Source organism: Peromyscus leucopus, chromosome 8b (assembly GCF_004664715.2).
Source record: "Peromyscus leucopus breed LL Stock chromosome 8b, UCI_PerLeu_2.1, whole genome shotgun sequence".
Taxonomy (NCBI): Eukaryota; Metazoa; Chordata; class Mammalia; order Rodentia; family Cricetidae; genus Peromyscus; species Peromyscus leucopus.
This window is the reverse complement of record NC_051086.1, coordinates 98,131,126-98,201,250: the sequence shown is the minus strand read 5'-3', so window position 1 is coordinate 98,201,250 and position 70,125 is coordinate 98,131,126. Positions and strand designations below refer to the sequence as shown.

General features: G+C 50.0%; 3 protein-coding genes across 4 annotated transcripts; 1 reads left to right on the top strand and 2 right to left on the bottom strand.

The window, feature by feature from the left end:
- Positions 1-16,189: 16,189 nt before the first annotated feature.
- On the bottom strand, positions 16,190-22,099 carry Rsad1 (radical S-adenosyl methionine domain containing 1). The gene is made up of 9 exons (XM_028868970.2): positions 21,844-22,099; positions 21,334-21,467; positions 21,030-21,234; positions 18,774-19,139; positions 18,529-18,592; positions 17,980-18,127; positions 17,712-17,766; positions 16,938-17,041; positions 16,190-16,731 (listed from the first exon to the last, which is right to left on the bottom strand). The coding sequence occupies exons 1-9, from the start codon at positions 21,976-21,978 to the stop codon at positions 16,614-16,616; spliced, it is 1,329 nt and encodes a 442-aa protein (XP_028724803.1). The 5' UTR covers positions 21,979-22,099; the 3' UTR covers positions 16,190-16,613.
- A 4,385-nt stretch (positions 22,100-26,484) lies between these two features.
- On the bottom strand, positions 26,485-69,768 carry Acsf2 (acyl-CoA synthetase family member 2). Of its 2 annotated transcripts, XR_005090289.1 has the most exons (17): positions 69,564-69,768; positions 41,842-42,037; positions 41,359-41,487; positions 41,068-41,121; positions 40,537-40,655; positions 40,245-40,410; positions 39,602-39,697; positions 39,309-39,466; positions 38,976-39,067; positions 38,394-38,470; positions 32,197-32,304; positions 30,926-31,077; positions 29,264-29,405; positions 28,676-28,786; positions 28,430-28,498; positions 28,049-28,149; positions 26,485-27,700 (listed from the first exon to the last, which is right to left on the bottom strand). XR_005090289.1 is itself a non-coding variant. In XM_028868971.2 (16 exons), the coding sequence occupies exons 1-16, from the start codon at positions 69,689-69,691 to the stop codon at positions 28,099-28,101; spliced, it is 1,848 nt and encodes a 615-aa protein (XP_028724804.1). In that variant the 5' UTR covers positions 69,692-69,768; the 3' UTR covers positions 26,485-28,098. The 2 variants fall into 2 exon arrangements, 1 of the variants encoding a protein (XP_028724804.1); XM_028868971.2 differs by having other exon boundaries at positions 26,485-28,149.
- On the top strand, positions 32,321-38,198 carry Chad (chondroadherin). The gene is made up of 4 exons (XM_028868972.2): positions 32,321-35,169; positions 36,892-37,055; positions 37,300-37,445; positions 37,676-38,198. Exons 1-3 carry the CDS (start codon positions 34,399-34,401, stop codon positions 37,439-37,441), a joined length of 1,077 nt encoding a protein of 358 aa, XP_028724805.1. The 5' UTR covers positions 32,321-34,398; the 3' UTR covers positions 37,442-37,445; positions 37,676-38,198.
- Positions 69,769-70,125: the final 357 nt, after the last annotated feature.

Here is a 70,125-nt window from a genome sequence, read left to right as displayed (position 1 = left end):
CACAGCAGCATCATTTAGCGGGTGAGGCTCCTTCAGCCTCCGCCCAGGTGCCAACCCTGAGCAAATTCTTCCAGCCCAGGGAGGGGGAGCTGGTGACTGGGCTGTCAGATGATGTCAAGGCTTACTTCATGTCCCTATGTATTTCTACCCAGCCAAGTGCAAAGTATTTTGTCAGCTGCTCTTTCCAAAGGCTAAACAGCTCCCTGGATAGGGATCCACCCAACAGCATCCTTAGTTGCCCGGGACAGTCACTTCCCAAAGCCTGAGCCGGGGTAGCCTGACCTCAAGCCTGTCACGGATGGCTTGCCCTCCGGCTCCCCACTTCTGTCTCTGCAGATGCTCACCCCACTCCCCGATTATCCTCCTGCCTCCCTCCATATGGCCACCCACACACAGAGCTCACTCGCTCTCCACAGCTGGTCTCACATCTGGTTGCCACCCTCGTTAAAGTTGACATCAGGCCACTGCCTCCTTACTAGACCCTTGCTTAGTGGGAACCTTACGGTATTCTCAGCCCTGAAAACAGCAGGACACCGTTTCCAGAGTGGACTTACTCGGCCTCGGAGATGACACACTGATCACTACTCTCAGGCTCAAACTCCTTTCTTACCTTTTCTTTTTATTTATTTGTTTATCTCTCATCTATCTCTCTATCTCTCTCTCTATCTATCTATCTATCATCTATCTATCTATCTATCTATCTATCTATCTATCTATCTATCATCTATCTATTTAATTCCTTTAGACAAGATCTTGCTATGTGGCTCAGGCTGACTCTTGCCTTGTAGTCCAGGCTGGCCTCCAACCACAGGTGACTCTGGCTTAGCCTCCTCAGGACTGGGATTACAGATGAGTGCCACCATGCCATGATGCTTCTTCCATTCCTGAGCGGGAAAGACCTAACAATCAGTCCTTTTGTGGGGGCCACCTAGAGTGAGGGTGAGGCTCATGGACCCCCTGGTCAAGGCCTGTGCTTGTATCTCACTTCTGCCCCCGTCTGAACTCATCTTTAGAGCTGGAGACATTGTCTGCCACAAAATCGCTCTCACCGCCTCTCCCACCCCACAAATCAATTCTGATTCCTTGTCACATGCCTTCCCACAGGCCCCATCTCCTTCCACTGAGGCAAATGCACCAGGGAACAGGGCCCTGCTCAGATCCAATGTAACCCAGTTCCCGGAACAGGGAAGGCACACAAAGACCATCATCGTGGTGGGTAGGGTGGGGGAGAGGTGCTCAGAGAGGCATCAGGAGGTTCCGTGGCAGCTTCCCCCAGCATCTGTGGGGCCGGGAGAGCTCTCCTCCCATGCAGTAGTAGCACCCAAGGCAAAACCATAAACCACACTGGAGTGATTATGAGAGATTCTCACTAAGGCTTTTCTAAGAAGAAGCGTGCTCCAGGCAAACAGGGTTCCAGCCTCAGCTGCTGTGGAGGACACGCCTCAGATGGACGGACACCCAGTTCTGGGGCTCTGGGCCAAGGGTATCCACACACACACACACACACACACACACACACACACACACACACACAAATCCAAAAACAACAGCTTTTCTGCCCACATCTCACCCTCCTGGTTTCAGGCCTGCCTGCTGAGGACACATCTAGGCCGTGGGAACAGGAACAGGCTCACTTTGGGGAGCTTTATCCTGAAGGTTGTCAGGTACCTGAGGAAACACCCCGATGCACCAAGGGCACATTGTTCTGGAAGCAAATGGCTGGGAACTGTGGGTGGAGGAACTGAATCAAAACTTCTGAAATCCTCATAGGATATCACATAGTGATCTATAGGATATCACATGGTGATAGAGTGCTTGCCCGGGTGAGACTTGGTTGGTGGAGTTCTTGCTTGGCATGCATGAAGTCTTGGCTTCCATTCTTGACGCTGCACAAAGTTGCTGTACCTGTGGCCCTAACATGGTCATTCTCAACCACACGGTGCAAGCGCGCCATGGCTGAGGGTCTGAGTCCCTTCCCTGGACTCCATGTGGTGGAAGGAAATCCCTGACCACTGCAGACTGCCCTCAGCGATCCTGGTGTGTGTGCGCTTACACACACCACAACTACATGAAATTTATAAAGTGTATTATCTTTTAGAAACAAAATATTAGCCAGGCATGGTGCCATATACCTTTAACCCCAGTACTTGGGGGTGGGGTGGAGGCAGGAGAATTTCTGTGAGTTCCAGGCCCGCCTGACATACATACACACTGAGACCCTGCTTCAAAATAAATGAGTAAATATTTAAGGAGACAAAACAATAAGAGCTCCGAACCTGGGTCTCTTTGTAGCTGTGTGGCCGGGCCCAGGGCCTCCCCTGTGTACTGCTCCCTCTTTTACAGTGTAAGCTCAGTACTTACCTCATTGATTTCCCAGGATCAATTCAAGGAGGGAAAAAAAGTGTCATATGGAAGGCTTCTAAACCCTGCACAGATGAAAAGGATTATAGTTAAGGCCCAGAACACTCAACTCCACTAGAATTTCTCTTTTAAGCAGCTTGTGGACTTCCCAGAGATGTGCCTATCTTAATTGCAGAAAGCTGTGAAATGCGTTCCCTTATAAGGCAAAAGGGACTTGTGGGCTGTGATTAAGGCTCTGAAGCTTATCCCAGATTATCCACTGACCCTTTTCATCACAAACTCATTAAGGAGGGAGAGAGAAGAGCCAGGGTCAGAGGGCATGGTGCTGTTGGCCAATGCCAGCACACCTTGTAGCCCGGGGCCAGGAGAAGCCACAGACTGAAGTTCAGATAGGCCAGAACAGATTCTTCCTAGAGCTCCCTTGGAGAAACACAGCTCTGCTGATGACTTGAGTTAGCCACTCCAGACCTTGGACCTCGGGTTGTTAGATAAGGCATTGTGAGGTCTTAAGCCACAGCTTGTGGGCATTTGTGGTGGCAGCAGCAAGAACCTACCGTAAGAAGCCAGGCAAGGTGCTGTGGGCCTGTAATCTGAGCACTTGGGTGGAGGTGGCAGGAGATCAGGATTTCAAAGTCATTCTCAACTATAATAACCAGTGAGAGGCAGACTTGGACCACATGAGCCCTTGTCTCAAAATAAATAAGATAAAAACAATCTTAGGCCTGGAGAGATGGCTCAGCAGTTAAGAGCACTTTTACTGCTGTTGCAGAGGAGTTGGTTCCCAGCATCCACATGGCGGCTCACAACAGCCTGCAACTTCACTCCTGGGGCCTCTGATTCCCAACTCTGGCCTCCACCGGCTCCTGCACATACATAGTACATCGTGCAGACCCAAACATATACACAAAAATAAAAAATAAATATTTAAAAAATAACATCATTAAGAAATAATCATCGCAGGCCTAGAGAGATGTCTCAGCAGTTAAGAGCACTGGCTGCTCTTCCAGAGGACCCAAGCAAGGTTCAATTCCCAGCACCCATATGGTAGCTCACAACCATCTTTAACTCCAGTTCCAGGGGAACTGGCACCCTCTTTTGGCCTCCAAGTACACTAGGCACACATGGCACATAGATATACATGCAGGCAAAGCACTCATACACATAAAACATATAAATAAAAAAATTAAAAATAATAAAATAATCTCTAAAGGCCACACCCTGTTACGATGATGTTTCTTTATCCCTCTCTGGAGCAGCCCATGAATCTAGAGGAATTTACACCGCATGACTAACATTTCCCAGGGCTTACTATGAACTCAGCATCCTTATAAGTCCTTTATGTGTACCATAGAGTGTGATCCTAATTAGTCTTAACATTAAAAACCCAGAGTCAGATATCGAGAGTGAAAGCTGAAAGATCAGAGAAGCAGAGCAGCAGTCGCTTCTTACCTCTTCGAAATCTCAGGCTGAATGGGCATCCGGGTCTCTACAAATCCTCAAATCGAATGGGCATGAGATCCTGTCTCTACCCACCTTATAGTCCTGTCTCTACCTCCCTAGTGCTGGGATTAAAGGGTCAGCCTCTCATGTGCTGGGGTCAAAAGTGTGAGCCACCACCACCCAGCTCTGTTTCTCTTTTAGACTGGTTCTATCTCCTCCTACCTGTGTTGGCTTCCTATCTTTTTATTTATTTTTATTTTTAATTATGTGTTAGGGAGGTGGTTATGTGCATGTGAGTGCAGATGCCTGTGGAAGCCAGCAGAGGGCGTCAGATTCCCCTGGAGGCAGTTGTGAGTCACCAGATGTGGGTGCTGGGAATGGAACTCAGGCCCTCTGGAAGAGCAGAATGTGCTCTTAACATAGGAACCATCTCTCCAGCTCCTACTGTTCATTATTATTAATCTGAAGGAGGCTGGAAGGGGGATTTCCATGGCAACTTCCTTAATGACCAAAAGCTGAGACCCCGCCTACCTTTGAGCCCTTATTAGTGCCCACAGCTCAGGGTTCTGGCCTCTCCCTGGGGTCTTAACTACAAGAAAGCTCAGCAAAGTACTCAGGCCTGTGTGAGTTGGTCAGGTTCCAGGACTGTTGCCAGTCTTCCTTGTCAGACTTTCTTTGAGGACTGCCAGCCCCCAAATAATGACACAGAGACTTATTATTAATTATGAAAGCTTGGCTTTAGCTTAGGCTTGTTCCTAGCTAGCTTTTATAACTTAAATTAAGCAGTTTCTATTAATATATATCCTGCCTCATGGCTCTTTACCTCTTCTCCATTCTTTTTTTTCTTTTTTTTTCTTTTTTTTTTTTTTTTTTTTGGTTTTTTGAGACAGGGTTTCTCTGGGTAGCTTTGCACCTTTCCTGGAACTCGCTTTGTAGACCAGGCTGGCCTCGAACTCAGAGATCTGCCTGCCTCTGCCTCCCAAGTGCTGGGATTAAAGGCGTGCGCCGCTGCTGCCGCCACCACCACCACCACCACCACCACCTGGCTCGTCTCCATTCTTTGCCTCTCCTGGGACTCACTTGGTAGTCCAGGCTGGCCTCGAACTCACAGAGATCCGCCTGGCTCTGCCTCCCAAGTGCTGGGATTAAAGGCGTGCGCCTCGTCTCCATTCTTTATGTCTGACTTGCTCCAAGTCTCCCTGGTGAAATCCGCCCCAAACCAGATTCTAACCTGGAGTCACGCCTAACCTCTCCTGCCTAGCTGTTGACCATTCAGATCTTTATTAAACCAATCAGAATAAAACAGCGACACATTTTCATACAGTATGACCAAATATCCCCAAACAGAAGCCAGGCCCAGGCTGCGTTAGAATAACCTCAAGTCTCTAGAAAGGAACCAGAAGAGACAAAGTCCAGAGATTCAGGTAAAGCAAAGGCATGTCCTGAAGCACCTCAGGTATCAGGCGGGGTGGTCCCTGCCTGGATTGATCTGTCACTGGAGCAATGGGGCCATTCCTGTCAGACCTGTTGGGGGACAGGAAGAGCACTCATGTGAGGAGTCACACAGGCAGGTGCCCTATGCCTGGAGGCTGCCAGTCATATACCCTCTCAACGCCCCAAGAGACAAGTTCTCCACTGAGCCAGGAAGAAAAATTTTCCAGGAGCCCTGGGTCCCTGGTGACAAGGAACTGACAGATCTGTGTGTTGTCAGACGCCAGGAATTCCAGCTGTAGATCTGCATTCCCTAAGGCCGGCATGCTTGAGTACAGTGAGCAAGTTATTAACATGTTGACCCCAAATCTACTTGACGTCTTGGCTGTTTTCATGTAAAGGCCTTTGACAAAAAGCAGGCGCAAGGAGATCACTGTGACCTTCCTTCCTTCTTTTCTTTTTTCTTTCTCTTTTTTATTTATTTATTTATTTTTTTTAATTTTTCAAGACAGGGTTTCTTTGTGTGGTTTTGGTGCCTGTCCTGGATCTCGCTCTGTAGACCAGGCTGGCTTTGAACTCACAGAGATCCGCCTGCCTCTGCCTCCCAAGTACTGGGATTAAAGGCGTGCAAACTCCCTTGCTCTTAAAAGTAGCAAGTGAGGGATTAGAGGAGACAGCCCAGTGGCAGAGCGTTTGTCCAGCATGCATGAGGCCTGAGCATGCATCCTCAACACTAGGAGGAAAAGAGAAAACAGTAGATGAAACTCCTGTGTGAGCCAGGCACAGAGACATACATCTGTAAGCCCAGCACTCTAGAGACTGAGACAGGAGGATTGATCATTCAAGGCTACATATCGAGACCTTGTCTCTAAAGGATAATCATATTTGAAAAATGTTCCCTCTGTCCCAAAATGGGAGTGTGAGGCCCAAGGAAATCTGTACAAACCTCCCCCAACTCACACTTACCTTCCTAGTTACTTCCCATCCAGTTCACTCTTCCCACCCATGGCCCCTTAGCCTTATCACATTTTCCTAATTTACTACCTTTGTCCAACCAATTCTGTGTCTTTGGGCCTTCAGGTTCTTATGCATTCTCCTGTGCCACATTAAGCTGGTATCACTTTGTATGCCTTCTCCTATTATTCTGCCTTATGTCAGCTGAATTCTCAGACCCGGCTCACAGACCTCAGGACAGTCCCCCCTACAGCTGGAAATGTTGATGAAAACAGACAATGATGCCCTCCACACGTGAGCCAAGCCCATTTACACAAGGAACAGCTCTAGGCTCTTTCCACCCACCCATCCATCACTGGTACCCTTGCAACAGCTTTGTAGGAAGGCCCTGTTCCTGCTTTCATCAGGGAGCACACCCAGACTCAAAGGATGAGTGACTTGGCTAAAAGAAGCCAGCTGCTAAGTAACTGGCCTCTCCCCCAGGAGTGTGGCTGTGGCAGTCCCCAGGATTGCCAAGAAGGCAGTGATCAGGGCTGCTTCTCAGGCTGTACTCCAAGTAGGGGCTCTGACAAAGAGGAAGAGGCAGGGCTAGCAGCTCCTGGAGCCCAGCAGACACGGCTGCTGGCTGCTCTCACTCACTGACTACTCCTAGCCTGGGCAGGAAGCCATTGAAGATCTTGGCTTCTGGTGACTCTAAAGCAGGTCTGAGCAGGGGCTTGTAGTACGGCAGGCACAGAACAACACTGACTATGTTCCCAGGTTTGGAAATCTGGATTCTTGGGATCTGACAGAGCAGGCAGGAAAATGCATCTTATGGAGCCCCTGATGCATAGATAAATTGGAGGACCTGGGGCTGGTCCAATGCCTTCACTAGCCAGGAAATCCAGAACTCAGAGTGAAGAGTCTCTCCTAGTCACGTAGGTGGGAAACGACAGAAGGGAATTCAGACCCAGTTGAACCCATCCATCAACAGTAGCCTTTCCTGGGAAGAGACAGCCAACTTAAACACTGCCATACCTCTGGAGTTAGAATGGACATATGAGCCTGAGCCTGGCAGAAAAAGTCACAAGGCAACAACAGATGGACTCAACTATATAAATATAGTTGAAATTTCTAGAAGACTCACTTCCAAAAGAGTAAGAATTTATGAGGGATAAAAAGAGTAGCATTGAGACAAGCAAGACTATAAATTCCAGCTCTTGGGAGGCAGAGGCGGGAAGATCTTGAGTTTAATGTCAGCCTAAGCAACACACTGAGGCTCTGTCTCCAAACAAACAAACAAACAAAATAAAACAATATTGGAAGCAGTATTTGCAGTAGTAAGGCAGAGTTAATATATTTGTAATTATCTATCTGCCTGCCATTGTCTACCTAGCTAGACCTTCCATCCAGCCTCATCAAGAAAGCATTCATTGCTTAGGGCTGAGGATGGAGTCCAACTGATGGTGTGCTTGCCATCATACACAAACAAGCCTTGATATACGCCATCAAACATATTCAAAGCATTGGGGTTCAGATGATCTTAGGTACCACATCAAGGGGGCATGGTGCCCACACCTAGAATCCCAGCACTGGGGAGGTGGAGACAGAAGAATTAGAAATCCAAGACCATCCTCAGCTACAGCTGGATGCCACACTGGGTTACACGAGACCCCACCTCAAAACCAACCAACCAACCCACCCCCAAACCAAACACTCCAATCCCAGTAGCAGCCACAAAAGCTCAGTTCTTCCGCTGTTCTTTGCCTTTCTTTCACTTCCGGAAACACGGCCACTCGTGTGGCTGCCTCTGAGGTGTCACTGAAGTGTCCAAAGAAAGAAGGATGTGCAAGCCGTCAGCACCAGAGGAAAGTCAAGAAACACAAGCAGTGTTCTTCTGCCTGAACAGAACCAAAACATCTGGGAGGATGGCACAGAGACCCTAGCAGGCAACATAGGGCAGACTATGGACGCCCTCTCACCCCCACCTCCCCACAACCTTTGTCAAGATGCAGCCAGGCCAGGACTGCCACCATACTCTCCATGATGCAGCCTACAGGATTAAGGACAACAAGAAAGAGGACTTGGTGTTCACCTTTTGGGCCCCTGAGAATGTACCCCTTAAGACCATCAAGGCAGCTCCAAGGATGCTCCAAGGAGAACCTGGGGGAGTCCGGAGAGTTGGCACAGCAGGTAAGAGCAGGCACAGCTCTTGCAGAGGACCCAGGTCAGGTTCCCAGCACTCACATCAGGTGGCTCACAACTGCCTCTAACTCCGGGTCCAGGGCATCGGAAGCCTCTGTCCTCCAGGGGCATCTGCTCATGTGCACATACTCACACACAGACACACAGGTACAATTAAAAATAAAAAGCTGGAGAGATGGTTCAGGGGTTAGGAGCACAGACTGCTCTTCCAGAGGACTGGGGGTTCCATTCCCAGCACCCACATGGAAGCTCACAGCTGTCTGTAACTCTCATTCCAGGAGATCTGGCACCTTCACACCAATGCACATAAAATAAAGTTAAATAAATTATTTAAAAAAGAAAATAAAATAAATATGAAGAAGAATGAAAAGGAAGAGGAGGAGAAGGAGGCAGAGGCGGCGGTGGCGGCGGCGGCGGCAGCCAGCAGCAACACAAAGAGCTCAAACATGAATCATAAGTGAACTGCATCCAGCCCCTGCCTAGAGCATGTGGTAGCCCCAGACCAGCCCCACCGGGGTGGAGGGGCAATCCCTTGATCCCAGTTGCCACACACTTCTTCCCACCCCCTCTATGGCTTCCTCCCTCCCTTCTAAATGGCTTTTGTCTTCTTGGTTTGGAGCCAACCATGTCTCCCTCCAGGTGCCCAGCTGGGGACGGCTGGATTTTCTGAGGGTACCCCACTCCCCACCCTCGGTCCTTCCTGTCCTCTGCTGTCATCTTCTAACCTCAATCCTGACTTTGCACTTGTCTGTTCAGTTCTGTGTGTGAGTGGACGCCGTGGACTGGACACCACCCCTCCCTGGTCCTCCTCTTCCTGGCGCTCAGAGGCAGGACCAGTAAGGAATCGCCACTTTAAAAAAAATTTTTCTTTTTAAGGGCACAATAAAAAAGCTAATTAAAAACAAACAAAAATGTTCTTAAAATATGTTCTTGTACTACTCTGTATAAGCATCTGTTTTGGAGATTCAAAGAACCTGGCTTGAGCAGCGCTCTCCACCCCTCCTTGGCCATGTGACCTTGGGCAATTTCTTTGAGTCTGTGACTTTGTGATAGGGGCAGAGTCTCTCACTGGATCTTGTTGGGCCTCAACAAACTAAACTCAGGTAAAGTCCTTGGCACAGTGTCTGGTTTACAGCAGTTCTCCCACGGCATCACTGCAGCACCCGGGTGCAGCTGCTGAAAGAATCAATTAGAAAAACCCAGGACATGTTGAGTTGAAAAAAAAAAAAAAAAAGGAAAGAAAAACACTAGTCTGCAAAACTGGCATAGGAATATGATCTCTTTTGTGAAAAAAATTATTTTTATCTCTCCATCTACATATATATCTATGCATCACGAGCTGTCTGGAACGACCGTCATCCGAATGTTGTAGAAATTTCTGTAGTATAATTTTTTGCTTTTCTTTTATGTGGTTGAAAAAGAGATGTGTATTTTTTTCTTAGTAGAATTTTTTTTTTTAAAGGGAAACCCTTCAGAAAACAATATAGTCATTCATGCCAAGGACCATCAAAGCACTTATACTCTTTAGCCCTGCTATCTCCTTCTGGGGCACTGACCGGAGGAAATAATCCAAATGAAGGAAGCAATGATACCCATAAAAATATGCTGCAGCATTATTCATCCCAGGAAAACTGAGTAACCATGTAAGTGACTTACATTAGGGTAATGATTATTAAATGATTCACTCACTGGAACACCATTCAGCAGTTAAGGGAGAGAAAAGAAGACAACCATGGTGCACAGTGCAGAACTGCTTGTGAAAAATGAGAAGCTAAAGGGTCACAATACAAAATGAGACCCATGCCTGGATACTCAGCAAAACTATGGCTTGCCCTGGACAAGCACAGGAAGGAAACAAGGGCAAATAAGAACAGTTGGAGCGTTACCAGGGTTTTGATTTTCATTTACAGTTCTGCTTAGTGTTTCTATTGTACTGCCTGTCTATAATAGTTTAAAAGTTGGCTTTAAAGTTCCTCTCGGGGGAAAAAGAGACAGGAGAACTGGAGATCTGCGAGTCTTCCACTGGGTTCTAGGTAACTAACTATGCATGAACTAGGTATTAGAAGAGGTACAGTGTAAACTCTGGTTAGAGAAATCAGAGAGCTCACTGTTTTAGTTTGGAGCTTGGGCCCCATATAGCCCATGCTGTCCCAATGCTATGGAGCTGAAGCTGACCTTGAACTCCTGAGGTTCTTGTCTTCATTTCCTGGGGGCAAGGACTGCGAGTGTTGGACATCTGCCAGGTGTATTCAGTGCACCAGTTGGCAAGCCTCTAAGACCCAAGCCACATCCCCGTCATATCCACAGAACCGTAACAGTGGGAAATCTTCATCCTCTCGGAGCTGGCTAAGGAACTCAAGGTTGCTGCCTGCCAGGCAAGCACTCAACCACTGAGCCACACGACCACACCCAGCCTAGTAACGGTTAATCTTTGAATGCTGGGACCACAGACTGCATCTGACAGTTTAGTCTCCATTATGCTGTCCTAACTACCTGAAAATATACTAGCTACACAGCAAATGCTAATTTCTCTTTCTGCTCATCTCCCATGCCTGGCTGCTCCTCTGCCCACCACTGGCTCCACTCTGAGACCACTGCCATATGACAGTCTCTCTGTTGGAATAGTGCAGGTCCCTGCCCCAGAGGGACACACAGACAGTGGTCCACCCGTTACTTCTTACAACTGGGGCTGAGCACATCTCTTGCCCCTTCTCAGGATGCTGGGCTCCCCTATACTCTAGGGAGTAGGAGCAAACAGAAGTAGCAAACACCGGGCAGCTACACAACTCAGTCACCTCACTCCATGGCTTTCTTTGCTGACTCAAGCAAAGGAGATTATTCTTCTATCCCAGGAAAAGGATGGGGCCACAGAGTAGGGCCAGGGTAAAATGGATCACCATCACCGTAGCTGCTCAAAGAGTGTATCTGTGGGTTCATGATTTGCAGATTCGAGAAATTCCCAATGGGGAGTTTTGGTTTTTTTTTTGGGGGGGGGGGACTGATTCTGTACTGAACATCGACATCTTCTCTTCCTTGTCATTTCTGCCCTACACAATGCAGTCTACTATTTATATTATTTATTTTCAGTTAAAAATTATCTTTGAAAAAAAAAGTTTACGAGTGTTTGCTTGCTTGTATGTGCACCACATGCATGCCCGGTGCCTGCAGAGGCCAGAAGAGGGCGCCAGATCCCCCTGGAACTTGGTGAGTAAGTCATGACGTACGTGCTGGGAACTGAACCCAAGTCCTCTGCAAAAGCACCAACTGCTCTTAACAGATTAGCTACCACCCCAGCAATGCCGCCCCCCACAACATTTTTAAAAATTATGTTTATTTATTTAGGGTGTCTGGGCACACCATGGCACTCTTGTGGAGGTTAGAGGACAATTTACAGGAGGCAGCTCTTTCCTACCATGTAGGTCCTGGGGACCAAAACTAGGGTTGTGAGGTTTGATGACAAGTGCCTTTAGCCACTGAGCCATCTCGACAGCCCTGTTTACATAGGTTTATACTGCATTAGGTATTACATGGAACCTAGAAATGATGTCAGTGTAGGAGAAGAGCCAGGCATGGTGGGACATGCCCGTAAATCCTAGCATTTGGGAGGTGGTGGCGGCAGATCAGCAGTTAATGGTTACTTTCAGCTACACAGAGCTCAAGGTCAGGTTACATGAGACCCTGTCTAAAAATACAACAGTTCTGAGAAGACAACAGCCGAAGTCCCCAAAGGGAAGATTATCCGTTCCATGGACAAGCCATGGGGGCTCCACTCCCACTCTGCCGTATGGGGACATAACCATCCCCTTGTCCCCTCCTCAGGATGGAAGGGAGCAGAAGACAGTCTTCAGGGCTTTCCCCACCGGGCCTGTGTCTGGAGCCTTGAGGACGGATTCAACAGCTAGATTCCTGGGCCCCCCCTCCAGGAGGTTCTGATTCATCTGGAAAGGGTGGGACGAGGCTGAGTCACGGGAGGTGATTGGGGCCACCCTGATCTGGCCCTGGCTCCCATCCAGCCTCTACACAGGCTCCCTGAGGTGCCTCAGCAGGGAGGACCCAGCCATCTCAGGTGGCACAAGCCCTGGCAGTTAGGAGAAACCCGAGCGGCCCAGTTTATCTGATGGAACACCTCCTCCAGCGTTATGCTAGCTTCTTGAATATCAAGATCAGGGGAAGGCTGGGGCAGGGACCCATGAGCAGCGCAGGCGACCCAGCAGCTGCTCTGAGCCTAGACTGTCCAGAGCTCTAGGGGTACAAGAATTGGTAAGAGAAACAAAACTTCCTTCCTTCCTTCCTCTTGGACCCTCAAAAGCAAACGCCCTTACGCTCCCCTAGCTGTCTGTAACACCTTCACCAACAACCCAGGCTCTATCTCTCTGAACATCTGTCAACATGGCATCAAGCTCCCTAAGAGCACGGGCAGGTCTTATTCCTCTGTTCATGCCCAGTACAGTGCCTGGCACACCACTGGTGCTAGATGAATAGTTCATGAATAAAGGAGAGGGAGTAACAGCTACCACAGGGTCAAAGAAGGACTGGCATTCACACCCACCAGCACATGGGAAATACACGTGCTCACCCCTGGGAGGTAGGGGGAGCACCATCCTTCATCATCCGCCAGAGGCTGAGCCCCGCATGCTTCCACCTGCAGGGTTTCTAAATCACTTCTGACACCCTGGTACCCTTTGCCATGATAAGGAATCAGTTACAGAACCTTAGGCTGAGGACGTAGCTCAGTGATGGAGGACTGCTTAACATCAGGAGAGCCTGAGTTCCAGCCCCAACATAGTGAAACAAACCATACACACACACACACACACACACACACACACCACCACCACCACCACCACCACCACAGCATTCAGCCAAACAAAGCACACACACACACCACATTATACAGCCAAACAAACCACACACACACACACACACACACACACCACAGTATACAGCCAAACAAACCACACACACACACACACACACACACACACACACAGCATACAGCCAAACAAACCACACACACACACACACACACACACACACACACACACAGCATACAGCCAAACAAACCACACACACACACACACACACACACACACACACACACACACACGGCATACAATTTCCAGAGGAAGAATGAAAGGCTGGAAGTGGCTCAAGGGGACACTAGGTTTGTCTTCTGGGGTAAGAGATTTATTAAAAGAAGTATTAGTGCTCGGTAGTGGCGGCGCACACCTTTAATCCCAGCACTGAGAGGCAGCGCCAGGTGGATCTCTGTGAGTTTAAGGTTAGCCTGGTCTACAGAGCGAGATCCAGGGCAGGTACCAAAGCTACACAGAGAAACCCTGTCTCGAAACACAAAAAAAGAAAGAAAGAAAAAGTATTAGTGCCACAGATACACAAATAGACAGCCGCACAGTACAGTCTCTGAGGAGTATTCCGGCCCCAGTGTTATGGGCACAAAGACAACATGACTGGAGCTCTGAGGAGAATTCAAGTTCCCCGAGGCAAAGAGGGGGTCCCTTCCTACAGGTTTCAGGGGAAGGGGGAGGTTTCCCATCACCAGGCTGTCTCTGAGTCCCCTGCGGGCAGCAGAGGAGAAGGAGGAAGGAATATGCCACTTTGAAGAGGAGGGCACATCTGGTTGAGGCATACCCACTATGGAGGCCCTCCCAGGGCTAAGGAGTATGGCCACCTGAGGTCTATGAGGTGAACACCTCAGGAGCCTGCTAAGGGTTAGGGACTCACAGGCTTGTCATTTCTATCACAGGACAAGGCTGCTGCAGGTGAGCGCGGCCTGAGCAGCAATCTGGATTCTAACACTGAGGATCAGCCCATTTAAAAAAAAAAGGAGAAACTCAGCAGTGAACAGTTGTCCGGCTTGAGCAAGGCCATAGCCCAGATTTCTGGCACTGCAACAAAAACAAAGGAAAGTTCTTTTTTATGGGGAAATGGCAATTACTGCATTTGGAAGGAATAAGAGAGTGAGAAAACAATACTTTGCGATCTACAACTTAAATGATTTGGCTGGACTGGAGAGATGGCTCAGCAGTTAAGAGCACTGGCTGCTCTTCCAGAGGTTCCGAGTTCAATTCCCAGCACCCACATGATGGCTCACAACCATCTGTAATGGGATCTGATGCCCTCTTCTGTCATGCAGGCATACATGCAATTAGAGCGCTCATATGCATAAATAAATAAGTCTTAAGAAAAAAAAAAGTGCCCAGCAGTGGTGGCACATACCTTTGATCCCAGCACTTGGAAAGTAGAGGCAGGTGGATCTCTGTGAGTTCAAGGCCAGCCTGGTGTACAGAGTGAGTTCTAAGACAGCCCGAGCTACACAGAGAACCCCTGTCTTGGAGGGAAAAAAAGAATAAATAGATAGATAGATAGATAGATAGATAGATAGATAGATAGATAGATAGATAAACGGCTTGGCAAAGAATCAGTAAGTGCCAAAATCACTGGTCAAATGACCCCCTCCACATACACACACCCCTTGGTCTCAAGGGATCACGCTACAGATGATGAGCTCCTTCATTTCAAAGCAACGATGAAGCTGTGTAATATTTAACCTGGGGCGCTGGAGAGATGGGTCAACAGTTAAGAGCATTTGTTGCCCTGGCAGAGGACCCAGGTTCAATTTCCTGTACCCACATCATGGTTTTACAACCACCCATAACCCCAGGTTCAGGGGAGCCAACAGGCATGCACATGCTGCACATTCAAGCACGAACACAAAATATTTATATACATAAAGTAAAATAGATAAATCTAATAAAAAAAAAATACCAAACCTGAAAGGGCTGAAAAGGTAGTTGGTAGCATCTGTCTGGCAGCGTGAAGTCCGGCATCTCCGACAAACGGGTGTGGTGGCGGGTGCCTGCAAAGTCAGCCCTCGGGAGGCGGACACAGAGGATCAGAGTGAAGCGTTCTCTTCAGCTCGCAGTGAATTTGCATTCTGGGGTGCATAAGTCACCATCTCAAAAACACATTTTTAAGTTAAAAATACGGACTGGAGAAATGGCCCCGCAGTTGCCAGGGCTTGCTGCTCCTCCGCTGGGTCAGAGTGCGGCGCCCAAGTAAGGCGGCTCTCACTGGTCTGTAACTCCAGCTCAGGAGGAGCCAATGCTCCCTTCTGGCTCCCATGGGCACCGCACACATGTGGCACACACACACACACACACACACACACACACACACACACACACACATACAAATACCTTTTAAAAACTCAAAAGCCAGGTGGTGGTGGTACATGCCTTTAATCCCAGCACGCAGAGGGCAGAGGCAGGGGGATTTCTGACCAGCCTAGTCCGTTCCAGGACAGCCAGGACTATACAGAGAAATCCTGTCTTGAAAAACCTAAAACCAAATAAATAGATAGGTAGGTAGGTAGATAAATAGATAGATAGATAGATAGATAGATAGATAGATAGATAGATAGACAGATAAAATTAAAATATTTTTTTTAAAAGTTGAACTCAAATCCAACCCTTTGGAAACAATCAGACATACCCAGAGTATAGAATACATTCTGTACAACAAATGGCCTTGACTAAAAATCTCTTTTAAAAAAGATATTTATTTCTATTGTATGCATATGAGTGTTTTGCCTGCATCAATGTCCACATACTACATTATGTGCCTGGTACCTGCAAAGGTCAGAAAAAGGCTCCAGATCCCCTGGAATGGGAGTTATAGATAGTTGTGAGCTGCCACATGGCTGCTGGGAATTGAACCCTGATCCTCTAGACACAGTGTTCTTACCACTGAGCCATCTCTCCAGCCTCTCAAATGGTTTCGTAAATATTCCATTCCTATGTTTTTTTCTTGTTTAAGATACCTGGAGGGGATTTAGTTCTATTGAATCATACAAGCTAACTCAGGGCTTTACTCCAGAATGAGGGAGGCTTCTCTGATGGACACAGTCCCCTGCAGAGTGACTTCCGAATATTGCTTGTTTTGGGTGTCCAAAAGAGCCGACAAAGGCCAGTGTGTGATGAGTACATCCCAGTCAGAGAACACACGCTGATCTGTAGCTCCTGGGATGCTGTGTGGATACCAGTTCCTGGACCAGAGATGTCCTCTCTTCCAGTTCACTGGAGCCATCCGCATGGGGATATCAGAGCCCAGCAATACCACTTAAAGCAGAGAGGCAGGCACCCGCGGGCACAAGAGAGCTGCCCACCATGCTGGCTCAGCCTTCCACGTCCAGCTGGTGCTGGCCTACGCTGAGGAACAGCTGGTCATCCTCCTGACACAGGTGAGGGAGTCCTGTGCTGCCAGGCCTCTTGGAGTTGAGGCAGGAGAGTCAGCAACAGCGAGTCCAGCACAGCCAGACCGTCCCAGGAACACCGGAGACCCCTGGAAAACCGAGAGGCCTGGGTGTGATTCTTACTCCTTCCCATGCACCCCGGGGGACTCCCCAGACCCTTCCTTCTCTACCGGTCTTCCTTGTTTCTGCCACTTGGAAGAGGAGGGGGCACACACATTATGGCAGCCCTCCCACGCACGCCTACCTCGGTAGTCAGGGCTCCCCGGGACCCCCAGGGCCCCCGGCACCAACACACCTGTAGTCCAGCAGCAGCAGATCCTGAGCCAACAGCTCCTCCACCTCTCTGCTGCTTCCGAACGCGTCCCACAGGGTTAGCTGGGGCTCAAACCGCAGCCAGTGCTAGGAGAAGAGTCACGGCAATGCGCTGGCTGAGGGCCACGCGGCCGGATCCGGAAAGGGGTCAGGGAAAGTCCAGTATGGGGTCTGAGCAATGATGCTCATCAACACCAGGCCGGACAGGTCAACCGGCCAGAGGGAAAGCGGGCACTTTCATTCTTACTGCGCGTGGAGACCCAAACCCAGCTTCTAGTGAGGACAGATCTCTTCTTCTCTCTCCTGTTGTCAAACTTCATTCACAGTAACTCTGAATCTGACCAGCCATTATCTACTACACTTCCCATCCGAAGTTTCAGGGTACTGAAGAGTATATGGGGGACAGGCTTGGTAGCACACGCTTTTAATCCCAGCCCTTGGGAGGCAGAGGCAAGTGAATCTCTGTGAGTTCGAGGCCAGCCTGGTCTACAACTCGAGTTCCAGGACAGCCAGAGCTACACAGAGAGAGACCCTGTCTTGAAAAACGGAAACCAAAACAGAACCAGGGCTCTGTAGCCCTAGTCTATAGTTGTAACCATTATACTACACTGCCGGCTGCTTCTGCCATCAGGCTTCAGCTGGCCAGGTCCAACCTCCAGTGGTCAACCCAGAGGATGGAGGGAGTAGGGTCTGGGAAATGACTGATTCTCTGACTCTTAGGAGGAGCTGATGCATCTAAAAACCCCCAGTCCCTTACCTGATGAGTGACCCCCACATCAGTGCGCAGCCCCATAGCCAAAACCTCCTCCAGCCTGAAAGAAAACCACATGGGCTCTTAGAGAAGCGATCTCACATTCTTTAAACCCAATGCTGGGATGGGATGGGATGGGATGGGATGGGATGCTCAGAACTCACATGGTAATGGTCAGAGTGAGAGACACAAAGCGGGCAATAAAGATGTAAAAACACGGAGGGGCTTCTGGGGTACAGGAGACCCTGGGTGAAGGAGGAGCCCAGGTACTCACAGCTCCAGCTTGCCCAGGGGGACACGCTTCCGGGTGCCATGACCAAAGAGCATCACCTCTTTCATCCAGTTGTCTGGCTCCAGTGTCTGGATCCGTGCTTCCCGGGTGTGGCCTCCAGCTCCCCGGGGCACGAATCGTCCGTGGGCTCCTGATGATATCAATAAACAACCCCCCCACACACACATTGATACAAGTTAACATGGTGAGTTACTGGATTTAAATCAGGGACTTTCCAAAGAGTGGTCCCTGAGGAGACCACTATAGATGGAAATCGCTCCAGCCCTGCCCGTAAGAAGTCCCGGAGGGAGGGCCCGGCCAGCATTCAGGGTTACAACAAGCCCCCAGGGGCTTCTCATCTACACCACACTCAGAACCACGGCCGGAGGCTGCACAGGCCTGAAGATCCCCATTCCACGGTTCTACACAGAGGCTGTGTGTATTTTGCATGAGGAAATACGGGCTCTGAGTGGTTAAAGGTGCAGTCCAGGTTCACACAACCAGAATGTTCCTCTCCTGAATCATGCTTTCGGTTATTCACAATCGACTCACCAGGCCCGATGCCAAGGTACTGACCACACTGCCAGTAAGTCCGGTTGTGGGTACTGAGCGCCCCCTGTGGGGAAGGAGGGAGTTGTCAGCACAGAAGGCGGTGATGCTGGCTTCTATCTGATGAGAATATCCCACCGCCTCAGGTCTGAAAGCACCCGACGGGAGCCCCTCCCTTCAGAAAGCCTCAGTCCCCGGTCACATCGCACCCCACTAATCCTCCAGCCATAGATAGGCCCAGCACTCACGTTCCGGGCAAAGTTGGAGACCTCGTACTGGCGGAAGCCAGCGTCTCGAAGGACGGTCCTGCCCTCCTGGTACATCTCAGCAGCCAGGTCGGGGTCGGGCGCTGGGAGGGTGCCCTGCTGCACCTGAGCAAAGAGTGCGGTGCCCCGCTCCAGGGTCAGCTGGTAGAGGGAGAGGTGGTCGTCACAGTGGTGCAGCAGTTTCTGAAGCCGTTGGAGCCACGGCTCCACCCTCTGTGCCGGCAGCCCCAGCATCAAATCCACCGACACCCGGCCAGGGAAAAGGCGCCGGGCTTCGGCCAGCGTCTGCAGAGCGTCGCCCGCTGAGTGAGTCCGGCCCAGCAGCTGCAGCTCCGTGTCATCCAGGGACTGGGGAGAGAGGGTCGGGTGTGACCGAGGGAGGCAGCGAGGCTCGGCCTTATTTGGGGCGCAGATGTGAGGGACACACAACACACAGAAGGGAGCGAGAACGTAGAGGTGGTCCAGGCAGTACCCAGAGCTACTCCTCGATGGAGGGTGCTAAATTTAATCCCTAGAACTCTCTCCTGTTGTGTGTTTTTGTTTCCTTTTGAGACAGGGTCTCCCTAAAGGGCTCAGGCTGGTTTTGAACTCAGGTTAATCCTCCTGCCTCAGCCTCCTGCAAAGTATGAATGATGACAATTGTATACCACCACACCCAGACCCAAGGATCTCTTAATTTAGATTTAATTGATGTTTCCCTGTTAGAAGCCAGGTGTGGTGGTGCACATCTGTAATCCCAATACCTGGAGTGGTAAAAGCAGGAGGATCAAGAGTTCAAAGCTGGCCTCAGCTACATAACAAGTTTAAGGCCAGAGAAGGCTAGAAAACCTCTTGAGAGGGAGGGAGGGAGAGAAAGGGAGGAGGGAGGGAGGGAGGGAGGGAGGGAGGGAGGGAGGGAGGGAAGCATTTTGACCAAGAACATCCAGATACAATGTATCCTCCATCAGGTTATGACCCCAAACCCTAGGTGGTCTACCCTGTGGTAAATGGAGATACTGGATACAGAAACATCAGAGGTCAACCTAGTAGAGATTTCTCCTGACTCACACCTTCAGAGGCTCCCTGATAGGAGAAATCCCAAACTCCCACAAGACCTGAAGGCTTTCGGTCCTATCTGGCAGCCTTGTCACCAGCCTCTCCAGTCACAGGGAATGCCACAGCTTCACCCAAAAACATGCAAAGTTCTTCCACATCCTGTGCCCTTTCCTCCCACACCCCCTTGCCAGGTAAACACCTGCTCTGTCTCACTCACACGTCACTTCCTGCAGGAAGGCTTCCGGGATTTCATCAGGCTGGGTGTCCCTCAGGCTGTACTCCAGCATTCTTTACAGATTCCCTCTAGAGGCAGTATTTACCACACTCCATCTCCAATCACATGTGAGGGTGAGGGCAGGTGTGTGTGTGTGTGAGCATGCGTGTGTGTGTGTGTGTGTGTGTGTGTGTGTGTTGTGTATAAGCCTAAGGTTGATACTGGAAGTCTTCCTTAAATTTTCGCTCCCTTAGTCACTGAGTCAAAACCACAGTTTAGCTGACATGGTAACGACATGGTTAGGTCTGGCTAGCCAGCATTAAGTGAGGGGAGGGGAGGACTCCGATGTCCGTTTCTCCAAGTGCCGGGATTACAGGCAGGCAGCCATACCACCTCCCCATCCACACTCACGCAGCACCTACTCTGTGGCAGGTACTGTGTTAAGTCCCTGGATTCCAAAAGGGTAAACTAGCCAGGCCTTGTGCCTGTAATCCCAACGGGTGGAGGGCTGAGGCAGGGAGACTGCCGTACGAAGCCAACCTGAGCTATAGTGTGAGTTCTGGTCTCAAAGTAATAATAATAGTAATGAGGGCTGGAGATATAGCTCAGTTTATGGAACGCTTGCCTCGAATACCCTGGCTTCAATCCCCAGCTCCACAGGAAGTAGGCATGGCCGCACGTGTCTGTAATCCCAAAACTAAGAAGATGGAGGCAGACAAATCAGGAACTCAAGGTCATCTTTGGCTACAGATCAAAGTTGCGGCTAGCCTGAGCTACGGGGTACATGTCTCAAAACAACGACAACACTAATGATGATGATGATGATCCCAGAGCCTGCCTCAGGAAGTGTATAGGCCAGTACAGCAACAGACAAAACAAAGTGTAACTACACAGTCTGCTGGGACCTGGTACCCAGAAATGTTTTCCCAGTGACTGAATGCCACCTTGGGGTCTGCGTGAACTGGCACAGGGTGGGTGAGGTGGGTCACCTGCAGACCAATGGACAGCCTGTTGACTCCTGCTGCTCCAAAAGCTGCCAGCCTGGAACCCGGGGCTGAAGTGGGGTTGGCCTCCAATGTGACTTCCGAATCTGCAGGCAAATGGGCTTCCTGTGCCACGGCCTCCAGGACAGCAGCCACAGTGTGAGGGCTGGCCAGACTCGGGGTTCCTCCACCAAAGAACACGGACTCCACCCTGGAGGAAGAGGATGGAGCCATAAAAGCTGGGCAAGCCCCAAGGGACGTCCACCTATCGCGTCCTCTCTCCCGAGCCCTGGTCTTCGGTGTTACCGACCTTTGCACCCCGCTGAGCCGCAGCAGCGTGCGCGCCTCAGTCACCAGGCAGTTCCGCAAGGCTCCCTCCTCCACGCCGCGGGGGATGTACTTATTGAAGTTGCAGTAGCTGCAGCGCTTCTCGCAATAGGGCCACTGGGTGACAAGGGGGTGCGTGTGCAAGCCGCGGTGGGACGCTGGGCTGCCCAGGCCACTTCCAGGGTTGGTCTCACACATCCCCATTCCCTTTCTGTGGCTGGTCAGCGGTAGCTGCGACAACTAAGCCACTCTGCGCCCCAGAATGACCAAACAGATTCCAAAGGGTCACCCAGCTGGTGAGCACCACTCTTGAGGGCTTTTGGCACAAGACTTTTTTTTTCCGGTGGGGCAGGACGTAGGGGACAGATACTAGGGCCAGGGGTGATGTGGGAGCACGGAAAGAGTCCAGGTGGACTAACAACAGCGGGACCAGCGCCAGCCGCGGCCACCGCCTCCTCCTCCTGCCCCACCCCACCCCGCCCCGCCCACTCACGTGCACGTAAAGCGCCGCGCGCGTGCTCGCGGACTCGGGACTCCGAGGCTGTCCCGGGCTGTCCACACGAGGGCGCCTCTGGGCCGCCCTGGCTGCGGCCGCCCATCTCCCGGGCCGGACCCGGGAGGGAACCATGGCGTGCAAGGGCGGCAGAAGGCAGGGATCCGAGACCTCGACAGCGCGCCCAGCAAGGGTGTGCCCCGAGCTGAGCCGCGTGGGTCGCCCCGGCGGAAGTCAGACGGGCTGTGCGTGACCTCGTATTGCCTCTCCCGGCGCGGCTAGAGAGCCCTGGGCCTCGGGTCTGCGGCGCCACCTGCCGGATACTGCCGTACTCACAGCCTAGTCATGACCCATGCAAGAACTCTTCTTTCAGTCGGTTGCTTACAATGTAGTCACTGAACTGACTCTTGACTTGGTTATGTCTCTTCCGTCAGTTAGACTATGACCTGATTTTAGGCACCTATGTGCCCCCACCCCGTGCTCAGAGCCTGTCTCAAAGAAACAAAAAGAGAGGGGGCAGATATTACGGCTCAGCCAAGAACTGACTGACAGCTGCCCTGCTAACCTGAGTGGTCCCTGGAACACACAAATATGTGACAGGGGAGAGCCTTGCTCCACAGAGTGGTCCTATGACCCCCACAGGCGCCTCCTACCAAACTCATGTGTGCACACAACACACACAATAATAATCAAATAAATAATTACAGCGTGCATGCAGTACACAGACATGCATGTAGGCAAAATACTCAATCACATTCTTTTTAATTAAGTAAAAAAAAAAACTTGGTTTAAAAAAAAAAGAAAGGAAAGAAAGCCACGTGTGGCAGCACAGCCCTATAATCCTAAAATTTGGGTGGAGGAAGGAGGAGAATCAGGAGTTCAAGATCACTTCCAGGAGACCCAGCACCCAGACTGTGGCTAACCATCTGTAACTCCAGTTCCAGACTTCCCCCAGCACTTCGTGCATGTGATGCACAGACATATGCAGGCAAAATGCCCATACACATGAAATAAACGTATTTTTAAAGAAAGAGAGGGAGGGAAAGGCAGAAAAGAGAAAAAGAAAAGAATCCACAGGGTATTGGCTTGACCAGGAGAGTGGGCTGTGGCCAGAGTCAGGCCAATCCCTGGCATCTGATGGAAGAGGTGGCAGAGGTGGTGTGTGCAAGAGAGGCAGGACACACGGGAGAGACTTGGAGGGACTGTCCCCAGGATGGAAGGATCATGGGCTTTGAAGTCACTCATTGCAAAGCAGTTCTCATCCCCTTTTCTAGATTCTCAGGAAGGTAAGGTTCTGGATGTATACCACCCAGGAGGACCAGGACACAACAGGCCAAGCTCTCTGTCCTTATCCCCTCGAGAAACAGAATGTCTTTCAGTGCTTTATAGCCCAGTGGTATGTGGCCCCCGAGCACACGACCCAGGGAGGGTCATTTTCCTATCCTTCGGCTGCAGGAGAGCGGGGCACACACAGATGAGACACCATCCACGCCATAGCTCTCCTGAGCCTAGGGTACCAGCTTCAGTGAGTCTAGCCTTTTCTCTCTTGCTGTCTCTAAGGAATGCACATGCTTCATGTAACATGACTGAGTGTTCTGGCGAGAGGATCCAGGCAAGGTGATAACCAGTGCGAAATGAACCTGCTTCAGACAGCTGGGCCTAGAAGATTCACATCTTCTCTCGATGAAACTAACGGCTCCGGAGACAGCGCTGGGAGAAGGAAGCTGCCTTTAGCAATGGTGGTTCAGAACCTCTCAGCTGTCATCTTGCGATTAACCCTATTTGTGGGCCTTTTATGCACCTTTTTCACATACTTGGGTGTGCATGTGTATGGACAACCACACCACAGGGCTTATGTGAGGATCCGAGGACAAACTAAAGGAGTCAGTCCCCTGCCTCTACTCCGTGGGTCCCAGGCACCAAACTCAATGCATCGTGTTTGGTGACAAGTGTCTTTTACCCACTGATCCCTCTCTCGTTGGTCCTCTTTTATGCGTTTTTGAAAGCAGAAAGGGATGCAAACCACAGACGGGTAGACATTAAGATTAATTATTAGTCTTCCTTTAGCCAGAGTTAGTGATCTCATCAACTGTGTGACTCTAAGACAAAACATACATGTTCATAAATTCTGCTTTTCCATATCCAGGTTTCATTTATGTTGTTGTTTTGGGTGTTTAGTTGTTGTTTTTCTAAGACAGGGTCTCACTATATAGCCTTGGCTGGCCTAGAACTTACTACATAAACCAGGCTGGCCTTAAACTCACAGAGATCTCTAGATAACCTTGGTATCTGGCTCAACAACAGAAGAACACAACATATGCCAGGAATAGGGACACACAACTGTAATCTCAGCACTTGGGAGGTTGAGACAGGAGGATTGCCAAGAGTTAAAGGTTGGCCTATGTTTCTGTCTCACAAAAAGGGAGAGCGAGAAGGGATGGAGAGAAACAAATACAAGTCAAGAGAACTGAAGTTGTGCTGGGGAGATTTTCTTAATCCACCAGGTGACTTCATGACTTTGGGCAAGAAAGTGGATCTCCCTGTGTTTCAGGGTCACCTCTGTGACATGGACTGATGCTAACTTAATGGGGCTGCCGGGAAGCTTTCAAGAGAAGATGCATGTGAGGGCATCTGGAAGGGTGCCTAGTCCTTAAGAGGAACTTAAACAGAACACTCAGCTCTTCAAAAGTAAGGAGGTGCTGATGCTGGGGCGGCCGTGCAGGGAGCTCAGGGCTGCAGAAGGGGCAGCCCCATGCACAGGAGCTCGGGGCTGTCGACAAGGTTGTTTCTGTCTCTTTCAAGTGGGGAAACAGTGGAGTTGAGGGAAACAACCACATAAATTCCAGTCGGGCTTCACTTGGATTTTAGTTGCCTGAATTTACTCAACATTAAAATCAATAACCACGGGCCAGCAAGCCAGCTCGGAGGGCAAAATCCACCCAAGGATGCAAGCCTAACACCTTGAGTGTGGTGGACAGAATGGGCTCTGGAAGGTGGGCCTCTGGTCTCTACATGTATGCTGTGCCATCTACACCTACACCCTACAGTCATTAAACAGTATTTAAACATCAATAAAAATAATAGTAGATCATTGCGAGCCCTGTATAGTGGCACACACTTGGCACTGTAGCACTTGGGAAGTGGAGGCAGGAGGATCCAGAGTTTAAGCAGCCATCCTGAGCTCCACAGGGAGATTGAGACTAGCTTACTACATGAGACCCGACCTCAAACACACAAAATGTCAATGAGACTGAAGATGTAGCTAAGTGACGTTGCCTAAGCATGCTTGAGGCCCAGGGTCCCATCCCCACGACAGAGAAACAAAGTCCCACTAGCTTTTGGAGTCACACAACCAAGTAATATTAGTCATTTGTTTCCCAGTAACTTTGCGGTGATGACACTCTGTGAGGTCACTGAATTGCGGTCACTGTTGTCTACATTACTTTTCTGGGGCCTGAAGTTTGCCTTCGCTGAAACCCTTGGCTATGTTGACCTATTCAAGTGTCCAGTGGCTGACTTTTGGGCATCAGAGGATAGAGTCTACCCGAAGATCATGCTAATGCCACCATTCTTTCTGGACAAGGGACCTGCCAAGGGCCATGAAGATTAGCTACTCACTGGCAGGCCACTGACCTTCACCCCGCCCCCGGCCCCCCCCCCCCCCGTCTTGTTCCATGTTCTAAACCATTCTGACTTTTTTTAAAATTGCTCTTTTGGGTTTTTGAGGCAGAATCTGTTCATTAGAGAAATCTTGGGTTCGTCAATCAAAAATTGTACAATAAAATAAAAAATGGGTTGGTTAAGAAAGATAAAGAATGATAAATATAAAGTTTTCCTTCCTTCCTTCCTTCCTCCCTTCCTTCCTTCCTTCCTTCCTTCCTTCCTTCCTTCCTTCCTTCCTTTCTGGTTTTGGACTTGCTATTATGTAGCCCAGGTTAGCCTTGAACTTACAGCAATCACCTTGCTTCTGCCTTCAAAGTAGTGGAATTACAAACATATACCTCCATACCCAGTAAGACCACAGACTTTCTTTTCTTTCTTCTTTTTTTTTTTTTTTAATATATTTGAAACAGGGGAGGTGGTTCAGTGGTTAAGAGCACCTGTTGCTCTTGCAGAGGACCTGGATTCAGTTTCCAGCACCCACATGGAGGGTCATAATCATTTGTAACTCCTGTTCCAGAAGAGTCAACACCTTCTTCTGACCCCCAGGGCAGCAGGCATGCACGAGGTATATTAACATATGTGCAGGCAAAACATTCATACACATAAAATAAAAAATAAACGAATCAATTTAATGTATACAAGTGGTTTTGCTTGTATGTGCCTGTACATTGTATGCACACCAGGTAGCCCACAGAGGTAAGAAGAGGGCTCTGGATCTCCTGGAATTGGATCTATGGATGGTCATGAACTGCCATAGGGTGCTGGGAAACAAACCCACGTCTTCTCTAAGAGCAGCCAGTACTCTTAGCACTGATCCATCTCTCCAACCCCTAGAGAGTATCCTTAGGAGGTAATGGCAATGTTTAAAGTTGGCTTTGGTGATGGTTATACTTACATTCAGATATAAAAATGCTGGAGGAAAATATGCTTTAAAGTGGGTGAGCTGGATAGGATGTGAGTTATTGCTCAACAAAGCTGTTATTTTACAGATTTATTTTTATTTATTTACATGAGTCTGTGTAAGTATATATCACGTGGGGGGGGGCGTGCCCTCAGAGGTCAGAAGAAGGCATGCAGTTCTATGGAGCCGCGGAGTTAAGGTGGTTGTGAGCTGCCCAATGCGGATGCTGAGAATCAAACTCAAATCCTCTGCAAGAGAAGCAAGTCCTCTTAACCACTGAGCCATCTCTCCAGCCCTCAAATCTGTTATTTCAAAAAAAATGCATAATTATTGGGCTGGGAGTGTAGGTCAGTGGAAAAGTCCTTATCTATCCTGTGAGGGGCTTTACGATTCTCAGTGCTGGGGGGGAAACACAGCAATATTTATTTCTGGACTAATCTGTAGCAACAATTTGAACAACAATTAATGAGTAACGCTTACAAAAAACAAAAATTAAGGCAGGCATGGTGGCACACGACTTTGATCCCAGCACTCCAGTGGCAGAAGCAATGAGATCTCTGTGAGTTCAAAACCAGCCTGGTCTACATAGTGAATCCCAGTACAATCTACACAGGGAGATCCAGTCTCAAACCAACACACACAAAGAAAGACAAGAAAAAGGAAGGCCTTGGGATTTCCAGGGGACAGGGTGCGGCTTAGATTAAGTAGGTAATGTCCAGCAGAGGGCCTGGAGGGCTGATCTGAAGGAGCTGGCTCCTTTCCTCTCTTCCCTTCTCCACCCCACAGGAGCTGCAGAGAGCACACCAACCAGACACTGGCCAAACAGGGGACTCTTTATGCCAAGTCCTCAAGATGACAAGGGGCATGGGGAGGGCTCAGGAGAGCCTGAGAGGGCTGGGAGGATCCTCCTTTGTGTGGGAGGACTGAGGGGCTCTGGGAGGTCCCTCCTTTGTGTAGGAGGTCTGAGGGGCTCTGGGAGGACCCTCCTTTGTGTGGAGGGCTGAGGGGCTCTGGGAGGACCCTCCTTTGTGTGGAGGGCTGAGGGCTGAGGAGGTCCCTCCTTTGTGTGGGAGGGCTGAGGGCTGAGGGCTGAGGAGGTCCCTCCTTTGTGTGGGAGGACTGAGGGGCTCTAGGAGGACCCCCCTTTGTGTGGGAGGGCTGAGGGACTCTGGGAGGTCCCTCCTTTGTGTGGGAGGACTGAGGGGCTCTGGGAGGACCCCCCTTTGTGTGGGAGGGCTGAGGGCTGAGGAGGTCCCTCCTTTGTGTGGTAGGGCTGAGGGGCTCTGGGAGGACCCTCCTTTGTGTGGGAGGACTGAGGGGCTCTGGGAGGACCCTCCTTTGTGTGGGAGGACTGAGGGGCTCTGGGAGGACCCTCCTTTGTGTGGGAGGTCTGAGGGGCTCTGGGAGGACCCTCCTTTGTGTGGGAGGACTGAGGGGCTCTGGGAGGACCCTCTTTTGTGTGGGAGGTCTGAGGGGCTCTGGGAGGACCCTCCTTTGTGTGGGAGGACTGAGGGGCTCTGGGAGGACCCTCCTTTGTGTGGAGGGCTGAGGGGCTCTGGGAGGACCCTCCTTTGTGTGGGAGGGCTGAGGGCTGAGGAGGTCCCTCCTTTGTGTGGTAGGGCTGAGGGGCTCTGGGAGGACCCTCCTTTGTGTGGGAGGACTGAGGGGCTCTGGGAGGTCCCTCTTTTGCTTCACAGTTTTAGATGTTGTTCCATCTGCTCTCGGAGTCTGAATTTCTGGATCTAGAAGAAAGACAAGAGTGAGCGTCTGCTGCTCTGGTACCATGGTAACCAACCATCCTTGGTTTGCCTAGGAAATGACAGTGGGGGAGGGGGGACAAGAGCAAAACCCAAGAAAGCCCCGAAGTGACTTTTGGACCCTCCTCTGCCAGCCTCACCAGCTCATTATGGAGGGAGGAAGAGGTGGGGACCACTGGGCCTTCCGCACCTGGGCCTCTCCAGTACCCCACACTGCCCTGCCCCTCTCCAGTACCCCCTCTCCAGTTCCCTCCACCTTACACACCTTCCCTGAGATAGTGAGAGGATAGCTGTCCACAAACACGACGTATCTGGGAATCTTAAAGTGGGAGATCTGCAGACCGGAGAGGGAAGTGTGAGGCTGGCCAAGGTCACAGCGCTCCCTTGGCTGGGAAGTTGGGTTCATCAGGCAACATCCCCCCACCCCCACCCCACCCCCACCCCACCTCCACCCCAGGGATGACAGACAGGGAGAGGCAGGTGAGTGAGTGAGGGCAGTTGGGGGTCCCACCTTCCCTTTGCAGAAGGCTTTGATCTCCTCCTCTGTGGTGGTCTCGCCACTCTTCAGCCGGATGCAAGCACAGATTTCCTCTCCCATCCGCGCGTCCTTTACTCCCACCACCTATCCAAGGTCAAAGACAAATACCACACCGCAACCCCGGGCTGGCGCATTTTTAAAGTCAACTTGACACAGGCTAGAGTCATTTGGAAAGAGAGAACCTCACGTAGGAAAACGCCCCCACCAGGCTGGCCTCGGGGGAAGCCTATGTTGATTGATGATTGATGTGGGAGGAGACAGCCCACTGTGGGCGGGGCCATCCCTAGGCTAGTGGTCCTAGGTGTTGTAAGAAAGCAGGCTGATTAAGCCACCACAGGGAGCAAGCAGCACTCCTTCAGTTCCTGCTTCCAGGTTCCTGCCTTGAATCCCAAGCCCAACTTCCCTTGGGTGATGGACTACGATAAGTTAAGACGAAATAAACCCTTTCCTCCCCGAGTTGCTTTGGATCACGGTGTTTCATCACAGCAACAGGAGCCTAAGGCAAACCCCTTCCTGTTCACCAGCTAATCCTGGGGTACCACCGGGTTCACGGTGCCTCACCTGCACTTCCTGCACCTGTGGGTGTTTGTGGAAGAAGTCCTCCAGCTCTGCAGGGTAGATGTTCTCACCGCCCCGGATGATCATGTCCTTGGAGCGGCCTACGATCTTACAGAAGCCCTGTTCATCCATCGTGGCGATGTCTCTGGAAGAAGAAACCCGGGAGTGGCATCTCACCTCGGCGTTAGGGTGCTAGTCCGCTAGCTCACTTGTTCACTCAGTCACAAAACATTTATTGAGCATCTACTATGTGTCCCCCATTGCTCTAGATTCTAGGAGTCCCCGCAGGAACAAAAAACATCTTTGGAACCTATAGGCTAGGCTGGAAGAAGGGGAAAAAATCAGCACATCACCTACCCCATTCTCTCTGTCTTCTTATTTATAGATTAGCTTGTCTTTATGGATGCCTTCTTTTTGAGTCATTTAGGTCTCAGCTCAAATGTTTCCAGAGGCCTTCTCTGACCCTGGTCTAAGAAAATCCTCTTTCTCCACCACAGCCACTTCCTCTCCTGTGACCCCATTTGATTTATTTGATGTCTGAAATGATCTGTCTTCTTCCACCAGACACGTGGGAAGAAGCAGGCTCCTTCTCAGCTTGCTTCCCACATCCATCAGGTTGGGAACAGCACTGACGCATAGCAGGCGTGGACGGCGAATGTGCGGATCTAATACATGACGCACGCACGCACGCACGCACGCACGCACGGGTGGGGGGTTAGCTCAGCTGGAGAGCACTTGCCTCGCAAGGCCCTGGGTTCAGGCCTCAGCTTCAGGAAGAAAGAACGACAGGAGGAAAGAAAGGCAGGCAAGAAGGAAGAGAAATCTAGGAACTGGAGAGATGGTTCAACAGTTAAGAGCTCTGGCTGCTCTTGTAGAGGTCCTTCCTTGTGTTTGATTAGCAAACAACTCCCTGAAGACTGGCTCAGACTCTGGGGGCGCAAATGTCCTGTGATGCCCCGGTGTCTCACCACTGTGAGAAGTGGGTTCACCCCCATGACACACATTTTGACTTAGGGGAATTTCTTTGTTGCTTGTTTTGAGACAGGGTCACACGAGAGTAACCTTGAACTTCTAATACTCTTGCTTCCACCACCCAGGCGCTAGGGTTACAAACGTGCACACCACGCCCGGGATTATGTGGCACTATGGGTGGAGCCCGGGACTCTGTGCATGCAAGACAAGCACCCTACCCACTGAACTGCATCCACAACCCATTCTTTCTTCCATTATTGGGCACAAGGTCTCACGCAGCTCAGGTTGGCTCTCAACACACTCTGGAGCTGAAGATGACCCTGCCCTCTACCAAGTGCTGGGATTACAGCTGTGTGCCCCGTGCTAGTTCACGTGGTGCTGAAGACCGAGCCCAGCACCTCACTGTACTAGAAAGGACACTGGAAACTAAGATACAGCTCCAGCAAGGGTTTGGTTTTTTTTTTTTTCCTTCTCCCCATCCCCCACATTCCCACGCCACTGGGGATTGAATCTGTAGCCTCACACGTAGCATCCAAGAGCTCTACCACGATTTGTGCCCAGACAAATTTTGGAAACCAAGTCTCTAGGACAAGAGGGACCCATGGCCTCCGTGTGCTGGTTTAGTTTCCTAGCTCAGCCTCAGGACCCCAGCCCTACTTGGGAGCCAGCGTCCACATCATCTCGCCATCTCACCCTGTCCGATACCACTTGTCCTGTCCCACCGTCTCAAAGGTCTTCTGTGGCTCGTCCCAGTAGCCCTGCATGACGCAGTAGCCTCGGATGTACAGCTCCCCCGGCGTGTTCAGCTTGGTCAGCTCCCCTGTCGCCATGTTGACGATCTGGGCCTGAGACAGCAGGTCAGTTTCCAGCTTGAGCCTCCTACTCTCTGGCTTCCCTGGGGACTGGGGTGGGGGGAGCTTTCCTTTCTCCCCCGCCCCTCCCAGAAATGAGAAGCTGCTGGCTGTACTCATCCCAGACCAGGGAAAAGAACATGAAGCTAGAATAGACCCATCGGCGTGGAGAGAGAACCACACTGGGCCTGAACCATGGGGAGGGTGTGTGTGTGTGTGTGTGTGTGTGTGTGTGTGTGTGTGTGTGTGTAGGGGGTGCCACCCGCCTTTTAAATTCCTGCTGTATTTTCACACCGGAGGGGACAGGGCGGGTAGTGAGCAGCCTTGAAGGAGGCCGGAGAGTGCCAGGCCAGATGCTGAATTATGAGCCATGTAGAAGGGGAGATCGTTGTCTCCCTCACTTCCCACAAGGCAGCAAAGAAAGCGACGATGACAGAATGGCTGTGCCATGTGATCGGGAGAGGGAGAACCCGAAATCCTAGTAGACAAAGAGCCCCAGCCAATGTGCCAAGGAAAACTGGGTCTGCCTGCTTCCATGTCTGCACTTCGGGGACGGGAGAAAGAGGTCTCTCTGACAGTGCCCAGGGTGCATCCCAGAAGCACAGACACTCAGTAATAGCCGAAGAGAGCTACATGATTGGAGCCACAGAGGAGTCATAGCTAGGAGTCTGAGACTGGGGAGTGTCCCGGGCCTTTGAAGTGTAAGGGGCCTTCAAGGGACAGAGAGCTTGGGAAAAGAAGAGTTTATGCTCAGACAAAAGAGCAAGAGGCGGGGCCCACGGGAAGTAAGAGCTGCGTAAGGAAAAAAAAAAATCTCTGTTCTGGCTCATTTTTGAGACTGGTCTCGCTGCCCCAAGACAGACAGTGGGCTTGGCAAAAACACGCCTCAGACAGGAAGGGTGGCTGAGGAGAGGCTCAGCTGGCGGCTGCTCGGGGCGGCTGCTCCAGCTCTTCCCCTTCCTCGCTTCAACCCACAAAGCCGGGCCAGGTCCAGCAAGCCCCCGTTGCTGGGGCCCTCTATAGCTGAGCGAGATGTCTGGATGCCTGGCGGAAAGCCCCAACTGTCCTCAAGTGGTGTGAGGTGGGCTCTGGGGGCATCCGTCGGGGGCTCACCTCCGTATGAGGCATAATTCTGCCCACGCTTTCAGCCTTCTGCTCCAGGGTGTCCTCGGGGTAGTTCATGAAGGTCACGGGACTGTTCTCTGTGGTTCCATAAACAACCTAGAGGGGCCAGAAAGACGGCTTGGAGGGAACTGAGTGAGAGCAGAGGGCTGAGATGACCTACCCTGGGGAGCTGAATGGTGAGATCTGGGGTGAGGGGACAGGAGCCAGAGGTCAGGAGCCAGGAGTGCAGATCTCTGCAGGGCCCCGGGTCTGAAACAAACTTGAGAATAGAAGCCAGTCTCTAATGGCCAGGGTTCTGTCACTCCCCTGTGGCGCCTGTGGCCTCTGGCATCAGCAGTGCCCATACTTCTTTTCTCCCATCTCCAGGTTGATTCAGTCCTACCTTCTCGATTTCAGGCCACCACATCCTCTGTCCCTCTCTTCCTAGCCAAAGGCCTCATAAACTTGATGAGAAAGCCAGCCTGCTTTGCTTGATCTAGCTGGGAGCCGTACAGACACACAGACACAAATCCCTTCCAACCTGGGACAAGCGCCTGGTCTTAGGATGGGTGCCCCTGAAAGTTCTGGAGACTTTCCTATGCATTTATTTTCATCAAAACAAAAATATAGCCCGAGCAGAATTTAAAAGGTCTGTGGCACCTCCAGTGGTTAGAACATCCTGTGCAACAGAAAAACTAGCAACCAGCCTAAATACCGTCAGAGAATATTCTAGGCCAAAAACGACCCACACACCCTGCATTCTAGAGGCAAGGGGTCAGAGGAGCTTAGGGAAGAACAGGCCTGGAGACCAAACCCCATAACTATGTAGTGGATGTCATGAGGTCCAGATACTTTGTACTCTATCAGGTCTCTGTTGGTGGCCTCCATTCCCGTGTATCAGGTGGTGTGGTTCTGGCATAGTTGGGGTATGGTTCCTCTACCACCTCCCAAAACAGACAGCACCTCTTGCCAGGCAATCCAGAGCTCGCCCTGGGCCAAAACTGTAACCTGCCTGCTCACCCAGCCTTCTCCACAGGACTCCAGACAGAGTGGCTGGCGAGTGAACAGAAGCCGGGTCCACTAGGGCGGGGCTGCCCACAGCCTCGCATCTGGCCCAGGTTTGTCGCCTGTAGCCAGTACCCCACCTCCCACCAGCTCACACAGTCCTGGGGTCATTGCCCAGGTCTGGCCTCTGCCAAGTACACATTGGCGCCACTGGGCCGCCACTATGCGACCCCCTTAGGGGTGGGTCCTAACCACGGGGGAGGGGAGGATCCAGAAATGGGGATATTTGGGGAGATTAAGGAGGGGAATGTGCAACCGTGCTTGTCCAGTGGCCTGTGGTTCACTCCCCACACACACCAATTCCCACTTTTCTGTTTAGCCTTCAGCCCTAGAAAAGGGGAATGCGGGTGCAAAGGACAGACTAGGAAGCCCAGAACTAAGAGAGAGGGGTCATGGGAAAGCCCACAACCTGGGCTCCCACAGGCCTGGCGACACGACTCGGAGGAGGGCCAGAGGCGAGAGCACCATTGTCAACCAGCATCATTAACCAGCTCTCCCATCTCCTTGCGGTGAACTGAGGAGGGTCTACCCAGAAGCGGGGCCCGACCCACAGAGGTGCTCGCACGCTTCGCCTGCAGGGCACAAACAGCCCCATCCATTAAAGCACCGCTGCCAGACAGCGGCGAGACGCATCCGGCTGTCGGGCCCCACTTCCTCCCTCCCTGAGCCCAGGGTGACCTGTCTGCCAAGGGTGTATGGGGGAGGGGGACGTGGAGTCTCAAACTTGAGCAAATAAATAAGTTCTGGGAACGCCTCCCTCTGCCCAGTGGAAATTCAGAGGTCCTCAACACATCTATTGCCCCACCAGAAGGGTGGGGGGTCCAGGTGGAGGAGGATAGGGAGAAGTGATGCATGGAGTTTGCGAGCCGGAAGCAAGGGGCTGGGGCTCGGGAAAAGGGTCCCCAACACTACGCATGATCTCCTGCTGTGGAAAGAGCCCCCAGCCATCCAGGACAGGGGGCGCATTTCTGGGCGGGAGGGGGTTAAGTCAGTGGCTTCGATGCTCCACGTAGTAGCTGGCTCCGCTGCCAGCTGCGGTCAGGGCTGCCCTATAAATGGGCCGAGAGACCCAAGAATCTAGGACTTGCTGCCGCCAGCGCCCGGCCGCCGCCGCAGCCCCCAGCCCTGACTCCAGGCATCCCGGCCATGGCCCGCGTGCTCTTACTCAGTCTGAGCTTCTTTGCCATCCTCTTGCCGGCGCTGGCCGCCTGCCCCCAGAACTGCCACTGCCATGGCGACCTGCAGCATGTCATCTGTGACAAGGTGGGGCTGCAGAAGATCCCCAAGGTGTCAGAGACAACCAAACTGCTCAACCTCCAGCGCAACAATTTCCCAGTGCTGGCTGCCAACTCGTTTCGGACCATGCCGAACCTGGTCTCGCTGCACCTGCAACATTGCAACATCCGCGAGGTGGCCGCCGGTGCCTTCCGAGGCCTGAAGCAGCTCATCTACCTGTACCTGTCCCACAACGACATCCGGGTGCTGCGAGCTGGAGCCTTCGATGACCTGACTGAACTCACTTACCTCTATCTAGACCACAACAAGGTTTCGGAGCTGCCCCGGGGCCTGCTCTCTCCTCTGGTCAACCTCTTCATCTTGCAGCTCAACAATAACAAAATCCGAGAGCTGCGAGCTGGAGCCTTCCAGGGCGCCAAGGACCTGCGCTGGCTCTACCTGTCAGAAAACGCCCTCAGTTCCCTGCAGCCCGGAGCCCTGGAGGATGTGGAGAACCTCGCCAAGTTCCACCTGGACAAGAACCAGCTCTCTAGCTACCCCTCGGCTGCCCTGAGCAAACTTCGGGTGGTGGAGGAGCTGAAGCTGTCCCACAACCCTCTGAAGAGCATCCCAGACAACGCCTTCCAGTCCTTCGGCCGATACCTGGAGACCCTCTGGCTAGACGACACCAACCTGGAGAAGGTGAGTGCCCTGGCTGCAGAGTCCTCGCTCCTTCTCTGCTGGGAGGCCAGCCTAGTCCCTCCTCCTGGACTCCTTACCCCCCCCCCAGTTATCATCAAAGCAAGGAGCCCTGCCACCTCTCTCCGACTTTGACACATCACCCAACCCCTATCGCTCTCTCCCTCACCTGGTCACTATGCTTCTCAGTAATGCTCTCTCGGGACTCCTCCTTATAAGAGATGGGCTGTTCTGGTCTCACAAATGGCCTCTGGGGAGGCGTCTGCCCCCAAGCCCCACACTGAGCAGCAGGCATCTCTTCCTGTCGAGCTTTCCGCCCTTCCTCTGCTGTTTTCCCGGTCTCCAGTAAGCCTGCCATCCCATAAAGGAAGGTTTGTCCACTGAGGTACCTTACAGAGAGGCTGAGTGACTCCGACTCACAAAGAGTCCCTGTTCTTGGTGGGGCTGGCCAGTGTGCTAAGGTAAAATGAGGGGCTGGAGGATGAGTGGGGGGGGATGCCTTTAGGGGACTTCTTCCGTACCCTCAGAGACCCTGATGGATGCCCCATCCCCTCTGTGGGCCCGAACACACCCAATTTTACTGCAACCTGAGGTCCATTTCAACTGAGTAGGGAAACAGACAAAAGGCTCCACCAAGGTGCAGGCTTGGCGCTCATGGGGCCCGTGAAGGAACACATGTGATCCTCGGCACACCCCCCAAAGTGTCTCCTCACAGAACAGACTGACTGTCTCACTGTCCCCCAGATAGTGTTGACTTTTGTCTTCCCTGGTCATTAGACCTCTGTCCCCTTCTCATCCCCCACTGGGATGACCAGTCTAGCCAGGTGGGGCTATGTAGGAGCAAAATCCTCTTCTTGGAACTAGAAAATCATGCCCCTGGCACACAGTTTCAGCCAGGAGGAGGTTTGGGCCAGGACCAGAACAAGATAGAGGACAGTTTTGTTACTAGAGAATGTCACATCCCAACCTGGGCTGTGAGAGAGGACACAGACAGGGAGCTCAGGGCAGAAGCCAATCTGAGCCGGGGTAACCTTGTCTGGGTAGACAGAGCTTTCTGTGGGCCTTCTTCAGCCTGGCCTCACTCCAGCTGAAGGCAGACCACCCTAGTGCCAGAGTGGTGGGCAGTAGAACAATTTGGAATGGGGAGCCCAGACGGGAACTGTGGCACCAGGGCTCAGATGAGGGCACCAATACATTTCCTCTGGAGCTGTCCATCCTGGCCAAAGTCCCCACCAAGGTGGCTCCACAAATAGCATCTGGCAGAGGGCAGAGGAGCAATGAGGACAGTACTGGGAGAAATCCTGGGACCCTGGGGATGTGGGGAGCCTGGGCTCACTGCCCATCCCACCAAACACTAACCAGGTTCACTGTGTGCCAGCCTGGGCTCTCCGAGCCAAGCTCTGGCTGCTCCCCAGACCAGTGTTTGTGCAGGGAGGGTGCTGTCTTGGAGGTGGGGGGCAAGGTGTGGCCCTGCAACTACTGTTTACCGGCTAGGTGATCCTGGCCAAAGGCCCGAACATTTTCCATCTACATATTGGAAAGGACACCTTCCATCTCCAAAGGGTGTTGTGGATTACATCATCTAGACAACTCGGTCATTCTTCTTGGAAAATCGCAGCTCCTCAACAGGCTGCTTGTGTCCAGGCCTCCGGCCTCTGAGGAGAGAGCTAGGAGAGCCTGGACGGGAGGTGAGGCTCTCTGACTTCTGCCTTCCATCCCTCCCAGATCTCAGATGGTGCCTTCCTGGGTGTGACCACACTGAAACACGTCCATCTGGAGAACAATCGCCTGAACCAATTGCCCTCCACCTTCCCCTTCGACAACCTGGAGACCCTCACTCTCACCAGCAACCCATGGAAATGCACCTGCCAGCTCCGTGGCCTTCGGCGGTGAGCATATTCCTCCACATATCCCCAGTTTCCCCTTCACATGAAGGTCCTGCGTAGGACAGCCTGGACATACATCCTAGTTGGCTACCTAGTGGGTCTGGGACCGAGTGGCTCAGTTTTCTCACTTGTCCAATGAAGATGACAGCTCCAGATTTTTCTAGGGCCAAGTCCATCCTGGTCACTGCCCCTTCCCCAAGCATCCCCACCCAGCTTCCCCAAGTCCAGCAACTCTTTGTCTCCGCAGGTGGTTGGAAGCCAAGACTTCTCGGCCAGATGCCACCTGCTCCTCACCAGCCAAGTTCAAGGGTCAGCGCATTCGTGACACAGACGCCCTCCGCAGCTGCAAATCCCCCACCAAGAGGTCCAAGAAAGCCGGCCGCCATTAAACAGGTGGGGGCCGGGCGGGGAGGCCACCACTGTCTGCCTCTGGAGATTCCAGCCAGGGTATTGCTGCCTCCCATGACGCCATCTCTGGAGGGGTGATCAGACCCTCTGTCTTACAGGAAAAGGAGGGGGGGACTGGGTCTCCCCCTCCAAGGGCTCGGCCTGGGATCTCCACCATTCTCTCTGATGCCATCGGGGTGACTGAAGACCTAACAACCGTCCTTCCTTTACTGCAGGTCCTGTCTGAGCCAGTCCTGGTGACTGGGGTGACTGGAGTGACTACTGACTTCTCCCCTACCATCCACACCTTCTCCCACAGCCTCTGCCGCTGATGCACAGAGCTGCCCACACCTAGACACATCCTGGCAGGGAGCCCTGGACTCTTTGTTACCACCCCAGCTCCACCTAATGGGGTCCAAGGGAGGAGGACACAGCGCCTCTCCCCAGGCACTGCGCATGGCTGCTCTCAGGGAAGCCAGTGCAGAACTCCCTACCCTGAGTCTCTCAGAGCCAAAATCCAGTGGTCACTGGGATGGCCACACCCCTCTAACCACCTTCCCCAGTTCCCGCCTCCCCTGCCATTTGGAAACAAACACCAGGCCCTTGTCCCACCCTCACTGCCAGAAAGGGTTTCAAGCCCGTGTCCCCAGTCCCTGCCTGCCAGGACGTGCTAACAGGATACAGTGCTTGGCTGCACCTGCTCCCATGCTGCATCTCTGCCCCGGATTTCTATAAACATAATTTTATGTGTGTATAACATTCACTCCCCCCTCACTTTTCCCTACACCTCACCAGGCGTTAGTTAATAAGCTCACAGCTTGGCCTCACCTCTGCCCCAGGAAGCGGAGAACAACCTGGAGGTTCACCTTGGGGCTTCTGGTCTGGCTCGTCAGTCCCTACTCACTACAGGCCTGGCCTTTCCCGGACGTCCCCCGGGCTCTGACCGCCACTCACCACCAGCTCTTTCATGTTCATCTTGTTGATGATGGCTCGGATCAACTCCGGGGGTGCTGGGGACCCAGCAATCACACCTGAATCAGGAAGAGAGGGGATGATGGGATTGGTGGTGTAGGCCTGGAATACCAGCGACTTGGGAGGCGGAGGCAGGAGCATTGCAAGTTCCGAGTCTGACTGGGATACAGAGTGAGTTCTAGGGCAGCTCGGGCAGCTTAGTGAGATCCTGTCTCAAAAACACTCAGTAAAGGGCTGGGGACACAGTTCTGTCACAGAACACTTGCCCGCCATGCAGGAGGCCCCTGGTTCAATCCTCAGTATCACAGAAAAACAAGAGGAGCTAACACATGCCCTCATTCTTTAGTCCACTAGACCCCTTTCCCCTGCTCCTGTAAGGAGAGAGACCCTGAGCCTTGGCACACCACATAAAAGCTGAGGTTGGCCCAGATCCAGGGACACCTTCCTCTCGGCTACCTTTCTATGGTGTCCCTTTCTGCCGTCTACATAAGAAACTGGCTTCACCAGAGTCAGGGAAGCTGACCTGCCTCAAGCCTTGGTTCCTCTGACCACACTGCACCTCACCTCCACGTATAGATGAGAAGTCATAAGTGGAGAAGTCCGGCTGATTCAGAACATCCACAAACATCGTGGGGGTGCCATACAGGAGGGTGCCTCTGCACAGAGGAAGGTCTCAAGATTAGGCTTAGAAGTGAGAGGGGTCCCCCCCTTTCCCTCCCCACCATGAACTCTCAGTGAACAGGAAGAAGCTCAGGGTGGGACCCGGCCCTCTAGCCCCGCCCCCCCCATCCCAGGTCTCCTGGCTGGAGGAGGAAGGAAGCATCTCAGAAAAGGGTCCAGGAGTGAGGATTTGGAGGGTCTCATCAGCCCACAGGTGGCTTGTCCACCAATGCCCACTTCTCTTTGCTGATGGCTTCCAGCGCCTTCTTGCCATTGAAGCTTGGAGAAGACAGGAGGAGAGTGACACCATACATCATAGACACCATGGTGCCCCCCACGGAGCCCAGGCAGTGGTACAGGGGGCTGGGCAGGACCAACCGCAGCTCCTCGGCAGTCTGGAGATGGAGACAGGAGGCTGGGTCTCAGTTCTTCCAGCCAGCAGGGGGAGCCCAACAAGCAGACCCACCCTGCCCAGCTGTGCTCCCTGCCGCCGCCGATATAAACCTCACCAGGGCCCATCCCAATCTCACCTTCGTGTGCAACTTTAGCCGCTGGCCTATCAGGTTGGAGTTGTTTACAATGTTGTGGTGGGAAAGAGTGGCCCCCTTGGGGCTGCCAGTGGTCCCCTAAGAAGATAAGCAAGTGACGACAGCTTGGCCTTTCGGTCAATGTTCCCTTCCCATCTTTGACCGCTGCTAAGAGTCGTAAGAGTAGGCGGATGTGGTGGTCCTGAATCCATCCCCTCCCTCTGCTTATGCACAGTGAGCTGTGCAGGCCCCGATGCTAGGGTGCAGAAGTGCAAAAGCGCACGCCACACGGCTGCCTTTGTCCAGTTTACATGTCATACATATAAGGTGGCTCAGAGGATCTGCCACTAACTAGCTCCATGGGTTTGGAGAAATTCCCTCTCTGGGCCTGATTCCCCTGGATAGGCTCCATGAGGTCCACCTCTCCCAGCCCTGGTGACTCCCCTAAATCTGCTCTGGGCTGGAAGCAACAGGACCCAGAAGGGGCGAGTAACAAAAACAGAGAGGAGGCAGAGAGGAGGGCTGGAGGCCGGAATCAGGAGAGAGTGTCGCTCTCCTGACTTTCTCTACCATCTCTCCATCCCCGGGGCCACATGGCCAGGGCACAAGGTTCATCCAGGCTTGGGACTGGAGACCACTGTCCTACCGAAGTAAACTGGATGTTGATGGGGTCGTAACAGGACAAGAATTGCTGGTGGTACCGCAGCTGGGCCAGATTCTGCTCCTTGCTGCCGATGGCCACCACGTCATCCAGCAGCAGGGTCCCTGGCAAAGGGCTATCCACTGAGATGACTGTGGTCAGATCTGGGAGCCTGGGAGACAGAGGGGATGGTGACATGCGGCTAGAAGGCAGCCCAGGAAGACATCAGCTCCACCTTGGGGAGGAGGTAGGAGCCTGAGATGTCACTTGACAGTCCACAAACCCAGGACATACCCACCTCTCACTCTTCAAGGCCCCTGGCTGGGCCTTTTCCAGCTCAGGACAGATCTGCTTCAGGATGTTGTAATATTGCTGGGTTTTGAATTGCTTAGGGAACACGAGGGCTTTGCAGCCTACCTGTGGGAGGAGAAGCCCCCCAACCTGTGGTCAGCAGGAAGCCCAGACTTAGGGGCTATCAGTAACGTCGTGATCTCTTTCTCCTACACCTGAATAGCTATCCAGACATACCCATGTAGCAACACACACACAGCCTCCAACGCACTAAGGTGCACTCTACTCTAACACACACACACACACACACACACACACATACACACTACCCTGACACACACACACTCCACCCCTAACACCCACGCCGGCCTTATGGCTGACCCATACACACTCTGTGGAGCCAAGACCTCCTCCCAACCATATGTAGCCTGAGGAGAGACACTCTGTAATGTTATCCACTGAGCCTGACCTTTCTCATCCCATCGGCCTCTATAAAACATCATGAGAAACTCCCCTGCCCACCAGGGGCAAGTAGTACCTTTCTTAAGACATATTCCAGTTCTGAGGCCTGGTAGGCTGGGTTCACAGACACCTGGGGGAACAGAGAGGGTATGTCGGTGTCCTGGGTCGATGTTCCACTCTCTCACTGCACCCCTCAGAAAGGGCAAAGCGGCATCCGACACTCTGCCAGGGCTCCTTGGCGAAGCTTGGGTAAAAGCACTACCAAGCCGGAAGCCAGACAGACACGGGTTTGGTTCTGTATCTAAGAGGCTCCCCTTGAACGACATCCCTCCACATACCCAGTGGTGCCAGGTAAACCCCTTCTCACCAGGATGATGCCTGCCTGGGCAGTGGCCAACTGAATAAGCACCCATGCATAGGAATTGGGCCCCCACATGCCCAGCCGGTCACCCCTGCGGAGGCCAATGCTCAGGAGACCAGAAGCAGCTTTGTCCACCTGGTATAAACAGATGGGGAAGACAGGTGAGGTGGGAGACAAGCAGGAGGGACCCCTGAATCCTACTCTCTCTCTCAGCCCAGGAGTCACTAGGAACAAACGGATTGCCAGGCCTCGGTGGACTCAACACAGTGAAGGTAAGGAGTCAACACAGGAAACAAATATTCCAGGAACCCCTGGGTCAAGAGACATCTAGATCCCTTCTGCCTCTGTCTCCTAACGCCAACAGTAGGATCCTCAGGGGTTCCCAGCACACTGCCCCACGGGCATGCACACACTCTCTTGGGTGCTCCATTCAACTCTAACAGCTAGGGACCAGCGGCTGCTCTTGGAAGGTGCAGGGTCAGTACTTACCTCCTCCTTGAGCTGTGCAAAGTTCAGCCTGATGTTTTCGTGGAGGATAACCAAAGCCTCTCTGTTGGGGAACTTCTGTGCTGTGGCATCCAGGCATCCACCCACAGTCGTGTTGACAAGGTGGGAGTCGGTGTGGCCCTGAATGTAACTGAGGCCTCCGATGGGCAAGGGATTGGTGCAATTCACCGCTCCAGAGCTGTGGAGAGAGGAACCACGGACTGGAGTGGTGCCAGGCTGGGCCTCGCTGGCACCAACACTCTGGCACACCTAGCTAATTAGCAATCCAGTTGTTTACAATATGTTGGTATATTGAGGACCAATAGATTTTCTCAAGACCTTTTTTTTTTTTTTTTTTTTTTTTTTAAATAAGGTCTAATGTATCCCAGGCTGGCCTCAAATTCACTATGATTTAGCAGAGGATAACCTTGAACTTCTGCCTCCATCTCCTGAGGGCTGGGTTACAGGCATGCACTAGCACACCCAGCTTCATTCTCTGCTGGAGACTGAACGACATCCTCAAGCCCTCTCCAGGTGTTGTAAATTTCCTGTCCTCCCTTGCTCTCTTTTCCTAACCTCGAGCCTAACTTGCAAGCAGCAGGATGGGGTCAAGGCCATCATAAGCTGGGGCAAGAGCCTCCTGCACCTCCCTGGAAATGATGAGGTGACCGGGGGTGGCTGGGGCACCTGATGCAGAGACAGGCAGATACCACAAAAAGCTATCACACCTGCGCCCCCAGGTCCTGCCTCCTGGAGGGTGACAGTCACTGAGGTTCTTCCCGGGGAACCAGCGAAGCTCATGGTGGGACCCAGAACAGGGAACCAATGCCTTGGGTTTCTTGGCTCCTCAATGGGCCAGTTTATCTCTTCTGGGTCAGAAATTCAAAGACAGAACAGGCGAGGGATTTAAGAACCGGACGGTGGCACCAGGAAAGACGGCGGAAAGGTCTGAGTAAGTGGCTGTGTGCCCAGAAAAGAAGAGTCCCACACTCCCCAGGCAGGGCCCCAGGTTCCCACTTTCAGATGCTGTGGCAAAGCAGAGGCTGTCGCATCCAGCAAAGGATGGCAGCGCTTGGACCACACGGTGACCTCAGGCACCACAGGTCATCAGGCAAAGAGGAGCTGGTGCCCCAGTAAGGATGTCCTACGTCAGCCAAGACAGACTGTCCCTGGAAAAGAGACTCCATCTCCTTCCGTCACCCTCAGAAAACAGGTTTCTCTGGCACACACCTGTAATCCCAGCACCTGGAAGGCTGCTGAGAGGAGGCCAGTTTGAGCTACATGTGAGTGCCAGGCTAGCCCCAACCACGAAGAAGTACGGGTGAGAATTATAATCACCCGTTCTCAAGGTAAGGAGGCTGATGTGCAAAGATGTCAAGGGTCAAAAAGGATGGGAACAGCTAAGCTGGGAATGGAAGCCGGTGCAGCTGCGAGAGTTACCCTCAGGCCTGCTCTGCCCGCCCTTCGCCTTCATCCTGAGTCCGATCGTCAGGGAGTATCTAACCTCCCTGTTCCTTTTTTCCATGCTTCTATCAAGCGACACAAGAGGGTAGCGCAGTGTTAAGGGGGAGCTAGCAGTTTCTCCAAAGAGTTAAGAGTTCTAGGAACTCAGGGCTGGAGAGAAGGCTCAGCAGTTAAAAGCACCCGGCTGTCCCTTCAGAAGTCCCGGTTCAATTCCCAGCGCCCACAAGGCAGCTCTCAACTCTCTGTGTCTCTAGTTCCAGGGTGCAGTGAGTGGTCTGAAAGAAAAAGGCCCCCAAAGGGAGTGGCGCTATTAGGGGGGGTGGCCTTGTTGGAGGAAGGGTGCCACTGTGGGGGTGGGTTTTGAGGACTCCTATGCCTAATCTATGCCCAGTGTTCACTTCCTGTTACATGTGGATCAAGACGTAGAACTCTCAACTCCTTCCCCAGCACCATGTCTGCCCGTGTGCTATCTTGCCTACATGCTACCATGTCCCGCCCTGATAACGGTGGACTGAACCTCTGAACTGTAAGCGAGTCACCCCAATGAAATGTTTTCCTAAGAATTGCTGTGGTCATGGTGTCTCTTCACAGCAGTAGAAACCCTTAGACACAGGGGGGCTCAAACGCCCTCTTCTGGCCGCCACAGGCATTGCATACATGTGGTCCGTAGATACACATGCAAGCAAAAACACACAAAACATAAAAATCAAAAACATAAAATAATAAATAAATAAAATGTTTAAAAAAAAAGAGTTCTAGAAACCCATAGCAGTGTAATTTGCTCATAAACACAGGAACCACCCCGGCCATTTAGTCACTTCAAAGGCCTGAGCATTTTCCTTCTCTGCACACACCCTGAACACCTGGCCCAAAGGGGAGCTGCTACATTCGAGTTTCTTAATGCATATGGGATAAGCTGAAAGAGCTGGAGAAGGGCCAGCAAGGCCGGTCAGTCTCTCTCCAAAACTAACGTAAAGTAACTATGCAGCTTCAATAGGGATTGCAAAACCCCAGGCCCTCTGTGGCCAGGCCTGAAGCCAAATGCCCTTAGAGAGTTCGTGTGTGGGAATTCAAGTCCAGATCTGTTTTCCTAAGAGAAGCTGAGAACAAGGAAGTTAAAGGAAAAACAACATTCTCTTCATGTCTCCGTGTTAGTAACACTTGTGTTCAGACTGCATGTGCAGCCCAAGTATCTGGAACCTACGAAATACCCCAGCAAACAACCAGCTGACATGGACAGAGGGCCTAGGGACCCAGCTTAGCGGAAGACAGTTTTCCTGATGTACATGAGGCCCTGGGCTCAATTCTCAACACTGAATAAAAGAAAAAAAAAAAAAAAGCAGCTGCATACACATCTTTCTAATAAATATACAACATGCAACACTCTCTGAGGGGCTTTGGAGATAATTCAGTCAGGAAACTGTTTACTACACAAGCGTGAAGATCCCAGTTCGATCCTTAGAACCTATGTAAAAAGCTGGGTGCTCCAGTGGGGACCCACGACTTGAATCCCAGCACTGGAGAGGCAGAGGAAAGAGGATCTCTATGAGTTCAAGGCCAGCCTGGTCTACAGAGCGAGTTTGAGGACAGTCAAGACTACACAGAGAAATCCTGTCTCAAAACAAAATAAAACAAAAACTGACAGCCTGGTCTACAGAGTGAGTTCCAGGACAGCCAGAGCTGTTACACAGAGAAACTGTTTTGAAAAAACAAAAAAGAAAAAAAAAACAACAACCAAACAAAGAAACAAACATAGAGCAGAGCTCCATGGTATATACTTGTAATCCTAACCCCGAGGAGGAGGAGACAAGACGATTCTTTTTTATTTTTTTGTTTTTTTGAGACAGGGTTTTTCTGTGTAGTTCTGGTGCCTGTCCTGGATCTCGCTCTGTAGCCCAGGCTGGCCTCGAACTCACAGAAATCCTCCTGGCTCTGCCTCCCGAGTGCTGGGATTAAAGGCGTGCGCCACCACCGCCCAGCAACAAACCGATTCTTAGGTTCACGGGGCAGCCAGAGAGCAGCAGGCCCATGAAAGCCTGTCTTCAAAACCAAAGCAGACAGAGCTGAGGAGGATTGATACTGGAGTCATCCAGTCTCCACATACATGCTCATGCACACACCTCCAGCACAAACATGTGCACCCTTGCACCCATGAACGTGTGTGTGTCAATTATTATGAGGTATGATTCATTTTTACTGAGAAAGTAGATTAAAAAAAAAAAAAAACCTGAGTAAGTGATCCGAAGTGTCATGACGATGTGCAGAAATTGGAATCCTCTTGATCTCCACAATATATAAAGAACTCAAGAAACTAGACATCAAAGTACTGAACAGTCCGATTAAAAAATGGACTAAAGAGCTAAACAGAGAATTCACAAAACAAGAACTATAAATGGCTGAAAGACATTTAAAGAAATGCTCAACATCCTTAATCATCAGAGAAATGCAAATCAAAACGACTCTGAGATACCACCTTACACCTGTTAGAATGGCTACGATCAAAAACACCAATGACAGTCAATGTTGGAGAGGATGTGGAGCAAAGGGAACACTCCTCCACTGTTGGTGGGAATGTAAACTTGTACAACCACTGTGGAAATCAGTATGGCGGTTTCTCAGAAAATTAGGAATCGAACTACCTCAAGACCCAGCCATCCCACTCTTGGGCATATACCCAAGGAATGCTGATTCATACCATAAAGATACATGCTCAGCTATGTTCATAGCAGCACTATTTGTAATAGCCAGAACCTGGAAACAACCTAGATGCCCATCAATGGAATGCCCTAGATGGAAGAATGGATGAAAAAAAATGTACATATACACAATGGAGTACTACTCAGCAGAGAAAAACAATGAAAGCATGAAATTTGCAGACAAATGGATGGAACTAGAAAAAAATCATCCTGAGTGAGGCAACCCAAACCCAGAAAGACAGTTATGGTATGTACTCACTCATAGGTGGATTCTAGATATAAAATAAAGAACAACCAGACCACAACCTATAGAACCATAGAGGCTATATATATAGCATGGAGGTCCCTAGGACGACTGTGGCTTATAATAAATTTCAGTTTTACTCAATTATTGAAAAAAAATAGCCAAATGAATGGAAATACATGAACTATGAACCAAAGGCTGAGGGCTGGATCAGGCCCTCTGAATAGGTGAGACAGTTGATTGGCTTGATCAGTTTGGGAGGCAACTAGGCAGTGGGACCAAGTCCTGTGCTCATTGCATGAGTTGGCTGTTTGAAACCTGGAGCTTATGCAGGGACACTTGGCTCAGTCTGGGAGGAAGGGACTGGACCTGCCTGGACTGAGTCTACCAGGTTGATCGCAGTCCTCGGGGGAGGACTTGTCCTGGAGGAGGTGGGAATGGAGGGTAGGCTGGGAGTAAGGGGAGGGGGTTGGAGGGGGGAGAATAGGGGAACCCATGGCTGATATGTAGAACTGAATGGTATTGTAAAATAAAATATATATTAAAAAAAAGAAAATAAAAGAAAAAAATACATCTAGGGCTGGGGAGATGGCTCAGCCATTAAAGGCTAGGCTTACAACCATAAAAATAAAAGAAATTGGAATCCTCGTCCATTGCTGGTGAGAGTGTGAACAGGTTCCACTGTGGGAAACAGAGGGCAGTTCTCCCACAAGTGAAACATAGAACCACCACGTGACCTAACAATTGTAGGAATATAGCACCCCAAAGACTCAAAACAAGTGGTCAAACTGCTCAGTAAAAACAGCAGGAGAGGGGCTGGAGAGATGGCTCAGTGGTTAAGAGCACTGCTTGCTCTTCCAGAGGTCCTGAGTTCAATTCCCAGCACCACATGGTGACTCACAACCATCTCTAGTGGGATCTGATGCCCTCTTCTGATGTAAAGTTGTACATGCAGATAAAGCACTCATATACATAAATAAATAATAAAATCTTAAAAAAAAAAAAACGGCAGGAGACTGGAATTGGGGAGACAGTTCTGCCGACAAAGCTCTTGTCTTGCAGGAATGAGGACCTGGATGTGGGTCCTCAGCACCCATGTAAAAAGCTGGCACTGTAGCTGATGCCTGTCAACTCAGCACTGAGGGAGAGGAGTCAGCCAGGCCCCCAAAGCTATGAGCTTCACATCCGGTGAGAGAGGAGAAGGCTCAGCAGGTAGGCTCTTGCTGCCTCAACCGATGATCAGAGTTGGATCCCTGGAATCTGCATGGCGGAAAGAGAGAACTGACTCCCACAAGCTGTGTTCTGACACACACACACACACACACACACACACACACACACACACACACACCATGAATAAACAAGATGGAAAACGATTTAAGGCACTCAAATTGACCTCTGCCCTCCCTCAACATGCATGTACACCCCCACCCCACCCCACCCCACGCCACCCCCACAACAAATTACAGGAGATCCTGATTTAGAGTTAGTTGCTTGCCCTGGGCTCTGGCAAATAAAACTAAAAACCAAAAACAAAGTCACTCTGTCTAAAGCTCCCAGCCATCAAATAAAACACCAACCATTTACCTGAAAATTTAAAAAACCAGAAAAATGAGATAATGAGATAATAGCTTTATTTCCTACACAGGTCTGTTTGAGTCTGCATGCCCCCTCTGTCTTAATGCACACACACACACACACACACACACACACACACACACACACACACACACTCTCTCTCTCTCTCGGTGACCTTTGGGACAGGCATGGAACTCCGTAGTAGGGAGCTTTCATGGAGAAGGCTTTGAGGGTGGGGGTGGGGTAACGTCCAGTAACCCAATGTTAACTAATCAGTTCTTTTCCATAGTTCTGTCTCTGTCCAACTTTACAAGGAAAGCGGATTTGAAACACCGCACACTGTGCCCTTGTCCTTTGTTTTTACTTTGGTTAGTGCCCCTCTGTTTACACGGCCTGTCTCCTTTTCACAGCCTGCCCCTCCCCTCAGGTTTGTGGAATGTGCTGTTCTAGACACAGAAAACAAGTTGTTGAGATGGTTAAGGGACAAGGCTAAGGCTGTGTGGCTCTGTGGGTAGAGTACTTGCCTAACAGGCACGAAGCCCTGGGTTTGCTCACCAGGAGTCACAGAAACAAGACCTGGTGGCTGTAGAGGACCATCCTAGTCAGGGTCATCCTAGGCTAGTCTGGAAGTCTGAGGCCAGCCTGGACTTCATGAGGTCCTGTCTCATTTAGTAAAAAAGAAAGAGAAGGAGGTGGGGGAGAAAGAGGAGGGGGAGAAGGAGGAGGGGAGAAGGAGGAGGGGGAGAAGGAGGAGGAGGGGGAGAAGGAAGAGGAGGGGGAGAGGAGGAGGAGAAGAAAGTGTGGCAAGAGGCATGGGAATGTAGTCTGTCAATAGAGCACTCACCTAGCATGTGCCAGGCCCTAGTACAGGACGGGAGGGAGGGAGGGAGGGAGGGAGGGAGGGAGGGAGGGAGGGAGGGAGGGAGGGAGGGAGGAAGATGCCAAGAGCTTGAAGGAGTTTCCCTGCTCTGAGATCTTGGAGAAATGATCTTGGAGCCTGGCCCAAACAGAACTGCCATGTCTGGACAAGATGTAGGTCAACCTGGCTGGGGTCTGAACATGGGACATGTGGGCCCAGACTCCATGATGTGGTGCAGGCCTTCAGGGAAGCTACAGCTAGCCCTCTGTGTCCTTGGCTTTTTCACTGAAGAACCAACCAGCTGCAGACAGAAAACTCTTGAAAAGGCTAGACATGATGATGCATGCCTGGAATCCTAGCACTTGGGAGGAAGCTGAGGCAGGAAGATTGCTGTGAATTTAGTGCCAGCCTGGCCTACATAATGAAACCCTTTCACAAAGAAACAATCAAGTCCTCAAAAAAGCACTTGAAAAAATTCCGGAAACATCTTAAAAAAACAAAAACAAAAAAACAAGGGGCTGGAGATACTTCTCGGTGACTAAGAGCACTGACTGCTCTTCCAGAGTCCCCGGGTTCAATTCCCAGCCTTGACACGGTGGCTAACAACTGTCTGTCTGTAACTCCAGTCCAAGGCATCGAATACCTTCTTCTGGCCTCTGACGATGCAGACATACATGCAGGCAAAATATCCAAATGCATAAAATAAAATTAAATAAAAATCTCAAAAAAAAAGGAAAGGGAAAAAATACTGATACAGTAAGTATTACAATAATTACATAAGGGCTGGGCTGTGGCTTACAGTAGAGCACCTGCCTGACCTTCATAAAGTCCGCAGTTAGCTCACCAGAACCGGAGGGAGGGGAGAGTGCTTGCCAAGTAATTAATTTGCTATGATTTGCCATGTGGATGACAGGTTTTGGCTGTGGTTAAGAACACAGCCTGTACTTCCTTCTCTGAATGCTACATTTCCTTAAAGTCCTCTTTAGTGACTCACTGGACTTACCCACTGGCTTTGAAATACACCTAAGTCTGAGTCTGACAGGCACCTTGAGACTTTAAATGATGCAGAGCTACTAGGCTTGTCAACCCCGTCTCTGAAGATTGACAGCTCAAGCTGAGACAGGACCACACACATCCATGAGCCAGGTTGGCATATTTGTGCCATCTCCAATATGGAAACTGCCCAAATGCTCACCACCAGTAAAAAAGGTCAAGAGTGAATTACCACCGGTAACTTCATAAAGGAAGGACAGGAAAGGACCTAATGCTGGAACCAGATAAGTTGAATGAGTCATAAAAATAATACTATATAAAAGACATCAGAATCAGGTGTGGTGGCATCCCTTAATGCCAGCACACAGGAGGTAGAGGGAGTGAAGCAAGCTAGGAAGACTGGGAAAACAAAGGATCATGGGAAGGAAAGAGAACCCTGACATCCAGGAGTGTGGCTGAAATCTCTCCCCTGCTGGAAGTTGAGATTTTTCAGCACAATTAACAAAATGTATAGTGTAGATTGCCCACATAGAGAAAATATCCATTTTTTTAGAGCTATTTGGAATAATAATGGTAAAGCAGCAGAATCCATGCATGAAACTGCTGTAGATTGCTCTCAAAGAGTCTCACGAACAAAGTTATTATAAACGTATTAGCAGTAAAAATGTGTCTAACTCTCTTGCGATCTAGTAGAGTAAGGATGTCATAGACTTTTGTAGCCTATGGCGCCACCCTCTGTGGTCCTCATTTGTCCAAAAGGCTTAAGGAAACAAAGTTCCTCAGAAAACCCTGCAAACAACATAATTCAGAAGTCACCAAAATCTAGCCAGGTGTGGTAGTGCCTGCCTGCAACGCCAGTACTAAGGAGGTGGAAGCCAGGAGGTCAAGATCATCCTCAGCCACATAGCACATTTGAGGTCAGCCTGGGATACAGGAGACTCTGCCACAAAAACCCTTTAATCAACATCACTCACTGCCTAGATAGAGCTCCAGGCCAGCCTGGGTAACAAAGTGAGTTCAGGGACAGCCTGGGGTTCATAGTCCAACCTGGACTCAAGAAACAAACAAACAAGAAAAGACTGGGTTTGACTCTGTGGTAAAGCGCTGGCCTAGCATGTGGACAAAGCCCTAGGTTGATCCCCAGGACCGCAAAAACAAACAAATAAATAAATGTTCACCCAGGCATGGTGAGGCTGTAATTCCAGTTCTCGGAAGGCTGAGTGAGGCAAGAGCAAGAGCTTGAGGCCATCCTGCGCTACACAGCAAGACCCCATCTCAAAACACACAAAATTAAAATAAAGGCAAATTAAAATAAAATAAAAAAGGGGTGTTGGAGAGATGTCTCAGGGGTTAAGAGTGTTTCATGTTCTTGCAGAGAGGATGGAGTTTGAAAAGGGAGGGGAAGGAGGGAGGGAGGGGAAGGAGGGAAGGAGGGAGAGAGGGAGGGAGGGAGGGAGGGAGGGAGGGAGGGAGGGAGGGAGGGAGGGAGGGAGGGAAGGCACAGTGTGGGGAGTGGTGGCTCACACCTACAATCTTGTAAGAGGTATTTAGAAGTTGCCTTTGCTAAGGACTATTGACTCCAGCCCACAAGAAAGCCTGGCACCTCTGCCTCCATTTGCAATTGTCCCCTTGACTTTGCAAAAACCTACAGAAGTGTCTACCTAGAAAGCAGAGATAACTATCTTACTTCTCTTTAAGGTTGAAGGCATAAAGGCATTCATCCTTCTAAATTTGCAGTCACCTACAATTCCAAAAATAACATGGCCTGAAGCAGGAAAAACTACAGACAAGACAAGAGTTTCCAAGGAAGAGAGGCTACGCTAACGGAGCAGGGTGTGTGTGTGTGTGTGTGTGTGTGTGTGTGTGTGTGTGTGCGCGAGCAAGCGAGCATGCTTTTTTCATTTGTCTGAGTGAATGCTTGTGCCCCATGGGCATGTGACCTGTGTCCCAAAGACGGCCACATTGACTAAATCTCGTCTTAATTTAGAGTTTTGGGGTGGATGGGTGAACATAGCTTTTGTCCTAACCATCCCAATTATTTGGAAGCTCGAGGCAGGAGAGCTGGAAGTTCAAGACCAGCCACTGCACTTGTCCATCCATCCCTCCCTCCCTCCTTCCTTCCATCTCTCCCTCTCTCCCTTCCTTGGTCTCTCTACGAAACTGAGGATGACTTGAAGCCCCTGTGTAGTCGAGGCTGGTCACAAGCTCATGATCCTCCTACCTCCTCCCAAGCCGCAGGTGTACCACCACACTACACATAGCCTGTGTAATTTAGTGAGACCCCATCTCCAGACAAAATTCAACAGGGTCGAGGGAACTGGGCATGATGGTGCTCTCCAATCAGTACTCGGGAGGCAGAGCCAGGGGATTATCCCAACTTCAAGGACAGCCTGGTTAACACGGTAAGTTCCAAGACAGCTTGGGCTACAGACTCTGTCTCAACTCCACCATCCACCAATTAAAAATAAATAAACAGGGCTGGGATATAACTCAGTTGGTAGAATGCTTCCAAAACATGCACAAAGCCCTGGATACGACACATACTAAGCGTGGTTGTGCTCATCTGTGATCCCAGCAACTCCAGAGGTTGAGGGAGATGGATCGAGGGTTAAAGGCCATCCTTGGCTACACAGTGAGAGAGGCCAGCCTTGACTATATGACATCCTGTCTCAAAACGACAACAAGGAAACAAAAGGGAACACAAAGCCAAAGGGCTGAGGAAGGAGCGGCAGGGTAGCACTGGCTTAGATGTGTAAGGCCTTGGGTGGCCCAGCTCGCTCACCGATACTCACTTAAAATAAGCACACCGTAGGGCTGGGTAAGAGTGCTTGCCCAGGAGCCCGACAGTCTTGAGTTCAATCCTCCAAACCCACTTGAAGGGAGAAGGGAGAACCAGCTCCACAGAGTGGTCCCCTGACCGACACATGTGTGACCCGACACTCAGGTGAACGCGCCCCACAGCAATAATAGTAAATAAATAAAAATTTAAAAGCATACTTTTCTGGGTCTTTAGTATACTTCAATATAAAGTTTTTTTAAGATCCTGTAGGAACTGAGCTACCGTCGATACAGTCATAACCAATAAACTAAACAGCAGATTGCTGGATCTACTTGCCATTCCTTTTTGTTTTAAGCAGCACGAATTAACGTCTGTGCAAAACATGTACACGCATCAGTAATTAATGCCAGGCAAGCCAAGAAAATGCATCTGCTGGTGGTTTCTAGCTTAGAAGTTCCTCTGGAAAAGAAGGCCTTTTCTAAACATTGTAGGCCTTTGCTTATAGGGGTTCTAATAAAGAAGACAAAAGTGTATGTGCTCTGTGTAGAGTTCATTATGCGCTGGGAACTGCACCCTACAACCTGTCTCAGACATGGATATGCATTCTGCAGGAACAGGGCTGAGAGCTTATTATACACTGCTTATTGATAGGATAAGGTTTCCTGGATACTAAGCTTTGGTCCAGAAGGTGAGACTGGAAGAACATTCCAGAGAGAAGTGGTAAATCCACCCAGATGACTAGTTTTATGATGTAATTTCTAAGAAAGTCGATAGGGAAACTTTAATGGCAACTCAAGGAATTAATGATTCTGCTTTATGAAAAACGATAAACAGGAGACTGGGGGTAGCTCTGCTGGGAGAGGCTTGCTGCTCTTGCAAATGATGGGAGTTTGGTTCCCAGCATTCCCATCAGGCAGCTCAGGACTCGGCTCCAGAGGATCTGACACCCTCTTCTGGCCACTCCAGGCAATCATCCACATGCATATACTCACACACATACACATAAGTCAAAATAAAATGCAGTAAAATCTTTTTAAAAAGTATTCTTGTGAGCCTGGTGGTGGTGGCATTCGCCTTTAATCCCAGCCTTTGGTGGGCCGATCTCTGTGAGTTTGAGGCCAGCCTGGTCTATAGAACTAGTTCCAGGACAGACAGAAACCCTGTCTGGGGGAGCAGGGGAGCATTCTTGTGAAAGGGTGTTCTGCAGTGGTCCTAACAGCAGCTCAAGTGGATGGTAGCTCAGCCTGGACCCTAAATCAGGTGTTCTTGCTGACGGTGTGCAATTAGTATGACTGTGTGCAATTTAGTAGACTAAAAAAGTCTAGAGACGGAACTGCAGCGCAGAATTCAAAATCGCTTCCGAGAGGCTGGGGATGGACAGCTCAGCTGGTGGAATGCTTGCCCAGCATGCACGAAACCCTGAGTCTGATTTCCTAGTGCTGCATAAAGTGGTTGTGGTGGTGCACATCTCTAATCCCAGCACTTGGAAGGTAGAGACAGGAAGATCAAAAGTTCAAGTTCAAGGTCATCCTTGACTACATATTGGCTCAAGGCCAACTGGGGATACCCAGTCTCAAAAGAGAGAGAGAGAGAGAGAGAGAGAGAGAGAGAGAGAGAGAGAGAGACCTGAGTGTCTGATTGTGGTGATACACACCTTTAGTTCCAACATTCGGGAAGCAGGGTGATCTCTGAGTTTGAGGCCAGCCTGGTCTACAGAGCAAGTTCCAGGGCAGCCAGGGCTACACAGAGAAAGCCTATCTGGAGAAAAAAAAAAAAAAAAAAAGGGTGGGGGCAGAGGGATGGTTCAGCGGTTAAGGGTATTCACCTGCCCTCTTGCACAGAGGACCCAGGTTCAGTTCTCAGCACCCGTATGGCAGCTGACAACCATCTGTGACTCCAGTTCGGGTGATTTGAAGCCCTTTTCTGGCCTCCCCAGGCATGTGGTGCACATACATACATGTAAGCAAAATGCTCACAAAATAAAAGTGAACAAAACAAAAGCAACAGTAAAAGCATAGGCCTTAGAATGGAGGGTAGAGACCAGTGTGGAGCTTCTGCTTAGCACTTCTGAAGCCTGGGATTCAACTCTCAGCACTGTACTGGAGGCAGGGGTGTGTTTAAAAAAAAAAAAAAAAAAAAAAAAAAAAAAAGCCACCACCAGCTCATGAAAAAAGGGGCTGGAGAGATGGCTCAGACGTTAAGGCTGGGCTCACAACCAAAAATATAAAAAAGACATGGAGACTTATTATTAATTATGAAAGCTCGGCCTGTAGCTTAGACTTGTCCCACTAGCTCTTATAACTTAAATGAACACATTTGTATTCATCTACATTTTGCCTCCTGGCTTTTTACCTCTCTTCCATCTTGCACCTCCTGTTTCCCCTCCATGACCTCTGGCATCTCTGCTGCACCTAGATTCATCTTTTCCCTCTGTCCAGAAATTCCACCTAGCCTCTTCCTGCCTAGCTATTGGCCATTCAGCTCTTTATTAAAGCAGTCAGAAGGTGCCTTAGCAAAGACACATCTTCATAGTATACAGAAAGATTATTCCACAACATTTCCCCATTTTGTCTAAATAAAAAAAGGTTCTAACTCTAACACAGTAAAACTATATATAATAAGAACAACTATCAGGTATTATCTAAATGATGATAAACATCCATAACCCACCAAACGACCAATAACCACCCACCCTGACTCTTGGGGATGTTGGCATCATGTTTTCTAGACTGCTTCCTGTTGTCTGGGGGAAATGATATCCTTAGGGGACCCTGAAAAAATTGGGATAATGGTCAAGTCATGGGAAAGCTAGCTGCATCATTTGTTGTCCAGTCTCTGTGCAATGGGAAAGTGCAAGGCTTATCTGCAGTTCTGGCTAGAATAGTGTGTGAGGCTGGACCATCTCAGCCAGCAGCCTTGAAGCCGTTCTGGATTTAGAACTCTAAGGAAACTGCAACAGAGACATCTGAGAGGTTGGATCACTTGGGCCATCCACTTTCACTGGTGTCTGAGCAGGTAAAATATACATCACCTGTCTTGTAGTTTTTCTAGGTTTATTTCTTTGTCCATAGTCAGGATTTTCAGGGGGTCTTCCCCAATCAAGTCTGATCTTTATTAGTTTTGAAGGAATCCAAAGCTTTTTGTTTCCTGTGGAAACAAAAGCATAACCTCTTCTGCAACATAACACATTTCTGGACTTCCGCTCTGAAGTCAAGACATCTCTAAAGTATAAAGGCTGATTTAATTTAGCAGTCCTTCCATAATCCAATGTTTCTCAGCAGCTGCTGTTCTCTGTTCACTAGCATTAAAAAAAAAATTCAAAATTAGCAAAGCACCATAAAAGGTCCAAACTCCCTGTATTATAATATTCTTCATCCTTAAGTGTTTTTTTTTAAAATATTACTTTATTTTCTCTTTAAAGACTTTATTTTATTATTTTTAAACTATTTTTTCTATGACTGTCTACTCCCATTTCTTTTCTTTCTTTAGCATCTAAGCACATTTGTGTGTGTGTGTGTGTGTGTGTGTGTGTGTGTGTGTGTGTGTGTGTCTGGACTTGGCTTTACTAAGCATCTGCAGCCTTTTCTGACCTCGTGAGACAAATCTTAAATTGCCATGTCAGCAGCAGCTCAGCTCAGCTCAGCACATGGTGTTAGCAGCTCGATCCTTCCCACAGGCTGTGGTCAGTAGCAGTGTCTCCGTACGCTGGAGAGAGCACGGTCATCAGGAAGCCACCCTTGACTCTGTGTTCTGAACTCTTTTTTATGCTTTCTCAGGCCTTATGTGGATATACGTGACCCCATGTTGGGTGCCGTTTGTAAACAGCATTTTCTTTGGGTCATCAGCTCACAAAAAAACAAAACAGAGACTTAATTGCAAAAGCTTGGCCTATAGCTTAGGTTTGTCCGACTAGCGCTTACAACTTAAATTAATCCACTTGTATTAATCTATGTTTTGCCTTGAGGCTTTTTATCTCTCTTCCATCTTGCACCTCCTGTTTCCTCTCTGTGTCCTCTGGCATCTCTCCTGCACCTAGATTTATCTCCTCCTCTTCTCCCTCTGTCCAGAAATTCCACCTAACCTCTTTCTACCTAGCTACTGGCCATTCAGCTCTTTATTAAAGCAATCAGAAGGCTCCTTGACAAAGACACATCTTCACAGTGTGCAAAAAGATTATTCCACAGCACTGCCAGGTGGTGGTGGTGGTAGTGGCCGCCATGCACACCTTTAAATCCCAGTGTTTGGAAGGTAGAGGCAGGCAGATCTCTCAATTCTAGTCTGGCCTGGTCTACAGAGTGAGTTCCAGGACAGCCAAAGCAACACAGAAAAACCTTGTCTCAAACAAAACAAAACAAACAAAAGAAACAAACAAACCCCAAAAAGCCTAAACAAAGCTCCCCGACTAGAAGATTAATAAAAGAATGATTTTATCTTTTATTATGGCAATGGGTGCAGGAGCCGTGATGACTGTGAAATGCACTTTGGCACCCCTCACCAAGGTGCTGTCCTCAGCCCCAGCGCTGAGAGCTCCTGGGAATTAGAGAAAGGGTGTAAGCTGCCAATCAAGAAGCACTGAGCTGCATCGGGTGTTGCAGACCAGTAACTCCAGCAACCAGAAGGCAAGAGGAAGTTTTTGAGGCCATGCCTGGGCTACACAAGGCAACATTGTTTGGAAATAAAAGAAGTGGAGACACCAAGATTAAGAGTTCAAGACTATCCTCAACTCCACAGCGAGTCTGAGGTCAGCCTACGCTATCTAAGACACAGTCTCAAACTACAACAAAGTAACTCTTCTTTGAGAAGCCCACCCTGGGACTCTGCCGTGTGTTGCTTTCTCCTCCTGAGCTCCTCTAAATAAAGAGCACCAGCTGCTCTTCCAGATGACCCACAGGGTGTCTCACAACTATACGGTAGGTAACTCCAGTCCCTGGAGATCTGACGCTCTCTTCTGGCCTCCTGGACACCAGGCAAGCACATCATACACAGATACACATGCAGGAAAAACACACATGCACATGAAACTTTTAAATATATATAATACGTGTAATATTACACACACACACACACACACACACACACACACACACGGGGTCAGTGAGGGGGCTCAGCAGGAGCTTGCTGCTAAGCCTGATGATCTGAGTTTGATCCCCGGGACCCACATGGTGAAGGACAGACATGACTTTCACAGTGTTCTCTGACCTTCAGACAGGTGCGGTGGAATCCATGTGTAAATTTGTAGATGGATAAATGTAATAACAAAATTACATACATTTTTTTTAAATAACTCTATTTAAAAAAAACAGCAAGCCGGGCGTTGGTGGAGCACGCCTTTAATCCCAGCACTCGGGAGGCAGAGCCTGGCGGATCTCTGTGAGTTCCAGGCCAGCCTGGGCTACAGAGTGAGCTCCAGGAAAGGCGCAAAGCTACACAGAGAAACCCTGTCTTGAAAAACCAAAAAACAAAAAACAAAAAACAAAAAAAAAAAAAAAAAAAAAAAACAGCAAGAGGTTTGCTTCCCGAAGGTCCAGCGCTGGCAGGTAGCAAGCCTAGATCCTTTCTGAACACACTGCTCTTTCTGCTGCAGCCCGGTCACAGCCTCACCTAGTGGCCTTGCCACAGAACCCACTGAAGGGGTAGTCTCCGGAAACCTCTCTCGGGAAGAGTTCTCAGCAGGAGTCCCCCATAGTACTCCCCCTATAGGGATCCCGTCTGCCCTCAAGCACACACATGGCTCTTTCTATAATCTATCTGTGGCACTTAATTCATTACCTCAGCTCACTCTCTAGTCCTCAGGGTTCCAGCTCACCTTTCTCCTCCCAGCACCAACCATTGGATTCTGTCTCCATAGTTGCCAGTTAAGGCAAACCCAGAGGGTCTCATGCTCCCTGCCAGGCCCAGCCTCACAAGACCTGGACAGAAAACACAGGTGGCTGGGTCCAGGAATCCCAGGTGGAGTCTGAGGCATTCGGTCCAATTTCAGGGTGGGCAGCTAACGACAGGGCTAGCAATCATCACCCCCAACACAAAGGATTACTCTAGTTTGTCTGCGTCAGCCACAGCCACAGCAGACCTAGGCTCCAAGGAGCCACTGAGGCAGGGCTATTGATAATGCCCGAGCAAACAGGCCCATGAGGAGGAACTGTTTGTTTTGCCTCCTGAAACCATACCTATCGTTATGATTCTTGGAAGTTGAACCAGAGGTCAACAGGTGTACCCTGCTGGGAGTTTGAAATGCCCCAGGCCCTGGGCAAGGCCTCTTGATCTTTTCAGACACCACTAGAGAGGAAAGATGGGTAGAGCGGATGCCAGGTGCCCAGAACCGCAGAAGCATCTCCCAAGCTAGGGTCAGCTGATGAAAGCACCACGCCAGCCACCAGCAAAGCTTTTGAAATGAAATTGAAAGCAATTGCCAATTAGACCCAAGTCATGAACTAACACTGACCTTTGTCCCCTTCCCTCACTGGTATCTGATGCAAGGTCAGTGAACCAGCTAGCCCAGCAGGCAGAGGTGTTGGCTGCCAGACTTGAGATCAATCCCTGAACACAGATAAAACCAACTCCCACAAGTTGTCCTCTGACCTCCACATTCATGACATGGCACATACATCACAAATGTAATTTATTTATTTTTAGTTATTAATTTAATTAGTTAATCTGTTTACTTTGGCTTTTTGAGACAGGGTCATACTATGTAGCCCTGGCTATCCTGGAACTCTCTATGTAGATAAGGCTGACCTTGAACTCATGGAGATCCACCTGCCTCTGCTTTCCAGATGCTAAGATTAAAGCTGTGTGCCACCACACCAGCATACATATGATTTTTGGGGGCAGGGGTTGGTTTTTAACAGGGTTTCTCTGTGTAGCCCTGACTGTCCTGAAACTCACAGTGTCTGTAGACCAGGCTGGCCTCATACTCAGAGATCCGCCTGCCTCTGCCTCCTGAGTGCTGGGATTATAGGCGTGTGCCACCACTGCCAGGCAATTTTTTTTTTTTTTTTTTTTTTTTGGTTTTTTGAGACAGGGTTTCTCTGTGTAGCTTTGTGCTTTTCCTGGAACTCACTTGGTAGCCCAGGCTGGCCTCGAACTCACAGAGATCCCCCTGGCTCTGCCTCCCGAGTGCTGGGATTAAAGGCGTGCGCCACCACCGCCCAGCTGATTTTTTTTTAATAAGAAAAAAATATAGTTAGGGAAATGGCTCACTGGTTAGGAGTGAGTACTGCTTTAACAGAATTTGGTTCCCACCTACACCTCATAACTGCCTGTAATTCCAGCTCCCGTGAATCCAACATCCTCTTCAGGCTGCAAAGGGAACCTGTACTCACATGCACAGACCTTCCCATCATGCATAATTAAAAATAAAATATCAAAAAGAAAAATGTAAATGATCAATAAGACTAAGGCCACCAAGTGGGCCAGGCATGACAGCTCACACCTGGAAACTCAGCACCTGGGAGGTAAAGGTAGAAGGATCTGGAGTTTAAGGTCATCCATGACCACACAGTGACTTTGAGGCTGGCCTGAGCTACATGAGAGCCCATCTCAATGAGAAAAAAAAAAAAAAAAAACCCAGGACATCTTGTGCACATAAAACTGGCTTCTCAATAACCACAGACTAGCAATGCTGTGTAGTCAGTTTAGGTGGGAGCTTTGGTCAGTAGTGAGTGCCAGATTTATAATTGGTCAAAGTACAGTGAATAGGTGACTGCTGAATGCCTGTCCACAGCTGGGCCATCTACATCATCCATTCCAAGGTTCAGAGAACATCTCAGATGAAGAGGTGTAAAGAATTAAGAGCTGAGGGAAGGTGGAGGAGATGTTTCCTGAGAAGCTGTGATTACCAGCACACAACCGAGGCCAGATTGGGTCCGTCAGCATCCTGTCATGGGAGGAAAAGGGGCTCATGAGCACCCCACCTCAGGAGATTTACACAAAAATAACAGTTGGTGGGGGGAGGGGACATTTCTTCAGCGGTGTAGCCACTGGTAAGGTGTCCAAGCTCCTATAAAAGTCACACCTCTGCTCCTGTAAACAACCCTAATGTAACTCACACACTTACGCGAGCGCACGCACGCACGCACGCACGCACGCACGCTTTGTAAACCAGACTGGCCTTGAACTCACAGAAATCCGCCTGCCTCTGCCTCCTGAGTGCTGGGATTAAAGGCGTATAGCACCACTGCCCTGCCCTAGCCTGCTTTAAAACAAACAAACAGAACAAAAACAAAACAGAACAAAAAAACCCATTTATTTTAATTTTAGTTATGTGTGTGTGTGCATGTGGGTATGTGCACGTGAGTGCAGGTGCCATCAGAGACAAAAGGCATCGGTCCCTCCGAAGTTGGCATTACAGGCAATCATGAACCACCTGAAGTGAGCGGTGGAAACCAACTGGGATCCTCTACAAGAGCCATATTAGAGCTCTTAACCACTGAGCCATCTTCTGAATCCCTAGCCTGCTTTTTAAAATCCCCACGCATTAACAAGGACACATAATCTACCCACAATAAATAAGCAAATAATAAGAATGGAAGAGTCACGGGAGAGATGGCCAGCAAATATTTCAAGAGACAAACGCACTGATAGCCATGGGCGTGTAAACTTAAAACCACAGCAGAGTGGCCCCGGAAGTGCTTCAAAGTCCGACCACTCTAAGTACCGGCAGCAATCTAGGGAAACAGCAAGATTTGGATGTTGCTGGGAGTCACAACAGCACAGATCTTCCAGGGCAGTACCCTGAAGAGCTGCAGTGTCAGCTCCCCGGCTCAGCAACCCTGCTGCTGCACATGACACTCACGCCATGGACTGCTGTGCAGCAGGGGAAGCCGGGAATCCACATCCCCGGGCATCAGCACGAGCAGATGCCTGCTTTTGAGAGAACATGCTAGTTTTGTTCACAACAATATAATATGTTGCCTGTATACAAACACAAAAACAAACAAAAAAAGCATTCACATGGAATGACTACATGTGCTTTACAGGTCTAACAAATGTAAACTGTATACACTAAATGATACAATATATCACCTGTTGGCTCAGGGATATGTCAAAAGTATAAACCAGGTTATGATGTAGCTCCGTGTCAGAGAGTCAGAGTACGTTTAGGCTATATAAAGGCTCTGAATTCAATCCTGGTATAAAGAAACAAAGTATAAGACATGCTTTGCTACAACATAATTAGATTTATGACAGGAAAGATATAAAGGAGACATCAGGGCTGAGGGTGTGGCTCAGCAGTTCAGAGCCCTCCTGCTTTTCCAGAGGACCAGTGTTGGATTCCCAGCACCCACACTGCAGCTCACAATCCTTGGCTCAAATCCTCTAAAATTCCAGTTCCAGGGGATCCGACGCCCTCTTCTGACCTCCATGCACACTGCATTCACATGCTGTACAGACATACATGCAGGCAAAACAGCCACACACATACAATAAAAACTTTAAAAATGGGGCTGGGGCCGGGCGGTGTTGGCGCACGCCTTTAATCCCAGCACTTGGGAGGCAGAGGCCAGCGGATCTCTGTGAGTTCAAGGCCAGCTTGGTCTACAGCTCGAGATCCAGGAAAGGCACAAAGCTACACAGAGAAACCCTGTCTCGAAAAACAAACAAACAAAAACAAACAAACAAACAAACAAACAAAAAGGGCTGGAGAGATGGCTTAGCAGTTAAGAGCACTGGCTGCTCTTCCAGAGGATCCGGATTCAATTCCCAGCACCCACATGGCAGCTCACAACTGTCTGTGACTCCTGCTTCAGGGAATGTGACACCCTCACACAGACACACATGCAGGCAAAACACCAATGCACACAAAATACAAACAAGTAAATTTAGAAAAAAAAAACTTTAAAAATGGGGAAGGGACTTCAGTTTTATCAGTAATGGTGTATTTCTTCCACTGATAACCCTTCTGAAATTAAGTATGGCTAAGTTGTATTTCTGAGTGACGGAGACACAGGTGTTTATTATTCTATCACGTATTATGTTATGTCTTGCATATTTCTCGTTTGAAATTTTACTTCACTTTTTCCTGATGATTAAAAACATTAGTTACATGTATTTGTTCGTGTGTATTTGGTGGGGGCAGAGCATGTAATGGCAAATGTGTGGAGGTCAGAGGACAATATGGGAAGTTTATTCTCTTCATGTTCTACCTACATGGCAGGTCCTGGGGATTAAACTAAGGTCACCATCATCAGGCTTGCTGCCTTATGCTCTTCTCCCACTGAGCAATCTTCCCTAATTTATATGTATTAGACAGAGTGTCCTGTATTATGTAGCCCAGGCTAGCCTCAAACCCAATATGTAGCTTAGATTGGTATTAGATAATCTTCCCTCCACATCCCAAGTGCTGAAATTACAGGTATATACCACTATGTGTGGCTTTTTATTATTTTAATATGATTCAGAGGGAAAAAAAACGAAAGAAGTTTGCCAGACATGATGATACTCATGTTCTAATTATTTGGGAAGCTGAGGCAGGAGGATCACTTAAACCCAGGACTATGGAATTAACCGGGCAATATAGCAAAACTCTATCTCCTTGGGGGGGGGGGATGTTAGGGGCTAGAGAGATGGCTCAGTGGTTGAGAGCAATTTCTGCTCTTCGAGAGGTCCCAATTCAGTTGGCAGCAGCAGCCACATCAATCGGCTCACAATCAACTGCCACCCCAGCCCCAGGGGATCCAACACTTTCTTTTGGCTTCTGTGGGCGCCACACACATGTGCCATACACTCATATAAATACATACAGGTACATATAAATCAAATCAAATAAATAAAATCTAAAATAATATTAATAATAAAGCAACGAACGTTTAGTAGCTCCCGCCTGTGATTCCTGTACTCCGCAGGCTAAGGGAGGAGGAGCACTGTGAGTTTGAGGCTAACCTGGGCTACATAGTAAGTTCCAGCTCAGCCTGGGTTAGTCAGATCTTGCCTCAAAAAAAGAAAAAAAAAATCTAGAGGGTTAATGCTTTCTTCACTAGGGCATCTAAAGGGTTAATGCTTTCTTCACTAGGGCATCTAAAACATCACGTGATGAGGTGACTTGTTGACTCAAAAAGGGAACTCAAAATCAGGCTCTTTCCCCCCATCTCCCTTGCAAACCACCCTGAGATTTATTGTCCCAAGACACCACTCCCTCAGCCTATCTGCCGTCAGTCATCAACACCCGGGGCGGGGGGTGGGTGGGGGTGGGGTGGGGTTGGGGGGTTTGCTCTATTTTTAGACACAGACATAGTGATTGACCACCTAGTTGCCTTGGTTGGCAGGAAGGATAACCTTGGATACTGGACCTGCAAACCCAGTGTTAAATAATCCTCCTGCCTCCACACCCCATGTTGAAAGTGCAGGTGTGTATCCCTGTGCGTAGCTTTTTATCATATTAATTTCAGAGTGTATGTCTGAGGCCGCCTCATCCTGAAATAAAATCACAATCTTTGTTTTGTTATTGTGTGTTGGGGATAGATCGCAGGGCCTCAGGCATGCTTGGTGAGCACTGTATCACTGAGCTACCTCTCCAGCCAGAAAGGTCTGATGTTTATCTACTACACATAGGACGATATACTTACACCAGCTACAACCTGCAACTCTTATTACAGAAAACCAACACGTACTTGTGACAAAATCCAAATGAGAGCATTAATAAGGGGCCATTTTCTTAACCCAAGGCCAATTAGACAGTGGTCACTAAGAGCACAAAATAACCTGATGTTCTAAAAAGGTCCTCAGAGAGCTAGCATGGTGGTGTACACTTATAGTCCTACCACACAGGAGGGTGAGGAAGGATGACTGTGGTGAGTGTTGGGATAGCTGGGTCTACAGAGTTCCAGACCAGCCTGGCTACAGAGTGAGACCTTGACCTGTACGCCACTCCCTACCCCCCCCCCAAAAAAAACACACAGGTGTGGTAACTCATGGTTATAATTCAGAATTTCCAAGGCTGAGGCACGAGAGGTATTATGAGTTTGAAGCTAACCTTGGCTATAGAAAAAACAAACAAGCAAATACAAACACTTCTCCCTAAAAAAGAGTCCTCAGCGACTGTGACAGTCCTCAGCAGTTTAAGGTCATTTTGGCCATTTTGGCCAAGCCTGAAGAAGACCCAGTTCAATCCCTAGGCCCCACATGGTGGAAGGAGATTGTCAAGCATAGACCAATACACACAAGGAAATAAATACTTCTGGAAATGTTTCAAGGTCCTCAGCAGGGGGAAGAATTAACTCTGACCAAGTTGAACACGCTGTGTAAATAAAAACATGAGAAAAAGAAAAACTTAGACCTGAGGGTGGTGTTGAAACCAACCCAGTGACTGAGCACTTGAACACAGAGTGTGTGCAAGGTCCTAGGTCTGAAATCCAGAGCTCATGCACGCACACACACTGTGGGTGGTTAATCATGGTACAATTGACTGGACTTGGAATCACAGGGCTGGAGAGTGTCTTCCAGGGTGTTTCCAAAGAGGCTTACTGAGGCAGGAAGAGCTAACCCGGATGTGAGCAGCACCATCCCACAGGCCGGGATCCCAGACTGTGCCGAAAGGAGGAGGAGGGCTGAGTGCCAGCATTCATTTTCTCTTCCTTTCCTGACTGTGGACACAAAATGACACCCCTGCCATCATGTCCTCCCGGCCACGATGGACTTTGCCCTCAATCCATGAGCTAGCATAAATCTTCCTTAAATTGTTCTCCTCAAGCATTTAAGTAAAGAAAAGGAACCCATATAAATGAGAAGGAAGAAATAAAAAGTGCAGCTGGGTGTGGAGGCTCAGAGCTGAAATTCCAGCATTGGGAGGTTGAGACCGGGCGATTGCTGTGACTCTGAGGCGCCTCTGGACCTCTACATCATGAGATCCCATCTCAAAAAATAAAGCAAGAAGGAGCTGAAGAGGTGTCTCAACAATTAAAAAGCACTGGCTGCTCTTCCAGAGGACTCAGGTTCAGTTCCCAACACCCACACAGTGGCTCCCAGCCATCTTGAATTCCAGTTCCAAAGGACCTGATACCCTTCCTTTTCTGGCTTCTGGGGACACCAGGTAAGCCTGTGGTGCAGAGACACACATACAGGCAAGACATCCATGTGCAGAAAGGTAATGTTTTAAAATGATTAAATAAAATAAATAAAACAAGAAAGGAAGGAAGGAAAAGAAGAAAAGGAGAGAAGAAGAAGAAAGTTCTGTCCCTTGGGAAGCCGGGTAATGAGTAAACATGCCATGGTTTGAATGATCTTCAAATTCATATGGTAATGATTCTTAAAATGTAACTTCTGGCCACGCATGGTGGGGCACGCCTTTAATCCCAGCACTCTGGAGGCAGAGACAGGGGATCTCTGTGAGTTCAAGGTCAGCCTGGCCTACGAAGTGAGTTCCAGGACAGCCAAGGCACAGAGAGACCCTGTCTCCGAAAAGAGAGAGAGAAAGAGAAAATGTAACCTTTGGATCATGAGGCCTCTGCACTTGGGAATGGGGTAATCCATCCATGTTTCTGTGGATTAATGGGTTATAGAGGGAGTAGCTCTTCTTTGAAAGGACTCTCCTTGGCATCTTTTCTGGGTCTCACCACGTGATGTCCTGGGCCATGTCATGACCCAGCAGGATGGCTCTCACTGGTGCCAAGTAGATGCTGGCACTGTGCTCTTGGACTGACTCCCATCATCCTTCAGAACTCTGAGCTAAGTGAATCTCTGAGGGGAGGCTCACAAATTGCTCTGTTCTCTGGCGTTCAGTTATAGCAAATAGAAAACAAACCATTTATTCACTGAGCAATACATTTAAGATCTATGCAATTTACCATATGTAATTATACCATAAAGTCCTATGGTGACTCAATATAACCTCCCTGAAGGAACCCACAACCTATGAAGGAAGCAGACTACAAAGAACTCCTTAGGAGTCAGAACCGCAATAAAGATTTTGAACGCAATACTCAATTGGCAAGAACACTCACTTTCAGCATCCTGAACGGAACGGCTGGTAGATGTGCATTTATGGATACAAAGAGAAAGTACATGCGAAGTTGAGTATTAACGAAGCCTTCCTACGAAACAAGTGAGCAGAGGATACCAGTTGCATAACCTGTACAAGATTCTGGGTTTGATTCCTGGTTCTGCTAATAAAAGAAAAAAAGAAAAGGAGAAGGAAGAAAAAAATGATGGGAGAGATTTCTAAAGTCTGAAACACTTAGGGTTCGGGCCCCTATGCTGCAGGCTTCCCCCTTGAGACCACTGCACAGAGCCCCAGTCGTTGGGGGTCGGGGGTGGAGTCAGGGATGGGGACAGATTCAATACTCTTGACCTTTGATGGAACTGCAAAGGGTCCAGATCAAGTCTAAATCTTAGCTATGCAGGGTCAGCCCCACCTCAGAGGAAAGGCTGAACGCAGTGGCAAGTTTCTGCCTCTCCCCCACCAGCAAGCCCGCAGGTAAGAATTCATTAGCAGCAAAGTAACCACACTCGGAGATTAGGAGCCAGGTTTGTATCTCAAGACAGGCTGGCTTCAAATTCTTGTTCTTTCCTGTCGGGCAAAACCAGCAACCCGAGCTGGGCATGACGATACACGCCTGTAATTTCACAGTTCCAGAAGCCGAGGCAGGAAGATTGATGGCTTCAGGTTGCAGGTCAGCCAGGGTTCCACACCAAGACCCTGCCTCCAAAACACAAACAAAACCCAAATATGGACCCGGAGTGACTGACCTGCTGTGCTGGGTGGCAGCAAAGCCTGCCTTTAACCTCATCAGAGAGAACGGAGGACAACAGCCTTCCCACACCATCATGCCTGAGCACACCATCCAATTATTGCTCCCCTCATTTCCTCCACCCTCCCACCGGGTCGGGTATGAGAGCCATGGCCTAGGTGCTAGACACAGGGAAGGAACGCCTTCAGAGAGTGCTGACTATCTGAGATGCCCAGGGGGAGACAAACCACACAAAAGCACCCAGAGACAGCAAGGAAGGATGCACACAGGAGAGGATTGGGAAGAAGATTAGCCAGATGCTCAGAACCGTCTTTTTTCTCTGGATAAACAGGTCTCTTCTAGACACGGTTTCTCTGAAGCCTGACACTGAAATCCTCAGAGGTCACAGGCCTGAGGCAAGTAAGTGACCTGCTTTGTTTACACAGGAAAATGTCAAAGGTCAGGAATGTTGGGGCTAGCTAGGGAAATGGTTCAGTCAGTAAAGTGCTGTGCAGGCATAAGGAACAGAGTTCGGATTCCCAGCACTCACACAAAAGCTGGGCACAGTTGCTCAGCCACTGGTAACCTCTCAGTGCTAGGGAGAGGGAGACCGAAAAGGAAAGACCCCTAGAAGTCATTGGCTAGCCAGCCTAGTCAAATCAGTGAGCTCCAGGCTCAGTCAAAGACCCTCGCTCAAAACAGTAAGGTAGAGACAGATCAAGGAGAACATCCAACATTGAGCCTTCCCCTGCACTTAAAACACAGGTGCACAGACACACATGTGCACCTACACACACACACACACACACACACACACACACACACACACACACATCCATATGAACCACACACACAAATCAAAGCACTATTATGTAACGCTGGATCTGCTTCAGTATCAAAAACTATATGTACTTTGGGGAGAAACTTCTCTCTTCAGAGTCCTCACAGCTTGCAGGGATACTCAGGAGTTCAAAGGTGAGACGGGTCAACTAGGGATGGGGTAGGGTCAAGTTAGCCTAGAGAAACAACAGAGAGGAGAGAGACGTGGGAGAACCTCCCTTAAAAAGTGCCCTCCACCCCCCTAATGGGCCCATTTCACTACTCAGCCGTGACCCATAGGTCTCCTCAGGAAATGAGACAGGGAGATACTAAAGTGCTTTATAGGGGCTGGGCATGGACCTCAGTGGTAGAGTGCCTATTCAGCCCGCAACACAACCACACACACACACACACACACACACACACACACACACACACACATTACTGCTTGCTTCCTAGTTTTCAGAAGGTGGTAATCTGAGAGTTCCAGTCAAAAAGGCATCTTCCAATTTATCTGTCCAACTTCTTCTCAGAAATATCTTTTTATTGGAGGCAGGGAAATCAAGACAAGGCTTCTTTGTGTAGTAGCCCTGGCTGTCTTGGAACTCACTCTGTAGACCAGGCTGGCCTGGAACTCTGAGATCTATCTGCCTGCCTCGGCCTTAAAGGCACGCCCCACCCCTTGCCGCCTTCGTGGTGTCTTGAAAGCCAGTTTGCAGAGGTATATCCCTCTCTCGACTGTTTCCACTTCTCCTGTGCGAGCCCACAGCCGGCATAATATGGACAGGAGGCTTAATAGCTTGCCAGACCGTGTGGCAGAGCATGACCAGCCATGTGCAGGCCTTCCCCCTGCTGGAGGCAGAAGATACCACCACTCAACCTTACTGCACAGACTGCTCTCCCAACCTTGGCTTTTCCCACGGTGGCAATCTCCCGCAGTCCCTTCAGTGCCTGACCACATTAGCTTTATTCAGCCAACCCTCTCCTGCCAAACCCCTTCCCAGCCCTTGCACGGAGGACTGATTAAATCAGACCCCAAAGTAAGTGGCAATGTTGAAAACAGAGGGAAGAAACCGGGTGGTGGTGGTGGTGGTGCAAGCCTTTAATCCTAGCACTCAGGAGGCAGAGGCAGGTGGATCTCAGTGAGTTCGAGGCCAACCTGGTCTACAGAGAGAGTTCCAGGATAGTCAGGGCTACACAGAGAAACCCTGTCTTGAAAAAGGAAAAAAAAAAAAAAAAAAAAAAACAGAGAGAAGGAACTGCTATACCCAGTTCCCTGAGGACCCCTAAACCGTCCCAAGTTTTTCACCAAAGCAGATACAGCTGAGTGTTCCGGTCACACTCAACCCTGTTCCTCGGGTATGCTGTTACACCCCTGGCTCTGTGTGCCACACGGGACGCATACAGAATCCTGATCTAGAATTTGAACTCTGTCTAGGACTACTGCCGCTACCAGCAAGCAGCCCCAGAAGGCCCGCTATTTCCTTTGCCTAAGTGGTAGGGTGGTGTGAGTGAGGGCCACCCAGAGTGGGGTCAGCCCCTGCCAAACTCGGCACAACTCCCAAGTTCCCTCCTCCTCCTCCTCGGGACTGCCCAGCCCCCTCTCTTTTCGGGGAGCTGCTCCGGGTACCTGAGAGCACGGACACAGTGTAACTTCAAGTTCTGCAAAGGCCGAGAGAGCAGCGTCCGGGGTCCCTGCGCCCCCAGGCTCGCGGTACACAGCCTCCCGAGGCGCAGCATCCCGAGGTAGACAGCCATGTCTCGCTTCCGCTGCAGGTCCCGGCCCCGAGTAAACTTTGAAAGTGAACAAGGCGGGGGCTAAAGAAGAAGAAGCCGGCGGGGAGGCGGGAGGGTCGCTCTGCCTATGGGGTGAGGAGGACTGGGTCCCAGCGGGGCGGGGCGGGGCGGGGCGAGGAGAGGCCGGGAAGTGGCCACCTTCGCGTGGGAACTGCAGTCCTCAAGCCCGCCCTCGAAGGACCACCTTTGTTTTTCTTTGTTTTTGTTTTCGGGGATCCCAAGGCCCGCTCTGCAGCACAATACAGGGCCTTCCTGCAATCATCACCCGGCTAAGATTGGAGAGCCGAGGAGTTTCATAAACGGGAAACCAATCAGGCGTCTATAATGGGCCAGATAGCAACTTCAAGGCTAGTCCGTCCCGGGTGCCCGGTAGATTGTGGGTCACGTGGGAAAAG

Excerpts from the sequence above, each read along its gene's own strand:
- Rsad1 (XM_028868970.2), bottom strand. The coding sequence starts at position 21,978 with ATGGTTCCCTCCCGGGTCCGGCCCGGGAGATGGGCGGCCGCAGCCAGG. Across the intron at positions 21,468-21,843 it reads GCGCGGCGCTTTACGTGCAC|TGGCCCTATTGCGAGAAGCG; the intron begins GTGAGTGGGCGG and ends CTTGTCACCCAG. Across the intron at positions 17,767-17,979 it reads CCCCTGGGCAAGCTGGAGCT|GCTGGAGGAGGTTTTGGCTA; the intron begins GTGAGTACCTGG and ends GTTTTCTTTCAG.
- Acsf2 (XM_028868971.2), bottom strand. The coding sequence starts at position 69,691 with ATGGCTGTCTACCTCGGGATGCTGCGCCTCGGGAGGCTGTGTACCGCG. Across the intron at positions 41,122-41,358 it reads CCCAGGCAGGCATCATCCTG|GTGTCTGTGAACCCAGCCTA; the intron begins GTGAGAAGGGGT and ends CTGTTCCCCCAG. Across the intron at positions 28,787-29,263 it reads CACAGGTGCAGGAAGTGCAG|GTGGTGGGAGTAAAGGACGC; the intron begins GTGAGGCACCGT and ends GACCTTGGATAG.
- Chad (XM_028868972.2), top strand. The coding sequence starts at position 34,399 with ATGGCCCGCGTGCTCTTACTCAGTCTGAGCTTCTTTGCCATCCTCTTG. Across the intron at positions 35,170-36,891 it reads ACGACACCAACCTGGAGAAG|ATCTCAGATGGTGCCTTCCT; the intron begins GTGAGTGCCCTG and ends CATCCCTCCCAG. Across the intron at positions 37,056-37,299 it reads CAGCTCCGTGGCCTTCGGCG|GTGGTTGGAAGCCAAGACTT; the intron begins GTGAGCATATTC and ends TTGTCTCCGCAG.